The sequence below is a fragment of the Primulina eburnea genome, chromosome 4, assembly GCF_022965805.1.
Source record: "Primulina eburnea isolate SZY01 chromosome 4, ASM2296580v1, whole genome shotgun sequence".
Taxonomy (NCBI): Eukaryota; Viridiplantae; Streptophyta; class Magnoliopsida; order Lamiales; family Gesneriaceae; genus Primulina; species Primulina eburnea.
The window spans coordinates 29,546,742-29,618,830 of record NC_133104.1 but is presented as its reverse complement, the minus strand read 5'-3'; the positions used below and the strand labels follow the sequence as shown (position 1 = coordinate 29,618,830).

At 37.7% G+C, this 72,089-nt stretch overlaps 5 protein-coding genes across 5 annotated transcripts; 2 read left to right on the top strand and 3 right to left on the bottom strand.

Annotated features, from left to right (window-relative positions):
* Positions 1-8,809: 8,809 nt before the first annotated feature.
* On the bottom strand, positions 8,810-10,466 carry LOC140829815 (uncharacterized). Its single transcript, XM_073193102.1, has 3 exons — positions 10,302-10,466; positions 10,064-10,193; positions 8,810-9,635 (listed from the first exon to the last, which is right to left on the bottom strand). The coding sequence occupies exons 1-3, from the start codon at positions 10,435-10,437 to the stop codon at positions 8,900-8,902; spliced, it is 1,002 nt and encodes a 333-aa protein (XP_073049203.1). The 5' UTR covers positions 10,438-10,466; the 3' UTR covers positions 8,810-8,899.
* Positions 10,467-26,109: 15,643 nt separating this feature from the next.
* On the bottom strand, positions 26,110-29,049 carry LOC140830182 (uncharacterized). Its single transcript, XM_073193467.1, has 2 exons — positions 29,007-29,049; positions 26,110-26,927 (listed from the first exon to the last, which is right to left on the bottom strand). The coding sequence occupies exons 1-2, from the start codon at positions 29,047-29,049 to the stop codon at positions 26,110-26,112; spliced, it is 861 nt and encodes a 286-aa protein (XP_073049568.1).
* A 793-nt stretch (positions 29,050-29,842) lies between these two features.
* LOC140830181 (uncharacterized) lies at positions 29,843-31,903 on the top strand. The gene has a single exon (XM_073193466.1). The coding sequence runs from the start codon at positions 29,843-29,845 to the stop codon at positions 31,901-31,903; it is 2,061 nt and encodes a 686-aa protein (XP_073049567.1).
* Positions 31,904-33,870: 1,967 nt separating this feature from the next.
* LOC140830179 (uncharacterized) lies at positions 33,871-34,323 on the top strand. Its single transcript, XM_073193465.1, has one exon. The coding sequence runs from the start codon at positions 33,871-33,873 to the stop codon at positions 34,321-34,323; it is 453 nt and encodes a 150-aa protein (XP_073049566.1).
* Positions 34,324-43,403: 9,080 nt separating this feature from the next.
* Positions 43,404-46,717, bottom strand: LOC140830942 (serine carboxypeptidase-like). The gene is given in 9 exon segments (XM_073194531.1): positions 43,404-43,812; positions 43,905-44,163; positions 44,363-44,451; positions 44,552-44,702; positions 44,791-44,934; positions 45,026-45,145; positions 45,372-45,455; positions 45,457-45,541; positions 46,222-46,717. Coding segments are annotated over 9 exon segments (1,515 nt in total). The 5' UTR covers positions 46,548-46,717; the 3' UTR covers positions 43,404-43,555.
* Positions 46,718-72,089: the final 25,372 nt, after the last annotated feature.

Here is a 72,089-nt window from a genome sequence, read left to right as displayed (position 1 = left end):
CTCGTATCATACATTTAAGCAGACCAACATGTGTAAGGAAAATGATACTACAATAGAAAATTTTAAACAACATCAAATATCAGTCAGTTTGTACATAATAGAACTGGATATACCAATAACAGGTTGCCTTGAATGCTTTGAAATGCTGCAACGATCTTGAGTCTCTTTTTTCCAGAAGAGCAGCTAATTTTCCTTGGACTTGATATATGTGATGTCTAACTGGTCGAACTGACTCAAACTGGAATCAATTGATGCTGAACCGCATTGATCATCTATTTTGGCATGATATGATAATGAAGCGGCGGCTATACTGTTGATGATTAAGCTCCCAAACATCCAATATTTCAGCTTAGCTGGGTTTCGTCTGTTGATTAGCTGAACTGGCAGACTGGCAACTGAAATCTTGGTCACCGATCAGTTTAACTGTTCTGCTGTTAGTTTGAACTCAAAACCCTAGAAGCTGCTAAACCAACAAGATAACAGAGTCGAGAGAAGTGGCTACAATGTTAATTGCAGATCCAACAATCTTCTCTTTTCCCACGGTAAACTCATATAAAATTTTAATAGGATTTTGAAATCTTTTTTAAATAACATTTTGAAACATATTTTAAGTTATCAGCTTTCAAATGTCCTTCTTAGAACAGCTAGCTCTGATACCAATTGATGGATCGGTTTTAGGCACATGTGAGGGTGCTTCAAACACAATACTCACAATGAGCCGCAATTGCTCATGTTCTAAGAATGAAAACACCGATGAATTAGATTGAGTGTAGTTTTAAACCAAGCGGAAAATACTTGAAATAATCCTTCGTTAAGAAAGCTAATAAGTTTAAAGATTTTTACTTGTGTAAACTGATTAACTGATATAAGGGGGGATCTGAAACGTCTACTCGTTTTAAAAGTGCAGAAATATTTTTTTAACACATTTTCGAAATGACATTTAAAATAATCGTAATTTTTTTACCATCAAAATAGCGCAGTTTAAAATAACCAAAATCATCCAAACTCAACCGTAAACATAAATGTGTAAAAATCGTAAAACTCATCAACGTAATAAAATGTTCATTTCTTCTCTAAACTCGTAAATCAAAATGCGTAAAACGTGTGGTCCTCGGGTCGTGTCACTGCACTAGGTCTGCCTACTCAGAGTTCGGCACCTCCAGACTCCTCATCATCGGGCTCACCTGCATCACACACGCCTAGTGAGTCTAAAGAATCAACACACCTGTACCGTGATAACAAATACATATATGTAACAAGTAACAGTAAAAAATATCGTAATCAACATATAATTCATGTCTGAGGTAAAATCATATGCATAATTGTGACCTGTCAAAATATGTTAATAATCATAGCATGTATCATCGTATCAACAAATATGTTTTCGTTTTATTAATATTAATTCTGTTCGTCAGCTGTGACTTTCGTATTATCATGTCATTCAATAGATCCATCTACGTGTAATCATGGTACCCGGCGGCGAGGACATCAGTGATAGCATTACCCGCCCACTGAGTCCTGGCCTTACATGTCATCATGTCATTGTGTCATCATGTTAGTCATAACCAACTCACATCATTCAAAATGTGTTATCATATTCACCACTTAAATAAAAGTATGCTTATACATAATTTTTCTTTTAAATCAAGCATGCAACGTAATTATCGTAATTCCATAAAAATCATGAACATGATGCATAAACATTTGAAACATGATAAATTTGTGCTCAGGGTGCTGCCATGACCAAAATCTCACCCCGGGTGCAAAATGACCATTTTGCCCCTGGAAAACCAAAATTTCCGTTTTACCCCTGGACCTCTAAAATTGACCCGAATCTTACCAAACTCCTTAAAATATCCCAAAATATATTTAAAAACATTCTTAGGCATAAACTCGAGTCCATTTTACAACTTAACCGATTCGTTTTAAAACTTGGACCGATGTCCTGGTTTTAACCCGAATCGACCCAAAACTTAACCAAAACTTTCCCAATTTTGTACCACACCTTATAAACATAAAAAAGGCTCTGAAAACCTCAAAACTAAACCACTAAACTCCTCGGCCACCCTTGAATGCGGCTGGAAAATTTCCCAAAAATTTCGTTCGAACCCTAGCTAGCGCACTTACCGTTTTTACGTCCCTAGCCCAACACAAATGGAACCAGCTACTAAAACACCTCACTTGGATTACCCTAGGACCTCTCTGAACACACCGAAACCACAGCCCCAGCCCCATGTAGTCTACAACACCAACCTGATCACTAGGAACCAAAAGTGTCCCGCCGAGCTATACCCCCTCCACGCGTGCAGCCGTTAACACCGATAATTCCAGCAGTGGTTGGGCCACCCAGGGACGTGACTCAGACCCTGGTCTGGTCTGTGCCCAAGGTCATCTCTTGCACCACCAGCACCTTCCCCATCACGATCTGTCACACACACACGGCTCACTACCGAAAGCACTCCTCGATCCGTCCAACTACAGCAACACTACTCAAATTCGAACACCAAGACCACACCTCATAAATGTTTCGTGCCTCCTAATAAGTCGAACCCATGACCCTTGCACGAAAACTTGAATAACATAACACATAATGCATTAAAATGATGCAAAAACCAAAGATTATCCATGCTTTTGACTAGATCAAAAGATTTCATTTACGTATACACACACAATAGTAATATTGACGTATAGGATGAAAAATGAAGTAACAAGCGTGCCTTGATGACGTAAAAACAGTAGGGATTGAAGAACGACAGCCAGAGGAATTTCTCTTTGCAAGAAAATTGTAGTCGAAGCCTTCTTGAATTTTCTGCTGTGAAAACCGAGGAGAATGGTTCTGAAAATGAGGGTGTCGGCTGGTGGGGCGAGGAATGATAGGTTTATGGTTAATTAAGTAGTATAGTTAACAATTAGATAATGGGCCCTAAGTTACTAATTAAAAGTTTAAAAATGATTTTAAGCCCAACAAGCTTAAAAGTAGGCCCAGTAAATCCCAACACGCTCCCGAAAAATATTTCGTGTTGGTAAGTTATTGAAAATATTAGTCGAACCCTCAAAAAGTCCCCTGATACGATAAAATTTAAGTTCCGTTAACAATAAAATCCATCGGGTAAAAATACCCAATAAAGCCCGATTCTTGAAAATTACCTTTAAAACATCTCATATTAATTAATAAAAATTATTCGTGTAAAAAACATAATTTTCCTGAAAATTCTCCGGTCTCCGTTCCTCGTTCGAACGTGAAATGCACCTAAAAACCCTAATGCGTGAACTTATCAAATTTCATGAATTAATTTCTGCCATGCAATAATCATGCATTAAATTCATAAAACAATTAAACTCATAATTTAAATAAAATCATAAATTGCATGCATTCAGGCCGCGTTATTTAAATTCTCGGACCTTACTGGACAGTTCTTGCATATATTAGTTCATTTATGGTGAGAACTGAATTGATAACAACTTGAACTAATCAAATCAGTTTGAAAACAATACTTAAAGAGTTATGTACAAAAGATATGTTTATGGGTGTTCGGAGACTTCAACTGCTCCTACGTAACACTTTCTACCTCCTCGGGTAGGTTCCACTAGAAAACTTTGATTTATATAATGCCTTGTGAAACTACTCAGCTTAGGACTTGCACTACTACCTAATTGAACTCCTAGCCTAGACTGAATGTAACATCCCTAAAATTTGAAGGTCCACGTGAACTACAAGCATGTAAGTTATTAAATTTCGTTGGTATTTTATTAAATTGTTTTAAAACACTAAATACGTGTTTATTTCATTAATTATGTGTCTAACTATTTTTTTTCCATTTTTTTGGATAATTAATGCATGATAGGATTTATTTCAAGAAATTTAAAAAATTCATGTATCAGGGTTTCTAATGCATTTCACGCTCGAACGAGGAAGGGAGACTGAGGAAATACCAGGAAAATTATTTTAATTACATGATTAATTTGTATTAATTAATATAAGATGTTTTAAATGTATTTTTTGGAAAATGGACTTTATTGGATATTTTTACCCGCTGGATTTTATTTTTTACGGTACGCAATTTAGGGGCGTTATAGTTGGTATCAGAGCCGACCTCTCCAAGTACGGTGTTGTTCGGGGATGAACCAAGCGGAAGCTGGTGGGCATGTGATGCCCAGGGCCGAAGAGGGCGAGGGGTGATCGCTGGTGCCATGAGGTTGCACAGACAATGAACGGCTCTTAGCAGGCTTCTAAGTGGAGGGAACATGGATGAACCAATCTTACACCGGAAGGAGAGGGATTCCGAAACTGTTCAGGTATGAGAAGGTGCAGTTGAAGAGGGCTTAAAAGATTTGATATGTAGTACTCATATCAAGGAGGTCCATCTTCTTTTCAGTAGCTCATCACATAAGAGCTCCAAAGTCAAGCGTGCTTGACTGAAGGAAATTTTGAGATGAGTGACCTCATGGGAAGTTTCTTAGGGTGCGTGTGAGTGAGAACATAAGCACACTGGAAAGACTCGTCTCTATATAGTGAGGACAGTCGTCGAATTTGGGGCGTTTCACTGAAGGCAACTCCTTCCAGCCAACACTTGTTTAACGTCTATATGTGAAAGACTACATACACGAGTTTATTGTCTTTGTGCAAGACTCGCTCAGCTATTCAATAAGCTATACTCTCTGTATATGTGAGTGATGGTGTGTGCGTGTGTGAGAACTAATCTACGAATACAATACGAAAGTGTTTTCACACACTGATGGAATTGTGCTTCTAATCTGAGCTGATAACACTTTGAAGTGTTCCCCAAATCTGGGCTGATTGCTTCTTGTAAGCTGATATGCGTTGAGCGTGCCCTTCTCTCATTATTTCCACACTTGTATATTTTTCACACACTTGTATATTGATGATCTTGGTCTGATATTTATAGAGGTAATGAGACCGTACACCTTGACTCATCAAATATATTTGTTGCAATTTGAATCCATTCCTCGAAATATGTCTGTACTTTTCAACAACAATTCTAGAAAGTTTTGACTTTAAGCATTGCTGCAACGTATATTATTATCCTTTGACTGGACAAAAGCTTTTCCTCAATGCGCACAGCTGGATTCCATTTGAATAAGTTTGTCTTGTTCTCCAAACTGATTGATTCCTAACTGATGTTCGCGTCTCGATAGCTTCAGTTTTGACTCGATAAATGATAAGTTCGAATCCTGGTCATTCTGCGCACTTAGGTAAATTCATTATAAACAAAATAAGAAGTTCTGTTAACATCAAAATCAAGATTGCAAATATGAAATGTTCCAACACGGTCGCCGGAGTATCACTAGAATATTCCAATCACATGTACAATTTAAACCATCGGAGATAACTGATGATTTTTCAAGAATTACCGGACAGAGAATATATGTTCATTTTGTATGTTGTATAAAATGTATTCTATGTTGTATCTGTCAACTGAATTCCACCTATATTTACAAATTTTCAAGTTTGGCCAACAAGAATTCTACTCCACCTCAAATTTTGGATACACTTATTTGATAAATTCCAGATATCAAATAATATATTTCGTGATTATATGGGATAAATCTAATCTCTTAAGTATGATATATTATAATTCCAAACACAATTAAAATTTAATGGGAGAATTAATTAGTTCATTATATATTAGTCAATGATTAACCAATCAAAACTCAATGGGACCATGCATTAGCTGTAAATGTGCAAGAAAATATGATTCTCCAAATGCCAATGATGTCGTTGTTCCACTTTATGTATCCAGTCAATTGTTTCCCATTTGGATTCGGCATTTTATTTTAAATAAATAATCACTGTCCTTATCATATTCTAAAATTACAAAATCATCCCTTCTATTTTATTTTTGTTTAGCTTAACTAGTTTACTAGCATTCTGAATAAATTACAAATTATAAATAGATTTTGTATCCTCTAATTTGATACTAGTGTAAAACCTTGCTTCTTTTCTTCTTCTTCTTTTTTTTTATGTGTCTTTCATCGAGTAATTGATGTGACACTAGACGTACGTACTAGTAAAATTCAATCACATATCAATTATTTATGATGATATAACAACGCTCCAACAAAACGAATCGAGATTGAATCTGTAGACCAAATGAAAAAAAATTAATCTCTCAAGTATTTTTAATATCTGTTTATCTAATTGTAGCTCCAAAATTTTTAAGAATAATTTAACTAGCATTAATTATAAAAATAACTGTGACCATATCGTTATTTATGGGGTCTTATAAGTAGCACAAAAACAATATGTCGATGCTTCACCATTTTATATTTCAGCTAGGCTTAATTTTTGTAACGGACCTTGAAATAAGTCTAAGATTTTGATTTTTTTTAATACGTATATTAGTTTATTTGATGAGACTAACTAATAAACTTCTGTACGGAATCATCGACAATATAAAATCATAATCCAATTATAAATTAATTGTTCAATTGATGATCGAGGGCTATTCTAAGGATATTATATATAGGTTAATAGGACAAAAAACATTTTCTATTAAATTTCGAGGTACCAAATTTGCAATAACATAAATTTACACTAACCGTCCCAATTCAGACACATCAACATAGCTACTCATTTCACCCCAAAATACTTTGAAATCTTGAAATTCAATCGATAATAGATTCTATCCTCCGTTAGGTGAAACTACCAGATAGTCTCAAAGTAATTGGATCGTGTAAATTTATTTTATATATATATATATATATATATATATATATATATATATATATATATATATATATATATATAAAAGATCCACCCAATATTATTTTTATACAAATTTTTCCTAAGGAAAGAGATGTAAGTTTGAACTCATGTAAAACTTAATATTCCTCAATATCCATGTCATGATAAATACACACACACACATATATATATATATATATATATATATATATATATATAATAGTAGTTGTTGAACGACTTGTCTTTCAATATCCTTTATGAAATTATCAAAGTCTAACTGGTTGCAATGTGGATGGAGTTTCAGTGGTTTGATCAAGTGTACTGCAAATTTTGATCCAGGAAGTTTGTCGGATGATATATTCAAGCTCGAGTTTAGATAATTTGCATCTTGAGTTTGAACGAATTGAAATGATACAACGGTCCGAAAACCTGAAATTGCAATTTAAAGAGAGGCTGAATCTAAAACAATCTGCTGTTTTTATTTATCGATCACCAGAACTTAGGATAATAAAAATATTCTAGCAAAGTGGAACTACAAGAGAGTCTCAAAGTAATTGGATCATGAAAACTTCTTATATCTCTTACTATATTATATAAAAACAAGGGAGTCTCTTACTAACTTCTTTGATCCAACTTGATTACACCAATATAATTAATTATACATGATTATTTATAAACATCACTTTGAGACTCACATATTCAAAGACCAAAATAATAATCATAAAAAAAACTTTCCACTTTCTCCACATACTCTTACAATCCTTAATGCAGTTTTTTCTCTCACTAAACTCTCTCAAATTCTATTTTTCACGTTTTTTTTAATTCTTCTTCATTTGTACTGATTTTGAAAATATTGGAGTACATACAAAAAATTTAGTTCCGAATTTTTTGTCCAATTTATGTGTAAAATTTTTGTATATAAACACAGTGTGTGTGCCACAATTGCTAAAAGATCTACCCAATATTCTTTTTATACAACCTTTTTCTCTAACGCTACGTTTGGTTTGCAGTATTAGGTAGGTTTATTTTTTTTAAACCTACCTAATCACTTGTTTGGTTCGTTTTTTATTTAACCAAGTCAATCAATCCCTCATATGAATGATTAGGTTATATTAGGTAGGTTAAAATAATACCTCCTCACCCCCTAGGATTATTTATCTCACTCTTAATACATCTTATTTTTTCAATTTTACTCTTCTCCTAAATTCAAACTCACCACCACTTCCTTCCATCGACCGCCCACCGGCAACCCCGCCAAAGGCCGACCACCGCCGGCCACCTCCGCAGCAACCGCCGACCACCGCCGTCGCCGTTTCCGGCATCCACCTCCGCATCGGCCGCCTCCGCCGCCGTCGGAGTGGAAGAAAGAAAAAAAAGAGGAGAGATCAATTTAATACTTTCATCAAAAAATTCAAAATTATCATACACTTAAAAATCTTACCAAACAAAATACTATTTTACACCATATATTACATTTCTACGACAATCATTTTCTATATCATTTACATACTAATCATTAATTTATTTTATCCTCCAAACCAAACGCTGTCTATTAAAAATAGGCGTGAGGCGTGAGTTAGGTTTATAAGGTAGCTCAAACATTACACTCTATAACTTTAAAAATATATAATTAATTGAGATTAAAACATTCATCTCCCGATTTCTTTGGTAGCTTGTGATGCATGTTACGAAATCACACCCAAAGGTCAATGCGCGCGCACACACACAGATATATATATATTTTAATATATAACACAACGTGACTTGTGTGTGTTTGTGTGTGCAATAGTTGACGCTTGTTTTATTGGTTAGTCAGATCAAAATTCACATTAAATTAATAAGGATATCTTCTTCTCTTTCACAGAAAACGACATTAATTTGCTACACTGTGACATCTTTCTTTAGTTCTTGGATCTCTGCAAACTAAAATATGTGTAGGGTGAGGGGATTTGTAGCAGAAAACAGTACCTAGAAAAACATTAAAAAAAACCTCAACTTTTCCTTGAAGAAATCCACGATGGAACAAGCTTTTCACAATGTTGTGTCACTAAAAGTTTTTTTTTTCTTCTGCCCACTTTTTTTGCATCACAACACAAAATCCCAGAAACTGAAAAGTCTAAATTTATAATAATCTGAATCACACCATGCCCCTTCAAATCTCTCTGATTTGTACTTACTTACAGTCAGATTCAATCAGTAGTAGTAATAGTACATCCCCTTCTCATGTGTCTTCTTGTCATCATTGAACATTAACAAATTACTGTTGTTGTTAATGATCATTTCCTTAATTTCCTCAAGATCATACTCCAATTGAGCCCCATTTTCCAATGCCTTCTGATCAAGATTTGGAGCTGCTAAATCCGCTTGAACATCAAGATCAGGACCTCCAGTGATGATATTTCCGTGATTATGAAGCATGAACTTTTGGTTATCCGCAGAGATGAAACCCTGATTCCAACACCCCATTTCTTCTTGTTTAACTATACGATTATCTTTTCCGTGGCTGATTTGGCTGCAACTTCCATCAGATGAGGAACAGCTTGCTTCATGGTTCACTCCGAACATTAATATGTTTTCTTTAACCGGATAATAACACGGCAGATCCATTAAACCCTCCTGGTTTTGCTGACGAAAACAAGAATACTTAGTGCTGTTGTTATTGTAGTTTAAAAGACTTTGAGGAGTTGAAATGGAAGCTTGAGACGTAGCAGATGGGGTGTAAATTAATGAGTTACTATAAAACTGAGACAAGCTAGGTAGAGATTGGAATTGAGATAACAATGGAGCTTGAAGATTGCTTGAAAATGGTACAATTTTCGCTTGCTGTGAAGGAAGTAATCCCATTATCTTCTTCTTAAGTTTGGTGTTCCAGTAATTCTTGATATCATTATCAGTTCTTCCAGGTAACTGAGCAGCAATTATGGACCACCTGAAATAAATATTTGTGAACAATAAAAGATTTTCCGTAACAAGAAAGTTCCGAGGTTTTGCATAAAGAAGAGGTCACTTTAAAAGTATTAATCGGCAACCTAAAATTTGATATGCATGCATGAAACTGTCTAGAAATGGAAGATTTTCTTGACATTACGTGTAAAATGATCCGCACTTGGGTTCCCACAGACTGTGTGTGATATTTCCAAAACCAGGTATTTTTTTTCTTTCTTTTCATCTCTGGACTTATTATTTATTTCCATATTCAGTTTGAAAATATTTTGGGCTACAGTCATTTGGCACAGGTAACATTTCAAGAAAATTTAGGGATTTACTCAAAGTAGCTGGTACAAATTTTATCTTAAAAAAGCCATGAAACACATAAAAAAATTAATTAAATATGATAAAAGGAGTAGATTTTCCCACCTGCTTCCGATACTGGCATAAAGGGTGCAAATGATCCTGTCTTCTTCATCAGAAAATTCACCATGTTTGATATTTGGTCTCAGATAATTGAGCCACCTTAATCTACAGCTCTTTCCACATCTCTTCAACCCTGATAATGTTTCCCCAATTAATCAATCCATTAAAAATATCCCAAAGAAACAGAAGATGAAAAGAGAAATACAAGTAGTCGTGTATTTTCTCATTACAAACTAAGTACCAGCTTTCTGAGGCAAAGCAATCCAATTCCCAGCAGTTCCATATTTTCCTATGAATTCTCTAAGCTTAGCATCTTCTTCAGGTGACCATGGACCTTTCTTCACATTAGCTTTATCACAGCAAGGAGCCCTTCCCATCCCTCTCTCTTTCTCTTGTTTGAAGAGTAATATTAATTTTATGGATTGTCCGAGAAACTCGTCTCTTTACGTTTATTTATTGAGTAGGTGCAAAACAGTAAAATGCCAGGACCATGAATAATTTCCTTCATGGACTAAACAAGTCAAAAAGGAGATATATGGGGTTCTTAATTTATTTTTTCTTGAGAAAAAACAGTTAATTTAGATTTCTCAGTTTGTCAAGGTTTTTTTTTTTTTTTTCTAATTTGTCAAAGTTTTTTTAAAAAAAAAAACTGTAATTTTGAGGGTTTTATAAGTACTATTTTACTTAAGTGTTGACATAACGTCGGACATAGTATCAATGTTCGATGTCACGTCGATATTTTTCAGCAGTCATATATCAGTATTTTCCAATGACAGGTCGGATTTCCGACGAAACGGGACTAAAACCAACAAAAATACAAGGTTACATAATTTACACATGCAACTTTGACAAATTAGATGACGAAATCATAAATATGACGAGACTAAATTGATTATTTTCTCATAACTTCATGCCTTGTCTATTCCTTGTATTTCAAGATTCGGTTTAATTAAATTTAATTAATAAGTTAAAATTGATTAGAATGTAGTTGAATTGGTTCGTTGTTAGTCTTGTGAATTAGTCAATTTGTTGGAAAAAAACGTGTATATTAGACAGCTAGCTAGTTTTGATCATGAGTGTGTGATTTATATTCTCTCATTTTGAAACGCACTCTATGAATAAGGAAATATTACATATGTGGATGGAAGTATTTAATTTAATTTTAAAAGTATAAAAAAAATTATTTATATAATTGAGAATTTGAAATACATTATTTTGGTTAGAAAAACAACTCAAAATTAAAATTGAAGAATTTGCAACCTACAAAATGATGTTAAAATTACTTTAAAAAAATTAAATTATTTTGATTAAATAAATTTAAAACAACTAGTCTAAACAGCTAAATGACTTAATTTGAAGAGATACATGGCGAATGAGCGAAATTAAACGTCTAATATAAATAAAACGTAATGATTTGGTCAAATTTGACAAAACTCATGATTGAACGTATTAACGGAGGCATTGTTCGGTGTGCATGATAAGAAATAATTGATTTTTAATCATTCACTTATCATGTATTTGGTGTGCATGATTAAGATTGTGATAGGCTCGTTCATTTCGCAACCGCCCCGCGCTATATGCATTATTATCCTCTTATTAGTGGTTATATAATCCTTTGAGTGAGAATATATGATGTTTGATTAATTTAAATTTTCTTTTAATATCCTATAGTTTAAAATAATTATAAATTCAAAAAATTTAATAATATTTAAATTAATTAATTATAATATTAGTCAAATTAAATATTGTTAAATTTGTTGAATTTATAATTATTTTAAACTTTATGATATTAAATGAAAATTTAAGTTACAAACATGATCTTTTCTCCTTCAAATGATTATATAACCACCAATAAGAGGATAATAATACATAAAATGCGGGCCGAGTGCGAGCTGAACGGGCCTATCAAAATCTTAATCATGCACATCAAACACATGATAAGGGAAGGATTAAAAATCAATTATCCCTTATCATGCACACCAAACAATGTCCGAATGTATTAATAATAATATTAATATTAATTAATTAATCTATACTATTTATCAAGGAGAGATTTTAATACTTAACTTTTGAAGAATTGAATCATTTTATTTATTTTAAAAATTACCTCACACATTTGATTCCAATCTAAATCATTTTGTTCTTGAATTTAACTCTTTAAAAAAATTAGTTGTATTTTATACATCAAATTAATATTATTTATTTTTGTATTTAGGATAATAAGTTATGCTAATTTTAATATTTCATAATTGTAGAAAAATATTCTTCCTAAGTCACATGTAACATTTAATTTTTTAAATGCCATAACTAAATCAAAACTTAAGAAAATAAAAAAGTAAAATACATACATAATATTTATGTATTATATTAAAAATAATAATAGTACTTCATTTAAGTATTCATATTACAAAAAATTAATATTTCTTTGGAAAATAAAATTAAAATTTGCTAGTTAGGACAAAACATCATGATACGATCTAAAAGGTGATTTGTCTATCGGAAAATAGAAAATTATTATGATAGCTGAAAAGAAATACCTGCAGGTTCACTACTGTTTAAGGGATATGATTTGTAAAAGTGACTGATCATGTTTTATACATGAATGACCCATCACTAATTAATTCTGAGAGAATATTTATATTAATGATTTTATGATCAGATTAATGACTTATCGATGCAGATTTTGATTTGTCACATGGCATGCAAATTAAAGGCAGCTGCCACACCCCAAATATTAATTACCCCCAACATATATATATATATGTTTACCGGTCTTTATACAACGTACATACATACTACTAGTATAAATCATGCGCATTGAAAGAATGCAAGGTTGTAGTGAATTGTGCATGGCTAAACTCGAAATCAAATTTTACTTTAATTTGTTTGGGTTCTATTGAATTCTACCTTAAACCTGAGTCGGTTTATTGTAATTATCGAGTTGTTCAAAGTCGATCAACTTAATTTCTTTGAGCATTGAAAGAAACTTAGGCTAGATTATGCAATCGAGCTCGATTTCATCTCTTGGTAAATCGGCACTAAAGACTGTGGGTGACTCGTTTTCGCCGCTAGGCTTGATCATACAAGTAGGGGTGAACATTAAATCAGTTAAACCAAATTACTTTTCTGCACTTGAATAATTTAGAAATTCGATTCGGTTAATTCAAAAATTCTGTTTTGATTTTTAAAAATATCGGTTCTGTTTTGGTTTTTGAATTTCAAAAATCGGGTAAGGATTTTAACTAAGCATGGGGACTATTAGAAGAAAATTCAGATTGCATTTAGATTGATGGATTTAAAATTATATATTTGAAATATATACAAAAAAATTCATTTTGTTTGAACAAATCTACTTGAAAATATATTTCATATATCAAACACTACAAGAAAAACGCTCAACGACAACGCACCTACGACAACGGTTTTTTTGAAAAACCGTTGTTGTATAGTTTTTAACAACAGTTTTCACTAAAACAGTTGTTGTAGGTGCGTTTTGACAACGGTTTTAATAAAACCGTTGTCTTTTAGAGGGGTTCTATTGGGGTAACAACGACAACGGTTTTCTAAAAATCATTGTCTTTCAGCGTTTTTTTAGGAAAAAAGACAACGGTGCTATGAATTGTTGTCTTTTGGCGTGCTTTTTTGAACAATCGAAAAACCGTTGTCGATTAGCGTGTTTTTTTGACAAACGAAAACAGTTTTTTTAAACCGTTGTCTATATATTAGCGTGTTTTTTTGGCCAATCGACAACGGTTGTAGAACTCGTAAATCAGTCTACGTATAAGCCATGCATAATTCTAAAATTTTAAAATTTAATTGACTTCATTGCATGATTATTTTAAATGTATTTCTTTGAAGTTAATTATATTTCAGTTCAGTAGTTTGATTTTTTTAGCATTTAAGTTATTTCAGTGAGGCCGGACCGGAGTTGGAGTTTAGAGATAAATTTAAGATTTCAGAAAATATATCCAGGATTTTATTTAGCTAGCAAGTAAGTTAGTTTAAGTTAAAAAAAGTTTAAGGAATTATTTAAGTTATTTGAGGTGAGTAGAAAAATAATTTATTTAAGTTCCTAAATTAAGGGGTTAGTTCACTAATTAATCAAAGGATTAGTGAGGCTTTTAAAGGATTATTAAATTAATAGATAATCAATATTCTCCCCTTCATTTTTATTTCAAAAATTCGGCCACCCCTTAGGGTAGTAAACAATTCTTTTGCCTTATCACCTTTTTACCTTTTCTTTGAATTTAATTAGTAGATTAATTCTTGGATTTTTGGGAGCACCTTTTAATTATCTAACAAGCATTATCCTAACCTAGTCTAGCTAAAGAAATCGGCCACCCCATCCTTTAGCACCCCAACAAATCGTTGGATATCAAACAACATTTCAAACTTGAAAAGAAGGTAGACTTGGTATCCCTTTATTAGTGGATCTCTCCCTCACTCTCCCAACCATTCTCCCCTCCTTTATTTCGAGATTTCCAGAGTCTAAACCAGGGGGAAAAATCGTATGAGAGCAGTAGAAAAAAAATAAGAGAGTTCAGTAGCAAACTAGGTGGATAGATCGCTCCACTCCTCCGCGTAGCGTCGTCGTTATTTCGTTCGTTTCTTTCAAACGAAAATCCAAGGCATGTCTATACTTTTTCTAAACCTCAATCAAGTCCTATTAGCATATTTTTAACGTTACATGATCATCATTTCATAGCAAAACCGAAGTATATCAAGAGTTTTCAAAAAAAAATGCAAGTGCAGAATTTTCGGTTCCTCCTTGTGCAGTTCACGGTTTTGCTTGTTTTTTTTTGTGCATTCAGGTGATTGGCTCGACTCCAGGCTCACCAGGCTACATCTAGACGCATACTAGGATGTGTCAAGACCATGATGGTCCATTCAAACCAGCCCCAAGCATGTTAGAAACCCGAAATGACAGCAGCTTTCCTCCACTGCCATTTTGTGTCTCGAAATTTCAGTTTCTGCTGTCATGGGAAAGAATCTGATCTTGGCTGCCCTAAGGGCCTATAGCCATGGTTAGATCACTCCCCCAGCACGTCTAAGACGTGACTAAGTCGCCCTTTTGGTGGCTTGGTCCATGGTTCACCGGTTTTAAAATCAAACATCAAGAACAGCCCTCCCCTCTCGGCCCCTTTGCTTTCGTGACAACACTTGTGTTCTCAGTTTTGTGTATGGTTGTGGATCTTGGTTGGCCTATGGCCCTTAGCCACGGTTCATACCCTACCACTGGATGTCTGGATCGTGCCATGGTCAATCGAATGGCCACTGGAACAACGCGAGACAACCAACGAAGCAAGAACAGCCCCCTCCCCTCTCGGCCTTCAGTTTTTGACAGCAAGTGTGTTCGTTTTGTTGTGGCGTGGGGTGAATCTTGGTTGGCCTAGGGCCCTTAGCCACGGTTTACACCTTGCCCCTAGATGTCTAGATCGTGCCATGGTCAATGAAATGGCCACTGGAACGACACGAGACAACAAGCGAAGCCAAACTCCCTACGCGCACAGGATTTCCTTCTCGGCTAGGTGTGTAGTCTCGTTTCTGGTGTGGTGCGAATTGTGGCTGGTCTTATGTAGTAGCCCGAATTCCTAATTGGGTAATTAACGGATTAATGGTGATTAAGAAGGTTTAATGTGTAATTTTGACCGTGGTCATGATCGGACGGACCGAAGATGGTTCGGTAGCACCGAAGAGTTCGGACGATCCGAAGTGGGTTCGGTGGATCCGATCATGAGGTGTCAAGAGTTGATCGACACGTCAGTTTGCATGCAAGTTCGGATGATCCGAAGTGTAGGTTCGGTAGATCCGATCATGAGGTGTCAAGAGCCGATGGACACGTGGGAGTTCGGACGTTCCGAAGTGGGTTCGGTGGATCCGAACATAGCCTATAAATAGTGCTCGGATTTCCTCATTTTGTATTGTCAATTCTTGAAGTTGTGTCTCATTTTGAGAGGTTTGGAAGGTTTCTAGGGTTAGTTTGTCGGTCGAGCGTTAGCCAAGAGCTGCCAGGATTAGTAGCGTAGTGACGCCTGAGTTACGAGGCAATCGACATCAAAGGGCTGTCGACGGACGAAGGTAAACCCTAAACCTTTGGTAGTACTGGTTTTGCTAGTCGAGCATGGTAGTATTGTTCATTGGGTATGCTTTTGATGCGTAGGCTTGTTCTAGACCTGATTAGCGGTGTTGCGTAAGGCTAGGCTTGCTGTGATAGAGGTACGAAAGTACTATCCGAGATATCCTGGTCGAGTATACATCCTTATATGTGTTGCATGATTATGTGGTGCATTGATATATGTCATATGATGCATGCTATTATGTCACACTTTATGATGCATGTTGCATTTCATGTTGAGCCGTATCTCCTTCGAGATAGCCTTTACTGTTGAGCTGTATCTCTTTCGAGATAAGCTATATCTTGTGGGGCCGCTCAGCCCTGTCTTGTCTTGTGGACGCATGGACACCGAGAGTACACAGTGGCCGACGGGTCCGGAGGGCTTCGGTGATCCGGGACATTTTAGGTCCACGTCTGTTCTTGTAGTGGATGCAGTGACCCAGAGGAGTACCGCGCGGCACTATCCACTTGGCGCCTCTAGACTGAGCATTTTGAGATCCTTTGTGACTCCTATTTCTTGACTACCCTGGTATCATATCATAGCATGTGCATTTCAGATAGGTTTGTATACTCATGCTTTTGTACTGGGCGTTCTTATCGCTCACGTCCTCGGTTTTGTTTATCTTGGACACCCCATTCCCACGGGGCAGGCCTCAGGTTGGACAGCTCAGGAGGAGGAGGAGGAGGACGTTGAGTAGATGGTTGGTTTAGTTCTTCGATATCTTTTTGATTCGATATGGTTGTACCGATTATATTTTGAGTTGTTCTGATTTCGATTGGGTTGTATAACTATTGTCTTCGGCCATTTTTCCGCTATTATCTCTGTTTATTATTAATTAAGTTAATTGCATGCTTAGTTCTTGATTAGTAGGTGATTCTGGAACGGGTCACTACATCTTGTGCCCTTAGCCATGGTTCAAATCATTCCTTGGGATGTTGGTAAGAGTCTCTGGTCGGTGGTTCACGCCCCTAATGGACGATAGTCTCGAAACCAACGCAAGTCTTGTAGTTGCGCAGCTGCTGGAATTTACAGCAAGTTGCTGTGTCGGTACAGAGGCTCGTTCGAGTTCTCGGTTGGCTTTTAGCCTATGGCCTTGGACTGGACAGTGCCCCTTTGAGTTGGGAAGGTCATGTCTTTGACCGTTCGTGATTCGGATCATTTTTGAGGTCGTACGAGAATTTACGGTGCGATGTGCCAAATTGACTCTCGAAAGAGCGTTTCATGTTTTGGCCTCCATTTCTCCTAGATTTCGACCCTAATCATTTTAGGAGCATTATTTTATGATTTTCAGCGTATTTTAATCATGACTATACGTCGGTTCAGTGTCGGTTCAGGTTGGCTCGGAGTCATGATTAAATACGAAGTCATTAGGCGTCATAGTCGCATCTTTCGAACTAAATTGCATAGTTGCTCAAGTTTAAGCTATTGCATATTTTTCATAGCACAGTTAGGTTGCAGCGAGCCCGGGGACGATCCAATCCAATCTAGTTGGTAAAATTACAGGATTTTTCATTGTGCCAGTTAATTATATTACGTGCATTAAACAGAAAATGATTATTTTTGAGATTTATGCGATATGGCTTGTGGTTCATTCACTATGTGGGAGTATTGTTTTATTCGGTCGCCAGTTACCGCTCAGTTCAGTTTGGTACCACCCGGTCGCCAGTGAACGGCCAGCTCAGTTCAGTTTCAGACTCCCCGGTAGCCAGTTACCGATCAGTTCAGCTTAGTGCAGTGGCCACAGGCGTAAAACATAATCTCAACAGAAAATTTTACCAGTTATTTCAGTGCAGGGCTCCAAGGAGCAAATATTTTTACTGTGATTTTCAGTTCAGTTATGAACGTATCATAATTGCTCAGCACAGATTATTTTCAGCATGCCTCATGACATGATATTTTATCCCATGCATATTTTACTTCAGATTTTACTTGTTACCTGCGATATATGCATGCTGAATCTTTAGGCTCACCAGACTTGATTGTTGTAGGTACTGATGAGGCCAGGGCCGAAGGCGGGGACCAGTGAGCCAGCTTGGGTCGGCAGTAGTGGCACCCGAGGACCTCAGTGCAGCAGTTGTTATTTTATTCCGCAAACATTTTATCAGTCGTTGGATATTTTTAAATTGTGATTTTTTTCTGGCAAACTTTATTTTCTTCCGCTGCGATATTTTAAACATTGAACTGGATTTATCAGTTGATTTTATGAATGAGGCCATTTAAGTTTCTTTTAAAAAGAAAATTTTTTATTTCCGCAAATTTTCAAGCAAGGAGTTCTAGGGCCTCCACAACGGTCACACTAATAGATAACGGTTTAGAAAAATGTTGTCTTTTATAAAAAAAACACGCTAATCGACAACGGTTTTTGAAAACCGTTGTCGATTGGCGAGGTTTTTTTGGACAAACATCAACGGTTTTGGAAATCGTTGCCATATTTAGCGATGGTTTATCTAAATCCGTTGCTAATTTCAAATTAGCGACGATTTTATAAAAACCATCGCTACATACTGCAACGGTTTTATATAAACCGTCACATAATCAAAACATACGACGGGTTTCAAAATCGTCGCTAAATATAGCGACGATTTTTCTAAACCATCGCACCAGTTGGCAACGGTTTCATGAACACCGTGGCTAATTTGAAATTAGCGACGGTTTATGAAACATCTACTCGTTTTAAAATGCGGAAAATATATATATATATATATATATATATATATATATATATATATATATATATATATATATTAAAAAGCTCTCCTTTTTTAATTAACCATTTAAATTAATCGCATGCATGCACTCCTGCTTAAAACATCATTTAAAAATTTTCTTAAGCAATTACCAATAAAATGTAGCGGTGTTAAAATATGAGGAAAATCCTACAACCAGCACTAAAATAAACCAGTGTATAAAATAGTCGTATCCCCTCAAAACATAAAATCGTAATAGTGCGGAAAAATCATAGGTCCTCCGGTCGTGTCGCCCACCAGTTCCGCTTACTCAGAGTCCAGCACATCCAGTCTCCTCGACATCGAACTCACCTGCATCACACACGCCTAGTGAGTCTAAAGACTCAACACACCTGCACCGTTAATAGCAAATACATATACATAGCACATAGTAGTGAAAAACACCATACTCAACATACCTTACATGAACTTTAAAAACGTAACATAAACGTGTCGTGTAAAATCATGACGTGTCAAATTAGCTCATCGTTAATCATCTTTATCATTCATCGTTCATCATTCATCATTTATCAATCTTTTGGTGAATTCAGTTCATTAGAGATGAATATCGTACATTATCATTTATGATGGATCCATCATACATAGAATTGCGGTATCCGGCGGCTGTCGGACATCAGTGACAGGATTACCCATCCACTGTGCCTAGGCCTCATCATCAGCATTTATATATACATCTTAAACATTTACATATACTTCGATAGTCACAACTAATTCCCATCATTCAAAAATATCATCATTTTCATTACTTAATAAAAAAATGCATATGCGTAATTTTTCTTTTAAACCAAGCATGCAACGTATTTATCGTAATTCCATAAAAATCATAAACATGATGCATAAACATTTAAAATATGATAAAATGTTCTCAGGGCGCTGCCAGGACCAAAATCTCACCCCGGGTACAAAATGACCATTTTGCACCTGGAAAACCCAAAAATTATCGTTTTACCCCTAGACCTCTAAAATTGACCCGAAGTGTACCAAAATCCTTAAAATATCCCAAAACATATATAAAAGCACTCCTAGACGTAAACTCGAGCCCAAACTCAAACATAATCGATTTGTTTTAAAACTTGGACCGGGGTCCCAATTTTACCCCGAATGGACTCGAAACTTACCCGAATTTTTCTAATCTTTTCACCATATCTTAAAGACATTTATTAGGTCCTAAAAAAATGTCATTAGGCTTCCCAAATCCACGGCTAAAATTCTAAAACATGACAAGCTCTCGGTCCTCTCATAACCCACCACCTCATGCACCCATCCTCCTCAAAACCCACGCCTCAAGCCATACATGTCGTTCCAGCCAGGAACCGACCTCCCCTTGACCCCTTGGGACTCTACTTGACACGCTAAACCCACGGCTCCAGACCAATGCAAGCCACAGCCCCTACAACTCGCTATTCTTCCCCAATCGTCCAAAACAAAGCCAACCTCTACCCTTTCAAACCACAACGCCTAGGATGGGTCCAACTCCAGTCGAGCCCTTCCAAGCCTTGTCGCAGACCCGCCAGAGTCTTGTCTAAGCCTCAGTGAGGTCCCTGCCGTGTTGTTCGAACCTTGCACGCTGGAACACTTAAGATCTAGCCACCCGAGAAGAATTCCCTTCACGTCCCTACACCCTTGCGCAACCAGTAACCTTTCTACTCCTCATGATAGCACTTGACCTTGCCAGCAGCCTCTAGACATTCAGTCACCGCAACCCTTTGCACCAATAAACGAAAAAACGTGAGTGACATTCATAGAAATAGAGATACTCAAGAAACCGAAAAGATCTTTCATGAAATGGCTTAGATCAAAGCTTCTTATGCATGAATACCAACATTAGCGTGTAACACGAGTGTGATGCAGAAAAATGGAATAAAGCGTGCAAAAACCAAGAAAACATCCCTGTAGGCTAGATCCAGTATTACCGAACAAAAATATGCATGTACAACACACATATCAGCAAAAAGACACGTGAATGATGCAGAAAGGAGGGTACAATGCGTGCCTTGATGATTGTTGTAGGAAAATGATCGAGGAACCACGGCCAAGGATTAAACTTTTGGTTGAAGTGAAACAATGATATCACAGAAATTTTCTTAGTAGCGATACACGAAGATGAATGTGAGTGGAGGGGACTGGGCAGCTGATGAGGGGTGATTACGTTAGTGGAGAGTTAAGGGAATAATTAAGAGTTAACTAAATAGATAATAATTTAGCGAATGACACTTATTTTTATTTAAGAGTTAAAAAAATAAATAAATAAGCTCAATAAGTCCAAAAGTGGGCCTATTAAATCCAATCGCACTCGCAAAAAATATTTTGTGTTGGAAAGATTTTGAAAATATTAGTCGAACCCTTAAAAAGTCCCCCGATTTTATAAAATTTGTGTACCGATAAAAATTAACATCATGGAGGTAAAAATACCCAAAAATTCTCATTTTTGAAAATACACTTAAAAACGCTTCCACTAATTTATAAAAATAAATCGTGAAATAAAATAATTTTCCTGAAAATTCTCCGATCTCCGATTCTCGTTCGAACGTAAAATGTACCTTGAACCCTAATGCGTGACCTTTTAAAATTTCAGGGATTAAATCCTATCATACATGAATTATGCATAAATTGCATAAAAATAATTAAACATTTATTTAAAAAAAAAATCATAGATTCATGCAGTCAGGTTACGTGAATTAAATTCCTGGACCATACAGTTTAACCAAATACCACGCAAATTCTCTATAAATATCTCTATTTTTGGTCTATTTTCCTCCACAACACCTAAAATTTTTTCTCTCTTACACAATTTTATAACTTCACACAACACTTAAAATTTTTCTCACTACTTCATAACCCTTAAAAATTTTCTCTCTTATACGTGGATCGACTTCTGCTGAGATTCGATGTAGTATGCCAACGTACGGGAACCGGGATCCTTAGACTAGACTAGACTAGATCAGAGTCGAGTCAGAGATATGAGTTTGATTTACATATTTATATCATTTCATGTTTTTAGATTTGATACATGTTGTTGATAACTGTTATATGATTTTATATATGTGTTTATATGATTGCATGTATATATTGTTTATACTGGGAATATTATTCTCACCGGAGTTATCCAGCTGTTGTTGTGTTTGTATGTGTGCATGATAACAGGTGGAACAGGATCAGGGTCAAGACGAGGATGAGTGATTATATTTTAGCATGGAGATCCGGACCCAGAAGTAGAGTTAATTTTATTACTTGATATGTAGTGAAAGAACAGTAGTTTGTTATGACATATTGTAGTACAAGACTTGTACTTTTACTTTTGACATGTATATCAGACTGATTCTATTATCTTCCGCACTTGTATTTAAAAAAAAAATAGACCCAGTTTATTTAATTGATCCAATTATTCCAAAAAATGATTAAGAAATGAATTAGCGTCCGGTTCTCCACAGTTAATGTATTACATATTGTTATTTATGCAACACTGTTGGTGTATTGAAATATAGGGACATCATGCCAAAACTTTTACAAAACTGTCAAATTGATGTCCTTGTTTGAATTTCTTCATAATATAGATATAACATTCAAATATTATTTTGATTATAGTAATCATGTCAAGTATAGAGTAAGGGTGTGACATATATCCTCCATGCGACAAAGCATACCATCAAATCTGATAGAGTTGAACTTAAGGAACTTCTTATCGGCAATTAACCCAAAATTCTCGTAAAGTCACTGAATTAACCCAAATATCATTCCCCAAAATTCGAAGTTAAACCTCATAAAAATCGATAATTGCAAATAAGTCCCTTACCTTTCGAAAATTACAAATAAGTCCCCTTAAATTTCGAAAATTGCACATTGGTTCTAAAAAATTTCGAAAATTGCAACATGACCCGGATCTTAATTTCGAATTTAACCCCAAAAATTTACAAAATTACGAAAATGTCACCATTAAATCCTCTAAATTACAGAAGTTACGAAAGTAACTCCAACTAGGTAGAACATGCATCCTAATTCCTTCTATGTTATCAATCCCAAGAGTCAAATTCACATACTGATCATGAAATCACATGCAATAAAAACGATAGACACATAGACTTAAGCATAAAAGTTACCAGTGATCAAAGTAGAGTCAGGATCCGCCCCAACCTCCTCGGCATGCATCACATATGCCCTGCCGGTAGTGGGACCCTTGTTCTGAGGGCAATCTGCAGCCTTGTGCCCCTCCTGTTGGCATACGAAGCATCTATAGGTGCCCCACATGAACTTACCATATTGATATTTGTTGCACTGCTGGTATGGTGGTCCCCCCTCCTGCCTAGGAGCCCCTGGTGTTTAGGGTGGTCGCTGCTGTCCTGGCCCCCTATGTTGTCCCTGGAGCTTCTGCTTCCCATGTTGTCTCTGTGGCCCCGTGTACTGCTTCTTCGGAGGCTGAGAACTGGACTGATTCTGATGCCGCTTCTGTTGCATCTCGAAGTCTATGTCCCATATAGCCTGCTCCGCCTAAAAAGCACAGGCAGTGGCCTCATCATAACCTGCCGACCTCATCAGCATGACATCCCGGCGAAGAGTGGGTCTCAATCCATCTAGGAAATGCCTCAACTTCTGGGCGGCATCTCCTTCTATCATGGGCACGAAGTGTCAGCCCCTATCAAACTTTCGGATGAACTCCGCCACAGATAAATCCCCCTGTCGGAGGCTCATAAACTCCCTCGTCAGGCGGTCCCTATTGTCAGCTGGGAAATACTTCCCGAAGAACATCTATCTGAATCTGGCCCATGTGAGAGTAGCCACATCCACTACATGTGTGGCTCCCTCCAACCATAGGGACGCATCATCCCTCAGCATATAAATGGCGCACCTGGCCCGGTCGCCATCCCTCATTTGAAGGTAATCGAAGTGAAGCTCCAGCGATCTGATCCACCCCTCAGCTACGAATGGATTAGTGGTACCCCCGAACTCCTTCGAGTTGAGCCTACGGAACTGCTTAAAAACATTCACCTATGGTCTAAGAGCCTGCTGTACCTGCTCCAATAGTCTAGACATACCCACTAGGACTTGGGTAGCTAGGTCCCCTGGTGGTGGTGGCGGAGGGCCCCTGCCACCCTCATGGATATCATCATGTCTGTCCATCCTGAATACAGTCCAATTTAAAACGTAACCCTCATGCAATTAATCTAGTTTTTAAAACAAAAAACATTATAACGTAAAAGCAGTTAATCATGTACAGTAAATCATGAAAGCATGCATGTGATAACAGTAAATCGTTTTAAACATTTAAATTGTAAAAGCTTACAGACTTTGTCACGCCCCGAAACCCGGGATTGACACCGACGTTGTTTAACAATCACACAATCGAAACAACAAGCCTTTCGTAGCACAGTATAAACCAAACCAGTTTATATATCATAATTTCCACGAAATAAACATTGTCTTTACAATAACGAAATCCAACAAAATAGTAAATAATGCGGAAGTGTCTTACAATTCTTTAAATCAGAAATTCGAAATAAAGCCTATTACTAATCTGGCAAATCACCAACCCCAAAATTGATCCGTCTCTTCGTCCTCAACCTGCTCTTCGGACTTATCTGGGAGGGGAGAGTAAGGGGGATGAGTATTTTGGGAATACTCAGTAAATGGGGGACTTTGAACACAACATAACCAATTTAATAACATTTTCGAAACATATCATAAACGTACATCATGCTTTTCATAATCGTAACGTAAATTCCATAACATAATAACACTGCGATTTTTCAGCTTTAACGGTTTACTGACGTCAGTCCCTAAGTTTTAATCCTCTAAGGGGGCGAGGCCATAAAACAGTTCTATCCCACTGTTAAGGGTCATATGTTGGAATTCCACCCATTTTCAGGGAATTCTCACAGTGTCAAACATAAACGTACCAAAAGTTCGTAAAAACGTATAGATAAAACGACGGTACACGACCGTATTTTTTTAAACCAAAAAAACGAAAGTTTCTCACATATGCATAAACCGAAATTATAAATTTTAAAACAGCCCACTTACAGTATATGGATGTAATAAAAACGAAGATGCTTGGCTTCGGGATTTAGGTTGCTTCTTGTGCTTGCTCGGACAGCGCTTCGGCTCAACTTTTAAGCTAACCTCATAACGATTTTCGGGCAGAGTTTCGGCTATGGAGAGTTGCTGAATTTCGAGATTTCAGCAAGGGGATTTTCGAATTTTAAGTGTGATGAATGGCTAGGTATGGTGCACTATTTATACGGGAGAGGGTTAAGCTAAATTTGGTGGCTAAATCCTTACCAAAATTTGTGTCCAAATCTCATAAATTGGTTTCAATTATTTCTTCTTATTTTCGAAAATTTAGCTTCTTAAATTGTGGGATTTAATCCTTGATTCCCACTCCTTGAATGGTTCGAAAATATGTTGTAAGAGGGAAAGGATTTGCTTCCAATCTTTGGCTCAAGATTGCATGATATCAAGTATCTAGGCACCACCATATTTAGGCAAAATATCTTATATAATTCAAAATTTGCTTGTAAAATCCATGCTTTAATTCTTCTAACTTGTATAATATCCTAATCTTCTGAATCTTCTTAACTATTTTCGAAAATTTATTATGTCTAAGTGTAGGTATTATTGACTTGGTAAAATATTTCCCACAATTAATTCCCCAAGGTGCACATCTCATTATATTATTTATTTATTTTACACAAGAATATCAAATCCTACAATCTTTAAAAAATTCGATTCTCACATCCCTCCCTCCTTATGAGAAGTTTCGTCATCGAAACTGGAGTTGGCCTGGTCTCCAAATAGGTAGGGATATTCCTTTCCCTTACAATCTACTAGTGCATTGTTTCTTGCTAACCAATCCATTACTAAGATGTTATCGAAATCGACCATGATCAACTGTATCAGGTCGGCTCTAAAAATCTAATTACCAATACTGATTTTTTTCAATCTCTGTAATTTCGTCAGCCTCAATGGCTCTACTAGTAGGTGTGGCTAGTTGGAAAGGTTCGGTTAGCTTATCGGGCTTACGTCCTAACTTCTTACCAAATCTCTTAGATATACAAGAATGTGTAGCGCCACAGTCAAATGACACATAAGCAGGCACTTGCTGAAAAAATATGGTACCTGACACAACATCGCTTGCATCATCTGCCTCCGGCGTCATGGCAAACACCTTGGCATTTGGTTTGTTCTCCCATGGTTAATTGGCATTCGCTCCTGGGCTTGACCCGTCTTCTTTACCTAGTCCAGTTGTTTTGTTGCTGGCAGCTGGACAATCTGCCATATGGTGTCCTGGTTTTCCGCATCCAAAGCAGACGCCGTTGGCTCTACGACATTCTCCCAGGTGTCGTAAGCGGCAAGTTGGGCAAGGCTTAATGGCCTGGTAGCCTGAGGCAGGCGAAGTCCCTTTAGATGGTTCGTCGGAATGGTTCGGTTTCTTGAACGACTGACTGCCATGAGAGGACTGATCATTCATAGGCCTTTTGTTCCTAATCTCCTTCTCTCTACGCTGGATATCAGTTTCAGCTCGGATAGCTGCGCCCATCAAGTCTGAGAAGTTCGCAGGTTGGTAGACTGCCAAAGACGACTGTATTCTGCTGTTCAAACCCTTTTTGAAGCGGTGTAATTTTAGAACTTCATCCGCCATGATTGCCGGAGCATAAGATCCTAAGGCGTTGAACTGGGAGGTGTATTCTACAACTGACATATCCGGAGTTTGAGTGAAGTTTTCAAACTCACTCAGTTTCTGCAGTCTGACCTCGGCTGGATAATACTGTTTCAGAAAGGCTTCTCGAAATCGCTGCCAAGTCATTGGTCCTGCAGCTGTCATGGCTGGCGAGATTGCTTCCCACCATTTTCCTGCTTTATCTTCCAGGAACAGCACAGTCACGTCCACTTTCAGTGCCTCGGGAACTTCCAATAGGCGATGTTGAGTTTCTACACCTTTCAGCCAACTCTGGCTAACTTCAGGATCAGCGGCTCCACTGAAGGTTGGACACCTATTCTTGCGTAGTGACTCTGTAAAACCCAAGATTTTAAGTTATCGTTTTATCATGACAGTATATTTTGGATACCAGGTTTTTATTTAAATTTTAGGATATGAGATTTTGCAAGATTTTAGTGAATAATAATATCATGTATATTATTTAATATTAAGCAGATAAAGAGCTAAGATTTGAGATAATTTTTGATACCGGGATAAAAATCAAGCATGTGATAATACCAACCCTAGAATTTCGAATTCAAGAGTTTATATATCATACAAATTTCGAAATTTTGGTTGGATAAAGATTAGATTTTCGCGTATCACCAAGATTTAGATCACGATTTTGTTGGAGATTTGATACACGGATGATACCTATCGAGATAGCATCCAACCACTATAAATAGGAGGGTCACCTAACTCAAAATTCACACCTCATATCATACCATAATTTTCGAGAATCCCCTCTAGTTCCTTAGGTTTTTTTTTTCGAGCACAGCGAAGCCCTGCCGCAGTCCAGCCACCGTAGTTTTTCAAGTTTTCTTCAAGAAATTTAAAGTAAGTGGGCTATTTTAATGTTTAAAATTCCGGTTATGCATGTGGGATTATTTTCGAAAATTTTGAAAGAAAAAAAATAGTTGAGTACAATTTTTCTTCTACTTTTGTGTTGTCATACGATTTTAAAAACACTGTGAGGAATCGACTGTATATGGGTGGGAATCCCAACCATGACGTACCCTTACACGGTGGGGGACATAACCGCTATACGGCCTCGCCCCCTTAGAGGAATAAATATTAGGGACTGACGTCAGTAAACCATAGAAAGTAGATAAATCGCAGTGTTTGGAAAAGTTATGCAAGTATGTGTTTTTTTTTTAAAATTATGCATGTTGTTTTATTGTGCTCGATATTGCTCCGCTTGCTGAGTATTCCCAAATACTCACCCCCCTTACAACCTTCCCAGATAAGTCTGAAGAAGGACTCGAGGATGAGGAGTCCGAACAATTTTGGGGATGGTGAACGCTAGAAGAATTTAGTTTAAGTTATTTTTTTACGCTTCCGCATTATAAACTCTGTCGTTTTTTTTTTTTTTTTTGTTATTCCATTATTGTAAAGACAATATTTATTTCGGTTGAAATATGAATCATAGACTGGTTTCGGTTTAAACTGTGCTACGAAGGCTTGTTGTTTTCAATCGCGTGATCGTTAAACAACGCCGGTGTCAAACCCGAGTCTCGGGGCGTGACATTTTAGTGGTATCAGAGCCGCCAGGTTCAAAATCCGAGTGGAAGAAACGAGTTTCAAAAAAAAAAAAAATTTGGAAAAGTTTTTCGGAAATTTTCGTATTTCGGCCAAACAGCACCTTACGTGCGCCGCCGAGATTTTCCCCGATTCCGGCCTTTTCCGGTAACGCGTTTTCGATCGGAGACCTGTTCTAGAATCTTCTCGACGAAACGAACAAAAGCCCTCAACCAATTTAAGATTTAGAGTTCGGGTGAAGCCGTAATTTCAGATCTAGGAATTTGGGTATAAACCCTAAAACACCGAAAACATTTTTGTCCAATTACCCTACCATTCCCACTCCGATTTTAAATTAATTTTACCTATATGATACGCAATCCATGGGCAACGTTTAGCACCAATCAATTTTAGGATCGGATCGACCGATCGGAAACGCCCAAATTCGAGTTTAGTGAGCGAGTTGCGCGATTCTCCGGCAAAATTAGGTAGCTTTACGACCGAGTCTGGACGTGTCGTCACCGGTTCCGTGACCCTTACACTGTTTCCGACATGCGCTTTTACTCCGACCGTACTCCGGCGAGTCAACCCGGCGAGTCAACTCGGCCGAACCATCGAGTCAACCCGCCGATTCCTCCTATTCCGGAAATTTTCGGAAATTTCAAAAAAAAAAAAAATTCACCTAAATTTCAATACCCTGCTCTATAAATTCTTGACATTTATTTTGTCCTATATTTTGTATATATTCTGAGCATTTCCTTTCTTTATTGTTCCCAGGAAATGACTCGTACGCGTCTCACCGCTCGTAAGAAAGTGACCCCGATTGCTCTCGTCGAATCGATTCAGTTGGATGGTCACCAATCTTACGCGCACACCCAGAATATTATGAGTTCTAACGGATGGGCCCTCAGGAACCATGAGAAGACCATCAGAAGGATGAGGGCTACCAACTTCAAGAGGAGACAACAGGTGGAGGACCTGAGACCCAGCTAGAGGTAAAAGAGAAAAGAATCAATGAGGTCTTCGAAATGTTCAAGCTCGTCAACGAACACAATTCCGAGCTTCGAGACTCATTAGTCACAGCATTGGGTCAAGCTAAACAGGCAAGGGAGGAAATGGATAGGCGCACTACAGAGTTAACTGAAGCACGACGGAGAGATAAGCTGAGGATCGACGAGTCATGGGACGTGGTCATGCAACTATCGGAGTGTAACCAAAAGTTAATCAAGGAGGTAGAAGAAAGGAAGGCAAAGGAAAAGGTGATCATTCAGAAGAAGGATGCAAACTACGCGCACGCAAGAAGTGAGTTGGATATTGCGATAGGAAAGATTCTGACTCACAAGGAACAGATTGCTGAGTTAGAATCAGAAAATCAAAACCTCCAGATGCATCTTGCAGAGTTCTTGGATCCCGAGATGCCAGAATCCGAGGATTAAGAAGCCCCGCCTGACGTAGCAGTAGGGAATGGCGAGATAGCAGATTAGAACGTTTAGTGGACCGTTTCTTTTTAGTAGTTTATTTCCGTTGTTGCTACATGTCTTTTATTCAGTACATTTGTTTATTTCGTTTAGATTGGTCATGTTCAGTTATTTTTCCTGTTTGAGAAATCAATAAAATCTTTTATTTGTTTCATTGATTTCAAATTTATTTCTGCGCAATCTATTGCATTAAACCTACTCGTACAAATTCTTAGAACTTGCGATTGTAGGAAATGGCCGGCAGACCCCCAAGGCAAAACCGCAACCCGCGTTACGCTAATCGCGAAGAGAGACAAGAGGACGAACAGGCAAATGGACCACCGCCTGCAGTTAATCTAAGCCGAGCCGACCTTATGGCCATTGCCACTATAGTGGCCATGACACTGCAAGGGTTGGGAAACCCAAATACCAATCAACCACCTCCACCACCACCACCGCATGGAGTAAAATTTCATTACGAATCCCTTCGTAAGAACAGGTGTCCGACTTTCAGCGGTGATGCAGATCCTGAAATTGGCCAGAGTTGGCTAAAGAGCGTCGAGACTCAACTGCGACTATTGGAAGTCCCCGAGGCACTCAAAGTAGATGTGGTTGTGCCTTTCTTAGAGGACAGAGCAGCTAAGTGGTGGGAAGCAGTCTCACCAGCCCTGACCGCTACCGGACCAGTCACATGGCAGAACTTCCGAGAGACATTTCTGAAACAGTACTACCCAGCGGAAGTCAGATTGCAGAAGTTGAGTGAATTTGAAAATCTCACACAAGCTCCAGATATGTCCGTAGTGGAATACACATCTCAGTTTAACGCTCTTGGGTCGTATGCTCCGACAATCATGGCGGACGAAGTTTTGAAGCTACACCGGTTTAAGAGAGGATTGAACAGTCGAATCCAGTCAGCCTTAGCAGTCTATCAGCCTGCCAACTTTGCAGATCTTATGGGCGCAGCTATCCGAGCCGAGGCTGATATTCGTCGAAGAGAAGGGGAAAACAGGAACAAGCGACCCCTTAACAGCCAGCCTTCTCAAGGGAGACCAGTGTTCAAGAGGCCCAATCAAGGTGGACCTCCCTCCGGGCAATCCACCGCCACTAACTATCAAGGACTCAAGCCATGCTCAACATGTGGCTTCAAGCACACCGGGGAATGCCGAAGGGCCAGCGGGGTATGCTTTGGATGTGGGAAAGCGGGACACCGAATTGCAGAATGTTCTACCGCCGCCAACCGACCAACAGGGCCAAACAGAGGAACTGGGCCAAATACGGGAGCAGGCCCTAGTAAACCAAAGGAGGACAAATCCAATGCTAGGATCTTTGCCATGACTCAGGAAGAGGATGACGACGCAACTGAGGTCGTGTCAGGTACCATTCTAATTCAATCAGTACCTGCCTATGCATTATTTGACTGCGGTGCTACCCATTCCTTTATGTCTAAGAGATTTGCTAAGAAGTTAGGATGTAGGCCCGATAAGCTAACCGAACCTTTCCGAATAGCCACACCTACTAACAGGGCCGTGGAAACGGACGAGATTTACAGAGACTGTAAAATCAGAATTGGTGATCAGACTTTTAGCGCTGATTTAATACAGTTGATCATGGTCGATTTCGACGTAATCTTAGGGATGCACTGGTTAGCCAGAAACGATGCGATAGTGGACTGTAAAGGGAAAAGAGTTAAGCTCCGAACCCCAAATCAGGAGGAGATCGTGTATCATGATAAATCCAAGGAACGGAAATCACTCCTTTCCGCTTCCCAAGCATGGAGGGCCATGAAATCCGGAGAAGACATATACCTAGCCATGATCAGCGAAGTGCAAGGAGAAGTTGAACTGAGGATAGAAGACATCCCAATAGTATGTGAGTTCCCGGATGTTTTTCCAGAAGAACTCCCAGGGACATTTCCGGACCGCGAAGTTGAGTTCGAAATTAATCTGGTTCCCGGTGCAGCACCAATCTCTAAAGCACCTTACAGGATGGCACCAGCCGAACTCAAGGAATTAAAAGAACAACTCCAAGAATTGCTAGATAAAAGGCAAATCCGACCAAGTGTGTCCCCATGGGGAGCTCCAGTACTCTTCGTAAGGAAGAAAGACGGAAGTATGAGATTATGCATCGACTACAGGGAATTGAACAAGATCACAATCAAGAACAGGTACCCTCTACCTCGGATAGACGATCTGTTCGATCAGCTTAGAGGAGCCGCCGTCTTTTCAAAACTGGATCTCAGGACAGGATATCACCAATTGAAGGTCAGGGCTGAAGACATTTCCAAGACAGCCTTTCGAACTAGATACGGGCACTAAGAATTCACAGTGATGCCCTTTGGTCTGACCAACGCACCAGCAGCATTCATGGACCTTATGAACAGAGTGTTCAAGCCATTCCTGGATCAGTTCATAGTGGTATTCATCGATGATATTCTCGTCTATTCTCCTGACGAGGCGAGCCACGAAGAGCACCTTCACCTTGCTCTGCAAATCTTAAGAGAGAATAAGCTCTATGCTAAGTTTAGCAAGTGTGAATTCTGGCTGAGAAGTGTGTCATTTCTAGGACACGTGATCTCGAGAACAGGGGTGTCAGTGGATCCAAGGAAAGTAGAGGCGATTACAGAGTGGCCGAGACCGAAGAACGCCACCGATATCAGAAGCTTCCTTGGATTGGCAGGGTATTACCGAAAATTCGTCGAAGGGTTCTCCTCGATAGCCGTGCCACTGACGAAGCTCACACAGAAAAATTCTAAATTCACCTGGAGTGAGGATTGCGAGAAAAGTTTCCAGACACTGAAAGAGAAACTCGCATCCACACCAGTGCTGATCTTGCCAGCAGAGAATAAAGATTTCACTATTTACAGTGACGCCTCTAAGGACGGCCTAGGGTGCGTACTCATGCAAGAAGGAAGAGTGATCGTCTATGCGTCAAGACAGTTGAAACCGCACGAGCAGAATTATCCTACTCATGACCTGGAGCTAGCAGCGGTTGTCTTCGCCTTAAAGATTTGGAGGCACTACCTCTATGGTGCTAAATGTGAAATCTTCACAGACCATCAGAGCCTCAAGTACTTGTTCACCCAAAAAGAACTTAATATGAGGCAAAGACGATGGATCGAGCTCTTGAAGGACTATGACTTGACCATAAGTTACCATCCGGGTAAAGCAAACAAGATGGCTGATGCGCTAAGTCGAAAGGGCCCAGGCAAGATAACTCTAGCGTCCCTCTCTGCCCAGCCATGCCTACAGGAGACCGTCAAGTTAAACCAGGATCGAGACCCGGTACTGACTAAACTTAAGGAGCAAGTCAGAGAAGGGAAGTCTCAGGATCATCAGATTGACGACAAGGGAGTCTTGTGGATGAAGGGACGACTGTGTGTGCCTGGCAGTGACAACCTCCGCCAAGAAATAATGGTAGAGGCGCACAAGTCAAAATTCTCAGTCCACCCAGGCAGTACGAAAATGTACAGGGACCTCAAGAATAGTTTCTGGTGGAATGGCATGAAAAGAGATGTAGCGGAATTCGTCTCCAGATGTCAAGTATGCCAGCAGGTCAAAGCAGAACACCAGCGACCTAGAGGATTATTGCAACCTTTGGAGATACCCGAGTGGAAATGGGAGCACATCTCCATGGACTTTGTGGTAGGATTACCAAAGTCAAGGCAAGGTCAGGACGGAATATGGGTAATTGTAGATAGACTTACAAAATCTGCACACTTCCTACCCGTCCGTATGAACTACAATCTGGACAAGTTAGCTACACTGTACATGGACAACATTGTACGACTGCACGGAGTACCAGTTAGCATCCTATCTGATAGAGACCCAAGGTTTGTCTCACGTTTTTGGAAAAGCTTCCAAGGGGCCATGGGAACGAAAATTACTCTCAGTACGGTCTATCACCCTCAAACCGATGGCCAAACCGAGAGAACAATACAAACCTTGGAAGACATGCTGCGAGCCTGCGCCCTAGATTTCAGTAGCAATTGGAGCACTCATCTACCATTGATCGAATTTGCTTATAATAACAGCTATCACAGGAGCATCGGGATGGCTCCATATGAAGCTCTGTATGGAAGGAAATGTCGATCACCCTTATATTGGGATGAAGTGGGAGAAAAGACAGTGGTAGGACCCGATCTCGTACAGATGACAGTAGACAAGGTTACAGTGGTCCGAGAGAAACTCAAGGCAGCTCAAGACAGACAAAAGAGCTGGGCCGACCTAAAAGAAGGCCAGTGGAATTCAACGTTGGTGACAAGGCCTACGTAAAGGTCTCGCCTATGAAAGGAGTTGTCCGATTCAGTAAAACTGGGAAGCTGAACCCTCGCTATGTGGGACCCTTTGAAATTTTGGAGAAAGTGGGCACACTAGCATACAGATTGGCGCTGCCGCCGAACATGTCTAGAGTTCATAATGTGTTCCACGTGTCCCAACTACGAAAATACATCTCAGATCCAAGCCACGTGTTGGAAGTAGAACCGCTCATAGTCGAAAGTAACTTGGGAGAAGAGCTGAAGTACGAAGAGGTTCCCATTAAAATCGTGGACACCAAGGACCAAGTGCTGAGGCGACGAATCATTCCCTACGTCAAGGTGCAATGGTCTAACCACACTGAAAGAGAAGCCACGTGGGAACTAGAAGAAAGGATGAGGGACCAGTACCCGTACCTCTTCATAGACCAAGCCAACCCAAGTTTCGAGGACGAAACTTCTCATAAGGAGGGATGGATGTAAAATCCAAGATTTTAAGTTATCGTTTTATCATGACAGTATATTTTGGATACCAGATTTTTATTTAAATTTTAGGATATGAGATTTTGTAAGATTTTAGTGAATAATAATATCATGTATATTATTTAATATTAAGCAGATAAAGAGCTAAGATTTGAGATAATTTTTTATACCGGGATAAAAATCAAGCATGTGATAATACCAACCCTAGAATTTCAAATTCAAGAGTTTATATATCATACAAATTTCGAAAATTTGGTTGGATAAAGATTAGATTTTCGCGTATCACCAAGATTTAGATCACGATTTTGTTGGAGATTTGATACACGGATGATACCTATCGAGATAGCATCCATCCCCTATAAATAGGAGGGTCACCTAACTCAAAATTCACACCTCATATCATACCATAATTTTCGAGAATCCCCTCTAGTTCCTTAGGTTTTTTTTTTTCGAGCACAGCGAAGCCCTGCCGCAGTCCAGCCACCGTAGTTTTTCAAGTTTTCTTCAAGAAATTTAAAGTAAGTGGGCTATTTTAATGTTTAAAATTCCGGTTATGCATGTGGGATTATTTTCGAAAATTTTGAAAGAAAAAAAAATAGTCGAGTACAATTTTTCTTCTACTTTTGTGTTGTCATACGATTTTAAAAACACTGTGAGGAATCGACTGTATATGGGTGGGAATCCCAACCATGACGTACCCTTACGCGGTGGGGGACATAACCGCTATACGGCCTCGCCCCCTTAGAGGAGTAAATATTAGGGACTCACGTCAGTAAACCATAGAAAGTAGATAAATCGCAGTGTTTGGAAAAGTTATGCAAGTATGTGTTTTTTTTTAAAAATTATGCAGTGTTGTTTTATTGTGCTCGATATTCCCCCGCTTGCTGAGTATTCCCAAATACTCACCCCCCCCTTACAACCTTCCCAGATAAGTCTGAATAAGAACTCGAGGATGAGGAGTCCGAACAATTTTGGGGATGGTGAACGCTAGAAGAATTTAGTTTAAGTTATTATTTTACGCTTCCGCATTATAAACTCTGTCGTTTTTTTTTTTTTGTTATTCCATTATTGTAAAGACAATATTTATTTCGGTTGAAATATGAATCATAGACTGGTTTCGGTTTAAACTGTGCTACGAAGGCTTGTTGTTTTCAATCGCGTGATCGTTAAACAACGCCGGTGTCAAACCCGAGTCTCGGGGCGTGACAGACTCATAGTGGAACTTGATTCCATTTGGTGGTGGAGGTGGTGGTGTCTGATTGGTGTTCGGGTTTCCCAATCCTTGCAGTGTTGTCGCCACAATACTGGCTATGGCCATAAGATCAGCTTGGCTTAAGTTGACTACCGGCGGGGGTCCATTTCCTTGCTCGTTCTCCTGTCCGCCTTCACGGTTGATATTATCATAACGCGGGTTGCGGTTCTGTCTTGGGGGTCTGCCGGCCATTTCCTACAGATTGCAAGTTCTAAGAATTTGTTGTACGAGTAAAGTTCATACAATAGGTTGTGCTGAAATAAATTGAAATCAATGAACCAAATAGAACAATTTTTTATTGATTGCTAAAAGAAAGAACATGACCAATCTAAAGGAAATAAAAGTCGTACTGAATAAAATAGCAACAACGGAAAAAGAAAAGTAAAATAAAACTCTTAGAACAAAATCACTAAGACAGAATAAAATATCAGGATAGAGTAAGATACTGAAATTTAAATTTTTTTTTGAATATTTCCAAAAATGGAAAGTTTTGAGATAGGCATATGGATTCGAAGAGTATGTCGAGAGGATTTCATATCAGTTGACGGAACCGAATTCGGAGTTTCCTACGAAAAATCGAAGGACACATGCTGGCGGGTTGACTCGTTGACTCGGCCGAGTTGACTCGCCGGGTTGACTCGCCGGAGTATGGTCGGAGCAAAGGCATGTGTCGGCGAATGGGTCAGCATCACCAAAACCGGTGGTGGCACGGCCAGAATCGGTCGGAAAACTACCTAATTGGCCGGAACTCGCCCAAACTCGGTTAACTCACTTGAAATTGGGCGTTTCCGATTAGTTGATCCGACCTCAAAATTGATTGTTGAGAAAAGTTACCCATGGATAGTATAATGTTTGAGTAAAAGGAATTAAAAATCGGAGTAGGATTGATAGGGTAATTGGATGAAATAAGATTCGGCGTTGGGGTTTGTATGCCAAATCCGTAGATCCGAAATTCCGGTTGCACCCGAAGACGAAATCCGAAATGTTTAAGGGCTTTTGTTCATCTCATCGAGGCGGTCCTAGATCTGGTCTCCGATCAAAGAAACACTACCGGAATCGGCGAAAAATGCGGCGGCGCGCGCTAAGGGCCTGTTTGGCCGGAATTCCCGAAATTTTTTTTTTTTAAATCGATTTTTCCCACTCGGATTATGAACCTGGCGGCTCTGATACCACTTAAATGTCACGCCCCGAAACTCGGGATTGACACTGGTGTTGTTTAACAATCACACAATCGAAATAACAAGCCTTTCGTAGCACAGTATAAACCGAACCAGTTTATATATCATAATTTCAACGAAATAAACATTGTCTTTACAATAACGAAATCCAACGAAATAGTAAATAATGCGGAAGTGTCTTACAATTCTTTAAATCAGAAATTCGAAATAAAGCCTATTACTAATCTGGCAAATCACCAACCCCAAAATTGATCCGTCTCTTCGTCCTCAACCTGCTCTTCGGACTTATCTAGGAGGGGAGAGAAAGGTGGACGATTATTTTGGGAATACTCAGTAAATGGGGGACTTTGAACACAACATAACCAATTTAATAACATTTTCGAAACATATCATAAACGTACAACATGCTTTTCATAATCGTAACGTAAATTCCATAACATAATAACACTGCGATTTTTCACCTTTAACGATTTACTGACGTCAGTCCCTAAGTTTTAATCCTCTAAGGGGGCGAGGCCATAAAACAGTTATATCCCACTGTTAAGGGCCATATGTTGGAATTCCACCTATTTTCAGGGAATTCTCACAGTGTCAAACATAAACGTACCAAAAGTTCGTAAAAACGTATAGATAAAACGACGGTACTCGACCGTATTTTTTTAAACCAAAAAAACGAAAGTTTCTCACATATGCATAAATCGAAATTATAAATTTTAAAACAGCCCACTTACAGTATATGGATGTAATAAAAACGAAGATTCTTAGCTTCGGGATTTAGGTTGCTTCTTGTGCTTGCTCGGACAGCGCTTCGGCTCAACTTTTAGGCCAACCTCGGAACGATTTTCGAGCAGAGTTTCGGCTATGGAGAGTTGCTGAATTTCGAGATTTCAGCAAGGGGATTTTCGAATTTTAAATTTGATGAATGGCTAGGTATGGTGCACTATTTATAGGGGAGAGGGTTAAGCTAAATTCGGTGGCTAAATCCTTACCAAAATTTGTGTCCAAATCTCATAAATTGGTTTCAATTATTTCTTGCTTTTTTCAAAAATTTAGCTTCTTAAATTGTGGGATTTAATCCTTGATTCCCACTCCTTGAATGGTTCGAAAATATGTTGTAAGAGGGGGAAAGGATTTGCTTCCAATCTTTGGCTCAAGATTGCATGATATCAAGTATCTAGGCACCACCATATTTAGGCAAAATATCTTTTATAATTCGAAATTTACTTGTAAAATCCATGCTTTAATTCTTCTAACTTGTATAATATCCTAATCTTCTGAATCTTCTTACCTATTTTCGAAAATTTAGTATGCCTAAGTGTAGGTATTTTTGACTTGGTAAAAGATATCCCACAATTAATTCTCAAGGTGCACATCTCATTATATTATTTATTTATTTTACACAAGAATATCAAATCCTACAATCTTTAAAAAATTCGGTTCTCACAGACTTGAGGCTTTGAAGACAGAGCGGCAGAAGCTGGCGGTAGCATTATCCTATACAGGACCTTTGCTCTGATACCAACTGAATGTCTAATGTTCTAAAAGTGAGGAAAATATTTATATATATATATATATATATATATATGTTTGGGCTATAAATAATTAATTATGAGAGCCCAATTTAATTATAAGCCCAAGTTAATTCTGAATCCCAATTAAATAAGCCCATAACGGACAAATTCTTAATCGATTCAAAATTTATCACTGAGTGTGGAAGAGGAAGAAGAACGTGGGAGGATGGGTAGAAATCGTGGCATGAGTGTTAAAGATCATGGGCTCATGGAGGTGTGGAGAGAACTGCTCAGCATTCAGAAGAAAATGATCGGCAAACGCAAGGGAGGAGAGACACAACTCAAATCTACAGATAAATCTGCAAAAGCTCTCTGGTAAAATTCCAATATTCAAGCAATAGTTTTTCAAGCTTTTCAGCATATTTCTAGCATTTTACGTCTTCTAGTTTTAGATTTCATCAACTCTATTTGTTATATTTTTATGTCTTGTAAATTCCTACGGTTTATTGAAAATATAAACAATGTCAGGGGTTTATTCTTCAAATTCCAATAGTTTTATTCATTTTGGCGTTATAGTTGTTTTAGGAGATTAGAACCGACGGTCAAATTTAGAATTAGCTTTCGTTTGTTTTTAGAAGTTAGATTTTTATCAATTTCACACAAATCGGTGTATTTTCGCACCTGGCACGCCCGAAACACCAAATATTGTGCAAATCTTAGGAGGAAGATCCCAGCCATATCCACGTGCTCATGGAGTGGGGAACTCGAAACCACCAGTTACTCAAGTGTACAGTGTGACAAATCCTCTGTACCAACCAGGAGCTTATGATGACATGTCGCACATGTATTATCAAGGAGTAGATGGGGGCTTCCCAGGAGGTAGTGTTGGTTTAAATGCAGGGTTTCAAGCTCTGGGGGCAAATTATTACCATCACCAACTCCCAGCTCGGAACATCCACATGATTGATCCAGAGATAGTGAGAGAGACTATTCAAGAGCTATATGGGCCGGCTTTGAGACAGATAAGCCGCCCGGAGTTCCACAAACCATATCCGGACTATGTAAACGTGAATAACCCGTACCCAAGGGGTTATAGAGTTCATGATTTCAGCCTATTCTCTGGGGAGGATGGCCAGTCCAGCATCGAGCACATAACCAGATTTACCATCCAGTGCGAGGAATTGGCCAACATGGATATTTATAATGAGGAGTATAAAGATGTGATATTGAAACGTCTTGCTCATTTTTAAAATTATGCGGAAATTTTTTTTTTAAAGCTTAAACTCATCCAAAATCATACGTAAACGTAAACGTGTAAAAATGATAAAATCATCATCGTAAGAAAATATTCATCTCCTCTCAATCTCATAAATCGTAATGCAGAAAACATATGGTCCTCGGGTCGTGTCACCCCACCAGATCTGCCTACTCAGAGTTCGGCACATCCAGTCTCATAATCATTAAGCTCACCTGCATCACACACGCCTAGTGAGTCTAAAGACTCAACACACCTGTACCAGGAATAACAAGTACATATACATAGCACACAGCAGTGAAAAATATCATACTCAACATATCTTTCATGAACTTAAAAGCTTAATGCCAACATACCTTTCATGAACTTTAAAACATGAACATAAACGTGTCGTATAAAATCATGTCGTGTCAAATCATGTCATCTCATGTCATCATATACGTATACGTGTCGTGTAAAATCATATCGTCTCAAAGCATGTCATCTCCTGTCATCATATACGTATACATTTTCTTTTTAATTGAATTCAGTTCATTAGTTGTGACTTTCGTATCAGCTCTATCGATGGATCCATCTACATGTAACCGTGGTACCCGACGGCGAGGGACATCAGCGACAGCATTACCCGTCCACTGAGCCCGGGCCTCAGCTCATCATATCATGTCAATGGAAATACGATCGTCGGGCTCCCTCTGTGGGCCTTCTCCCGTAAACGGGCTCCCTCTGGGGCCTTTTCTCTCACGATATCTCCAATCATATCATCGTATACATATACATCGTCAGTCACAACCAACTCCCATCCTTCAAAAACATCATCATATTCACCACTTAATAAAAACATGCATATACGTAATTTTTCCTTTAAACCAAGCATGCAACGTATATTTTCATAAAATCTTAAAAATCGTGATCATGATGCATAAACCATTAAAATATAGTAAATTTGTGCTCAGGGCGCTGCCTTGACTAAAATCTCACCCCGGGTGCAAAATGACTATTTTGCCCCTGTAAACCCAAAAATTATCGTTTTGCCCCTAGACGTAAAATTCCACGTTTCCGACATTTTCTTAATTTCATTGACTCTAACATGTCCCAAATAATTATTTAAGCCTACATTAATTTTCCCATATTTTTATTTGGTTTAAATCGATGACCTTTAAATTAATCCTTAAATATAACATAATAATGCGCTATAATCCCGAATTAAACTCAAACTTAGCATAAAATTCCCAAATTAAAAACTTAGACTTCTAACAATTATTTTAGGCTAAATATAATTCCCATAATTTTTATTAAGCTTAAATCTAGACGTTTCCATTAATCATTTAATTAACGTTTCTTGCGACGACTAAATCCCGGATAATCCAAAACTCATTATTTTGATCCGAAGCTTACCAAACTCCATAAAATATCCCAAAACATATTTAAAATCATTCCTAGACGTAAATTCGAGCTTATTTCATAACTTAATCAAATTGTTTTAAAACTTGGACCGGGGTCCCGGTTTTAACCCGAATCGAACCGAAACTCAACCAAATTTTTCCAAACTTTTTACCATATCTTATAAACACTTAAAAGAGCCTAAAACCACCAAGACTCAGCCCTTAAGTAATTCTGAATGGACCATAAAGCTGCTGGACAGTTCCAGCTATTCCCATCTCTCACTCTTCCATGCACCACCCGACTTCTAGCGCTCCTAGGCTCGCACCAGCTCGCACCAGTCACGAGCCCAGCCATCTAGGACGTAGACCGGACCCTAAGGAACCTACCAGACCCCCGGGACCAGCCCTATGCACGCTAGATAAAGCGATCACTCCCTAGCCTCCAATGACCACAACTCGCGGCCTCTTCTCTTAACCCATGCTCGATCGGTTTCAGCGATGGTTCCAGCAGAGTTCGAGCCACCCTCAGCTTTTACTCAGACCCCACACAGCCTGTCTCAAGCCTCGGTTAGCCTTTTGCACCGCTGTTCCTCAACCCAACCACACAATCTCTTACAAACCATACAAAACGCGACCAACCCCCTCTCTCGGCCCTTCAACCAACAGTGCCAGCCGTGACTCTACACCCAGGGGCGGATCTAGAATTTGGCATTGGGGGGGCCACCTTTGCGACGGTTTTCTCTAAACCGTCGCAATATGGCGACGGTTACAATAAACCGTCGCGGAATTGCGACGATTTTTGTAAAACCGTCGCTAAACCGCGACAGTTTCTATATAACCGTCGCTAAAAAATTTTTTTAAATATTTGGGAGGGCCGTGGCCGCCATATAGCGACGGTTGTTGATAAAACCGTCGCGCATTTTGCGACGGTTTCCGTCACAACCGTCGCTAAAAAATTTTTTTAAATTTTTTTGGGGGGGCCGTGGCCCCCGTTCGCCCTACACTAAATCCGCCCCTGTCTACACCTCAAGGCAGCATCTTGTCACAATATCAGTCCCTAAACCAACAAGAAAACAGCAGCCCTTGCACAGATCAAGGAAATCATGAGCAACACAACAAAATACAATAATGAAGTGCAAAACCGAAGGATCTCGCAAGTTCTTAACTAGATCGAAATGTTTCATGATGATATGTATGCACAGCATTAATATGGACGTAAATGATGCAGAAATAAGAGTACGAGGCATGCCTTAACGATTGAAGAACAAGAACGATGCAATGGAGACCCGGGAGAAGCTTTCTTGCAACAACAAGCCAAACACCGAATGCTACCAGCTGCTGGGTGTTGAAAACGTGGGGTGGGAGTCTGAATAATGGTGTTGTCGGTTGGTGAATGTATAATAATGGGTGTAGGGTAGTTTTAAGTTTAGTTAGGATATTATTAAAATAGTTAATTAATAGATAATGGACCCTAAATTGTCATTTAAGAGTTTAAAAAAATATTTAAGCCCAATAAGTTTAAAAGTAGGCCCATTAAATCCAAACATACTCCCGAAAAAGATTCCGTGTTGGAAAGTTTTTGAAAATATTAGCCGAACCCTCAAACAGTCCTCCGATTCGATAAAATTTTGCGCACCGTTAAAAATTAAAATCTTACGGGTAAAAAAACTCAATAAATCCTAATTCTTGAAAATACCTTTAAAACATCTTATATTAATTAATAAAAATTAATCATGTAATAAAAATAATTTTCTTGAAAATTCTCCGGTGTCCGTTTCTCGTTCGAGCGCGAAATGAAATTTAAAATCTTTAATGAATGAACTTTTAAAATTTCATGAATTAAATCCTATCATGCAATAATAATGCATAAAATGCATAAAAATAATTAAACACGATTTAATAAAATAAAAATACATTTTATGCTTTAAAAAAAAATTTAATAAAATACCAAAGCATATAATAATTAAATGCATGTGGTTCACGTGGATTTTCCGATTTTCGGGACGTTACAGATATTGTATAACGTTTTCACAAAATTGTGCAGGTATGGATTCAGCCAAAAGACTCGTTATTTCTTATTTTGGAAAATTTACAAAAAAATGCTACTGGCAGTTGGTTTTGGAATGGAAAAGAAACAAAATCTTTGCAGGTAACAACTACAATTTCATATATGAAAAACAATCAAAATTTGAATATTATAACATTGGTGGTTTCGTATGTACTAATTCAAACTAACAATTCATAATTTTATTAAAATATGTTTATTGATATAAGTAGTATTAAAAAAATTAATATATTAAAAATTAAATTAAACAAAACAAATGTTAAATCAACTTTTAAGAGAAATAATATATAAAACGAATCATGAAAATGAAACATGTGTGTTTTATAGAAAAATGGTATTTTAGGATTTTTTTTGAAATTATATAAGACATAATTCAAAATATATAATAAAGAATGTCATTTTTTTAAAATTCTGACTTTGAAATATACTAGAAAAAATGAATCCATAAGGAAGTATCTGCTGGCATTCAAAAAAAGACCGTTATCCATTCTTTCCTTGCGCCTGTTTTCGACTAATCCTATATAAGCTTTACTGGTACAAAAGTACCAATTTTAAGGGATTATGACTTATAAATCATGTCTTGTTCATATCATATAGGGGCTAGGTGGCCATTTGCCTTCGCCGAAAGGCTGTTGCTCTGCATCCACTTTCGAAGCATTTCTACAGATGTTTTCGGTTGATCCATTGGGACCATATGACCCGCATCGTGCACTTTTAGAAATGTTAGTGGTCCATGACCTTTCTGTAAACCGGCCTCAACCCCATCAACTGTGAATGGGACTGTTCGGGCTGATACAAATTCCTTCTGTCCACTCCATTCCATGGCATGAACCCATCTTGAATTCCCTATCCATATCAAAAAGAAAAAGATGAATCTTTCTAGGATGAATCAAGTATTTTAATTAGGGGCATGTTGCGCTGTTCCAAAAAATCCAGACCTAGCCAGTTGCATATGAGATCATATTCACCAGCATAAACCAGTAATTTGATTCCATCCTCCAAAAGAGCAGGAATTCCAACTTCAAGATTTCTCATCCAGTCATTCACCATAGCCTCATACACCGTTGAACTACATGACACGAAATCTATTTCCCCGACACCGAGATCGTCTCTAACCGATTGCAGATTAAGAAAATTCTCCATGTTTGAGAAATCGTAGCACAAGTCACCCACACATTTCTTTCTTATATCATAGTACTGCATATTCCAAACAAAGGAAATGTTAATTTCTTGTGGTTATCGTGCCACAAATCACCCACACAATTCTTTCTTATATCATAGTTCAGTTATTCCAAATAAGGGAAATGTTATTTCTTGTGGTTATATTCCATTTCTTGAATTTTCATTCTTTGTGCTAGGACACAAAGTAACTGATAGTTAAATGCATTTTACTTACATTTCTTCCGCCAGAAATGCTCACAATTCTGTTGAAAATGTTGTTGCAAGCCATGTAGGCTGACACACACGAAGAGTCATCGTCAGCACCTACAAGAAGTAGAAGAAAATGAAAAAAAGAGACTGAAGGCTATATCATATAATTTTTAGCAGACTATAATCTAATTTGAACTGTTGAATGAAGAATTACCACAAAGTTTTATTGCTTGCACGCATCGTGAAACGGAATTGCTCATGCTTTTGTAATCAGACTGTGTGATCAATTTCATGTCCAAAGCATAATCAGGGTAAGCTTTGTATTGTATCTCTGGATTTGTAAGCCCATTTCCAATGGCAAACCCCTGAAACATACGGAGAAATTTCTCATGAAGCAGGACAAAAAATGCAATCTGAAGACAAGAAGAGGCAGGAACATATCTAGCAAAATACCTTTAAGTTAATACGAAGTCCTTCTTTGTTTTTGTTTCCTTGATGAACCCGAGCTGCAAAAGCAGGAATATAATGTCCAGCATATGATTCTCCAGTAATGTAAAAGTCGTTCTCTGCATACTGAGGATGTTCCTTGAAGAAGGCCTAACAGAGATATAAACTGGGATTATCATAATCTGGAGACCACATTGATGAATTGTTATTATGATATACGGAATTATAGATGTTAATATACCTGCAAGAAATCATATAAATCATTACTAACACCTTCCTCATCGTGCCTAAGGTCATCGTCGTCGGAACTATAGCTAAAACCTGTTCCTGTTGGCTGGTCCACATATATAAGATTTGATACCTGCATTGAAATATGGTTACAAATATGAATCAGCAATCAGCCGACAAGAAGTTGTACCATAAAACTTGAAACTTGTACTGTTTAAAAAATTATACAGAGTATGGACATGCTTTAAGTTGTGAACTGAAAGGGGGGGAGGGGGGATGATTTGGTTAGATAAACTTTCGTCAAAAGTACCCTTCGACAGCAAACATATTGCCATTTGAAAAAAATAGCATTAGTTTACCGTATCCCATCCAAAATCATTCCATGCTAAGGACAAGTTCCTTGTAATGTGGAAAGGACCATTTTCATAAAACAAAGCCAGTTCAGCTACTGCAACCTGGTCCCCCAGTAAGCCATATAACCACAGGATCCTTTCTATTATTCCTTGATTCGAAGAAAAAGTAGAACATCCTGCGAACACCATTTCAAGAATCTAAGCAAAATAACAATCAAATGAGAAAAGAAGATCCAAACAAACTCGTGCACCCATAGATATCCAATTTTCAAACATGATTCCAACGAATATTTTGTTTGAACTTGTGCGGGCATGCATGACCAGAAGGCCTTCTGCTCCCTAATACTATTACATTAATGAGTTATTTTTTGGCATTTATTACAACAAACAGTACGATGTATTAAACATATGAATACATGCATGTAAAACATCAATAATGATAGATAGGCGTGGTCCTCTTCTTCATGGGTATACAAGATTTTATCAGCAAACTTGTGAAGTGTGTTTACCGTTATTGCAGCATGCTTATTTGACATTTAGTTTACATGGGAATTTCGAACACATTTGTTAATGATTTGGCATCTAAATACACTTTTATTAATTTTTAATTAATAATTAAAACACAAAACGTATCAGTTAAATTTGCATCAACATCGAAGAAAATGATCTAATAATTTAAAATTCGAAATTATGTCCCTCGATTACTTCATTTCATAAGAGCATTAAATCAAATTACAAAATTTCCCCAACCCATGCATGAAAATGTAAACTCCAAATGGACTAAAAATTTATGACTCACATACATGGAAACTGAACAAATTAAACTCAGTTGTTCAAGAAAATAATCTCATCATACCTCGCATCCTTAGTGTGTGGAAGCCTATAATAACCAGCATGATGGCCCAAATCCTTCACAGAAGCCCCGGAATCCCCAACAAACGGGAACTTAATCTCTCTCTCAATAATTCTCGATTCACCAAATCTAAACTCTTCCCCGACATGCCGATTCACGCCACGCTTCGGAGACAATCCGAAGGATTTAATAAGCATCTCCGCCTCAGTCCTTGGGAATCTCAGACTGGAAACATGACTGCCATCATCCATTTCAATTTCTGCTAAAGAAACCGTTGCAGCGAAGAGTAAAACAAGAAATGAAACTGCAAAAGGGGAAATCGGGGCCATTTTTTTCTCTGATTCCTACTGCTGTTGGTGAGGAATGGAAAAGGGAGAAGGGTTATTTATACAGACATGAGGATGAAGATTCGTGGGCGACGATTCGGGTGGAGTAAGGAATGTGCATTGTATGCGTGTTCCTCTGTTCTCTCTCTCACACACACCAACCGGCGTTTGAGACAAAATGGGAACCTTTAACGGTCTCTTTCTCTTATAAAAAGATTTCAAAACAAAGTAAAAATCGTTTTAACTATAAAAAATAAACTGAAATTTTACAGGCTTTGATGGATTGAATTTTTACCAAAAAATCAATTTCGCATGAAAAATATGGGATTTCTGTTTTTTAAAAAAAAACAGAAAAAAATGAGTAAAAATTTATATAATTTAGAGCAAAAAAGTGAGATGGAATAACTGAGACACAGATAAATTCCGCATCATTAAAACTGCATTTGTGTTCGTTGTATCTAATATCATGATTAGCCTTCCACTTTCATAGTAGAGTGTATTTATTTATTGCACATAATTTTGAAATTACCTTTTCGAGTAGTTCCATAAGCTTACTCTCCCTCTCTCTCTCAAATTCAAATGTCACGTTTCTTTTCTTTTTTCTTTTTCATATATATGTATTTTAGTTTCCAATATTAGTTTATCTACTTTTTTTTAATCAATTTATCATCTCCTTAAATATTTTAACTAATTCCAACAATTTTTTTTATCTTATTAAAAAATTCATTAAATAAAGGTAAAACGATAAATTTCTTTGCAAATTTATTTTATCAATATTTTTTAGTAGACGTGAAAATACGTACAAGTCTAACTATAGGGGACGAATGGAGTCTTATATTCGGCCTTTTTTAGATAAATTTGTTCATATCGAGCCAAATCATAGATAATATATTGTCTTTTTTGTTCTCTGTTTAACTTATTTTGGTTCGCCATATTGTTAAAATTGAATTTTAGTTTTTTATTTTTTTTTGGACACTTTTTTTATTATATTATTTTTCTACCCCATTTTAGTTCGTTTTCATTTGAATGTTTACATGACACATGTCGTCAGTTCTATATATGTAAGAAAAATAAAGATTGAAATTGAAAAAATAATGATAATAATAACAAAGATAGTTGACTAAAACTGAAATTTAAAACAGTTTAGTCATGGCTTTGGTCTCTTGTTTCAATTTTTCCTAAACAAAGTACCCATTTTTATATTATATAATATAATTGAAGTAAAATATTTTCATCAAAATTATTGGCATAGCTACTTATATTTAAAGTAAGAAAAATATATGATTAAAAGTAAAAAAATTTCTTCTTAGTTTTGCTAAGATTTTAACCTTTAATTAAGGACCGAATTCCGAAATTCTTGTACAATATGATATAAGCTTCGTTGAAAGGTAGTATAAAAAGATTTAAACTGTTATGTTTCTTCCACGCAAAATACATGTGAAGTTGTTTCTCATAAGTTACAAGGCATGATGGAAGAGATATATTACGAATTTATAATAGCGTGGAAGCAAGTTTTTCGTTTTTTTTTTTCTGCAGTGGTAAAGCAATAGAAACATCAGATTTAAGATTTATATATTATTTTTCATTAAAAAAATGTATTATGTGCTTAAAAATCGAAAGAAAGAACTTGTACGTTTTCTGGGCCGGAGTCTCAAACATAATAGAGTATACATGTAATGTTTAAAAGCCAACTTACGTAAACTAAGTGCATGAAAACGAACTAAACTGCGTAATTATTTTATTAAATTGATTTTAAATGTTTACATTATGCATGTGTTATGATTAAAAGTCTAATTGCATGCTTTTGTGAAAACTGTATATTTTACCTGAATATTCGATAATAGGCTGAGGAAAGGAGATCTAGGAAGACTAAGATAAAATAATATTTTTCAATAAATATTTTCAAGGCTTATTAATATGATTAAATATGATTATATTTTTCTAAAAATGATAGAATTCAAATTAATTTACGAGACGAGCTTGATTTTATCTGGGAAACTGGTTTTGGGCAAACGAAAGATTTTTAAAGATCAAAAGTATTATTTTTGAAAACTAATTTTATACTTTTATTTTTCAATTAAATACGTGCTGTTGGGCTTCAGGGTTCGACCAAGCTTGGTCTCGGCTAGGACTCAAGGGGGGTAGCCGTAAGAAAGAGTCCACAACTGCATGAACTCTTCCCATGCACGTTAGGTGCGATCGTGGAGGGGGCGGCTCGTGGATTGGTTGGGATGGTCTAGACAGGTCCAGTAGGGTCTAGGGATTATGGCTCAGGGTTAGGACAGGGCCTGGTGCAGCCAGGGTTCATGATGGCTTGGGTTGGTGAGGCCGCGACGTGAAGAATTAAGGGAAAGGAGCGTGCAGCTTGGCTTTGGGCTAAGGGACTGGTGCGCTGGTCTAGGCTAGGTCAAGAAGGGTCCAGTGGCTTGAGGATGGCTCATGTGTAGGGTGAAACCGTGGCTTGATCTAAGGTGTAGGGTTCAAGAATGGCTAGGAAAGGAGAAGTGGTTTGAACCATAGTCCACAGGGGTCGATTCATGGTTCGAGATGGTAGTTTAGATATAGAAAGTTTTTGTTTAAAGTTTGGAAAGAAATTATTTAAGTTTAAATTAATTCGGGAATTAAAATTTTTCACGAATTATTAATTAAGGAATTAAATCAAAAAACCCGATTTTACGTTAAATAAAAATATTAAAATTAAATTTAAGCTTAAATAATTATTGGGATAGTTTCCAGTCAATAAAATTGAGCAAAAGTCAAAATCAAGAATTTTAGTGTGCAAGGACAAAACGTTTATTTTACACCTAGGTAGTGTGAAAAGAGTTGGCAGTGTCTCGATGGATCATAACATATGTTAAATGATATTTTTATAGCATTTATGATGAAAATATGAGATTTTATGATTTATGGTAAAGTTGTGAAATTTTTAATGTTAAAAATGTTCTTTTTCAAATATGAAAAGGACACGATATTTTATGATTAAAAAAAGAAAAATATTTTGAAGGATGTGAATTGACTGTGACATAATGGATATTATATATGATTTTTGGGAATAACGTGAGGGAGAAGGCCCCAGAGGGAGTCTGTTTTACAGAAGAAGGCCCCAGAGAGAGCCCAACGATCATATTTCTATTTCATGTTGGTGCCTAGTGCCCGTCCCATGCGCAATGGTGAGCTAAGACTGATCATTCGATCTTGGGATAAAGGCTAGTCACTTTCAAGGATCAAAATTGAAACGTCCTGCTCTTTTAATTGCTTTAAAAGTACTAGAATTTTTTTTTATCTCTCATAGTATCGGCCGAATTGCATACACAAGCATAAAATATTTTTGACATCATTTGAAAATAAATCAACCAACTAACATTTTAAAAATTCCAGTGAAATAGTCATAAAGTAAAATCGTCTACTGTTTTACCAAACCTAAAAAAAATAATAATTTGAAAAGTAAAGCCCATACTAAACCTCTCAAAAATCTCTCAAAGCATAAATAAATAATCTTAAAAATCTTTAACTTAAATCATAAAGCATGATGCGGAAAATGTAGCGCTGGTCCTCGGGTTGTGTGCACCTTCAGTCCAGTCTAATCACCCGTCAAGTCCTCCTACCTCCTCACCTGCATCCATCACACCTAGTGAGTCTAAAGACTCAACACACCATAATCTTTATAACGAGTAATATATATAAAACCACATGCAACAGTGAAAATACTTTTAGGTAAAAATAACCTTTCATGGACATGCACATAAAATCTTGATCGTTTTCCTTATCATGACATAAAACGTTTTAACTTGATCAAAATCATTTTTCTTTTCCTTTTCCTTTGTTGAATTCTGATCGTTAATTGTGACTTCCTGATCATGCTCATGAGGGTCGATGGATCCATCTACATAAAACCACAGTACTGGGCGGCGGGGGACACCGGCAACACTCTCACCGGTCAACCGGGCCCTGGCCTATCATGATTCGAATAGAAATACGATCGTCGGGGCTCCCTCTAGGGCCTTTTCCCATAAATGGGCTCCCTCTGGGGTCTTCTCCCCTCACGATATTCCCATTCTTCCGTCACCACAAAACCGTTACCACATATCCGTTACCACATATTCGCAATGATGGAAACACGATCGTCGGGCTCTCACTGGGACCATAACCCTCACGACGCCGCCACCATTAACGAATTAGTCACAATCACTTCACATCTTTCAACATTTTTCATTCACATCACTTTAGAAAAATCATGAATATCATTACATTTTTCTTTTTTTGAAACCAAGCATGCAACATGTATTTTAAATGTCTTCTTAAATCATGAAAATCCCTTATACATTTAAAATCATCAATTAATCATGAACAATTCATAAAAATAATCATATTTTCATAAAAATAGCGCTTAGGGCACTGCCATGAGCTTTACTAATTTCCCGGTGTAAAAGACCGTTTTACCCCTGGACTCGACATTTTACATTTCGACTTTTTTTCTTGATTTTATGACTCTAACATGTCCCAAATAATTATTTAAGCTTACGTGAATTTTTTTATAATTTTATTTGTCTTAAATGTTAAACTTTTTCAATTATCTTTTCTTAATTGTTTTAACGGTGTTTTAATCACGAAAAATACCAAACTTTAATATAAAATTCCTAAATTCTACATTTAGTCTTTTTATATTATTTTAGCCCTTATGGACCACGATTCGACCCCCGTGAGTTGTTTCCCAATTTTCCTTTGTTTTGAAAACTCTATTTGACACCTAATTTTCACCCCCGAGCCAACTCTCGATTTTCACGAGTTACCCCCGAACAATATCAAGCCAAAACCTGCCCAACATGCCAAATTACCCTACTGGACTCTAAGTTCACCAATACTTCACTCCAAAACCCGAAAACAAGCTGCCCCAAGCCCCACCATGTTCTGGCCGAGAGTTCCAATGAGATTGGACTCTATGTTCTGGTGCCTAGACTCTAAGCCAACGCCCTAGCCCCTGAACCAACGTGTTGTGCACCGCCTTAGGACCCTAGTGAACCACCCTTGCCCAGCCCGTGCCCCATGCATCGAGCCCCAGGCTCCTGCAGCCGAGCGAAGACCCCCCACAGCTGCTGTCCTAATTTCTCGGGTAGAGTCCTAGCTTGGCTAGGACTCTATCCCGACCCTTAGCGTGAGTCCTAGCATGGCTAGGACTCCCACCATGACTCACTCAAGGCCTTGGCTAGCCCCTGGAACCAGCCAACCAAGCCCCCAGCCCCTGCACGACAAAACCGATCCCCAAACTTTTGACAGCAACCTTCGGTTCCTGCATGTGTTCTTGTTTCTTTTCTTTCTTTCATGGTTTCAATCGATTTCTGTGAGGTGTGTGGGACTCTAAAACAAGTGTAATCCTTACCCAAACATACTTAGACATCCTGGCAGCCCCTTAGTATCAAAAAACATATCGAAGCATCAACAAGTGGCATAAAAATCAAAGGTTCAATGCGTGTACAAGATGAGTTTCGAAAATTCTGAATATATATATATATATATATATATATATATATATATATATATATATATATATATATATATATATGACTTCAAGCTTTTCATGAAAACATAATTTAAACAATATTATGATATAATGGATGAGAAAAGGGAGATTAAGGTGTGCCTTTGCGTAGTATACGCTCAAATATACGTTGACGACGAAGAACGGAGGGACGACTATGGCTTGCTCTTGTTAAACCTTCGAAAATCCCACAAGAATTCTTCTCTAAATTTGCTTGTGTGTGCAGCCGTGAGTTGTAGGGAGGGGAGGGAATTTTTCAGAAATAAAACTATGTGGTGGCCGATGGTTTTGATAGTAACCTAGGGTTTTTGATTTAAAATACACAATAAATACTAATCTAATCACTAAGTAGGCTTTAGGCCTATTAAGCCATAAAATTAAGCCCATTAGTTAAATTAGGATTTAAATAAAATAATAGCTAAGTTTTTCTTTTAATAAAATGTGAGTTTATTAGCCGGGTTGCCAAAAAGCTCGTATTTTAGTTGAAAAACCCAACACCGATAAAATTTACGTCCCGACGTATAAAATCACCTCAAAACCCTTTATTTTCAAAAATACTAAAAAGCATTGACCATATTTTAAATAATTAAAAATATTTATTTAATAAAAATATTTACATTTTCTTCGACCCTCGGTCCCCGTTCCTCGATCGTCGCTTGAATATTCCTAAAAATACATTATTTTTTTTATGCATGATGACAATTAAATCTCATATAGCATATAAACAAGTACGTCACATAATTAATTAGTAATTAAAATAAATTAACTACTCATTTTTCATTATTTCCTAGATTCGCATGCAGTTGGATTACGTCGTCTTAATTTTGAATCTTACAATTCCTCCCCCCTTAAATAAAATTTCGTCCTCGAAATTAGAACTTACCGAATAGATCTGGACAGCGACTCTTCAAGTCTCTCTCGGTTTCCCAAGTAGCTTCCTCTTCCGAGTGATTCAGCCACTTGACCTTGACCATTGGGATGACTTTGTTTCGCAATCGCCTTTCTTGTCTAGCCAAAATCTGGACAGGTCTTTCCTCATAAGTCATATTTGGAGTTAGTTGAAGAGGTTCATAGTTAAGCACATGTGACGGGTTAGACATGTACTTTCACAGCATCGAAATGTGGAACACATTGTGAACTCCAGAAAGTGCGGGTGGCAAAGCCACTCTATAAGCTAGTGTCCCAATCCTCTCCAAAATCTCGAACGGACCAATAAATCTAGGACTAAGCTTGCCTTTCTTGCCAAAGCGCATAACACCCTTCATAGGTGCTATTTTCACAAATACGTGGTCGCCCACTGCAAACTCTAAGTCCCTTGCCCTTTGTCCGCATAACTCTTCTGTCGGCTTTGTGCTGTCTTCATTCTATCACGAATTTTGACTACAAGCTCAGCCGTCTCTTCAATCACATCTGGACCAATATCTCTTCTTTCCCCAACCTCGTCCCAATGAATAGGAGATCTACATTTTCTTCCATAGAGCGCCTCAAAAGGAGCCATCCCAATTGATGATTGGAAACTATTGTTGTAGGTGAACTCCACTAGAGGTAACTTGGGTTCCCAACTGCCTTGGAAATCAATAACACACGCTCGCAGTAGATCCTCCAAAATCTGTATAACTCTCTCCGACTGGCCATCGGTCTGAGGATGGAATGCTGTACTGAATAATAACTTGATCCCCATTGCCGCATGCAGACCCTTCCAAAAAGATGAAGTGAATCGCGGGTCTCTGTTAGAAACAATAGACACTGGTATCCCATGCAGCCAAACTATCTCTCGAATATACAAGTCGGCATACTGAACCATGGTGAATGTCGTCTTAATAGGTAGAAAATGCGCTGATTTCATAAGACGATCAACTATCACCCAAATGGCATTCAATCCCTTAACAGTCTTAGGCAATCCCACAACAAAGTCCATGGTGATATTTTCCCATTTCCACTCGGGAATAGGGAGTGGCTTCAATTTTCCCGCTGGTCTCTGATGCTCTGCCTTGACTTGCTGACAAGTCAAACACTCGGATACATATCTCAAAATGTCTCTCTTCATGCCTGGCCACCAATACAACAACTGTAAATCCCTATACATCTTTGTACTGCCCGGGTGAATGGAATATGGTGTGTCATGGGCTTCCTTCATAATAAGGTCTCTCAAAGAATCGTCACTAGGAACCCATAGACGGTCTTGATAACGGACTAAACCATCCCTCACTGAATATAAATTCCGGCCCTTGGCTTCATCTCTAGCTCTCCACTTTTGCAACTGCTCATCAGTAGACTGCCCATCGCGGATTCTGTCTCTCAAGGTCGACTGCACTGATAATGTGGCAAGATTAGGGGCCTCGCCCCTAGCATACACTGAAAGCTCAAACCGCTGTATCTCGGACTGCAACGGTCTTTGGAGTGATAAATGAGTGATAACTGCTGCTTTTCTACTCAATACGTCTGCCACTACATTAGCTTTCCCCGGATGGTAGCTAATGTCACAATCATAGTCTTTTACCAATTCGAGCCATCTGCGCTATCTCATATTCAACTCCTTTTGGGTGAAGAAGTATTTCAAGCTTTTATGATCGGTGAATATTTTGCACTTCTCCCCATAAAGGTAGTGTCTCCAAATTTTCGATGCGAAGACTACTGCTGCAAGCTCAAGATCATGAGTGGGTTAGTTCTTTTCATGAATTTTCAACTGTCTTGACGCATAGGCGATAACTCGGTCATTTTGCATAAGAACTGCGCCCAAACCAAGCTTAGAAGCGTCGGTATAAAGAACAAAATCCCCTTGCCCTGATGGCATAGATAGCACTGGCGCTGATATTAAGGCTTGCTTCAACTTGTCAAAAATGTCTTGGAACTCGGGTCCCCAAATGAATTTCGCATTCTTCTTAGTCAAGGCGGTCATAGGTACTGCTAAAGATGAGAACCCCTGAATAAAATTGCGATAATAGCCAGCTAATCCCAAGAAACTACGAATCTCGGTGACGCTTTTCGGTACTGGCAACTCTTTCACTGCTTCCACTTTACTTGGATCAACTTCAACTCCACTACTAGAAATGATGTGGCCTAAGAATGCCACTCTATCAAGCCAAAACTTGCACTTGCTGAATTTTGCATAAAGCTTTCTGTATTGTAGAACTTGCAGTGTTGTCCTCAAATGGCGACTTTGCTCCCCTCTGCTCTTGGAATAGATCAAAATGTCATCAATGAAGACAATAATAAACTGATCCAGATACGGCTGAAATACGCGATTCATGAGATCCATGAAGATCGCTGGCGCATTGGTCAACCCTGAATGGCATGACCATAAACTCATAGTGCCCATATCTCGTGCGAAACGCTGTCTTGTGCACGCCAGACTCCTTGACTCTCAACTGATGGTATCCAGATCGCAGATCAATTTTAGAAAATATCGAAGCTCCTTGCAACTGGTCAAATAAATCCTCAATTCTTGGCAGTGAATACTTATTTTTGATAGTGACCCTATTGAGCCCTCGATAATCGATGCAAAGACGCATACTACCATCTTTATTTTTCACAAATAATACCGGAGCGCCCCATGGAGAGTAACTAGGGCGAATGAAACCCTTGTCTAGCAATTCTTGAATTTGATCTTTCAACTCTTTCATTTCTGCAGGTGTAGACGATATGGTGCTTTTGATATAGGAACAGTGCCCGACATAAGGTCAATAGAGAACTCCACTTCACGATCGGGTGGAATGCCAGAAACAGTCTTCGGGAAAGACGCTAGGAAAATCTCTTACAACATCAACATCCTCTAACTTCTGGCTGATGGATTCATGGGTAGTAGTGACACATGCTCGATACGCATGGCATCCATGCTTAATAAGCTTCCTCGCACATAGACAAGAGATAATGTGCGGCATTTGCTTGTTTCTCGCCGCCTCGAAAACAAAAGATTTACCACTGGGTGGCCTGATAGATACTGATCGCTGACGAAAATCAATCGAAGCTCCATTCGCTGATAGCCAATCCATCCCAAGTATAATATCGAATTCGGGCATAGGAAGCACAATAAGATCTGCCCGAACAACATCTCTGAATAAACGAAGCTCCAGATTCTTAACAATCTTAGACGTGAGCATCTGATCACCGGATGGAATCAAAACTTTGAAACCCAAACCCATATCTTGAGGAGTAATATTCAGTCTTTTGATGAAGGTTTCTGATATGAAAGAGTGTGTAGCTCCTGAATCTAGCAAAGCATAGGTAGCTACCCCTAGAATGATGATCCTCCCTGCGGTGAAAATGTCTTTTAATTCTTTTCGTGTGGAAACTTAAGGATTTACTATCATTAGTTCCCAAGGTTGGATGAAGATTTCGTGTTGAACTTAAACATTTCTAGGAAGAATTACACTTTAGTCCCTCAACTTTTGAAATTTGCAAAATTGACCCCAAAATTTTGAATTATTGCAATTAAGTCCTTATATTATTCGAAGTTCTGATTTAGCCCTTCATGTTTTGGGAATTGCATTTTGGTCCTTAAGAATTCAGAAATTTGCACTTAGGTCCCTTGTTTTCGAATATTGCATTTTAGACAACTTAAATTTTCGAAATTGCATATTGGCCCCTCCCAATAAATTCGAAACCCCCTTATGATTTTCTTTAATTTTGGCCCTAAAACTTTTTATTTGGAATCATAACATCCTTCACATAAAATAAGGCACAAAAATTCGAATCATTTTTCTATGGTTTCTACAATCATCGCTTAAGTCCAGCTATGTAGAACATGCAACCTAATTTATTCTAGGTTGAAACTTAATCACAATTCAATTCTAATAACCAATTTAACATTTCATGCAGAAATAAGCAATATAAAAATGTTAAATGACTAGGTTACCCGTGATGAGTGTAGTGTCTGCCTCTTCCTCAGCTTCCTCGGCATTCATAACATAAGCTCGGGCCGTAGTAGTTGCTTTCCTCTTTGGGCAATCAATAGCTTTGTGCCCCGCCTCCTTGCAGTAGAAGCATTTATACGATCCCAACTCGCATTTTCCAAGATGTAGACGGTTTCACTCCTTGTAAGGTTTCCTCTCAGCAGGCTTTGGTGCTCCCGGATTCTGTGGCTTTGGTGACACTGGCTTCTTGACTTGACATTGGGGCTTTTGAGGCCCTTGAGGTCTAGGAGGTCCCGTGTATGGCTTCTTGTTAGGCTGATTATTATTCTGATGGTGCTGCCTCTTGCGCTGAATCTCAAACTCAATGTCCTTCAAGGACTGCTCAGTCCGATATGCATAAGTAACTGCCATAGCATAATTCTCCGGACGCATCATCATAACTTTATCCCGAACGGTAGGTCGTAGGCCATCCATGAAATGCCTAAGCTTTTCCTCCGCATCTCCAACAATAAGGGGCACAAAGTGGCAACCCCTATCAAACTTCTTCACAATAGTCAGCAACAGATACGTCTCCCTGACGGAGAGTCATGAATTCCCTCTTTATCCGGCTTCGGACATCAGCAGTAAAGTATTTCTCATAGAATTTCGTCTTGACCTGTGCCCAAGTGAGTGTAGCAAGGTCAACACCATGCTCGGCTCCTTCCCACCATAAAGAACCATCGTCCCTAAGCAGATAAGTAGTGCACCTCACACTGGTCGGCGTCTCCCATGTCTAGATAGCGAAAATGTACCTCCAGTGAACGGATCCAACTCTCAGCAGCAAATGGATCGGTGGTGCCAGAAAATTCCTTCGGCCCTAGCCTCCGGAACTGCTCATAGATATCATGTTGTGGCCTAGGTGGCTGCTGCTGCTGCATCTGCTGTAACTGCTGCTGTTGTAACTGTTGCTCGAAAAGACGAGTCATGCCCTCTAATGCACGAGTAGCAGGATCCCCAGGTGGGGGTGGTGGTGCATTTCCTTGACTGTTCCCTCGACGGTTAACACTATTCTCGGCTTGATTCTCATGTACAGGTGCACGTCTAAGAGGCATTATATCTGAATGTTTTCCAAATTCTAACGTAACCAACATGCATTTAAATCTAAGTTTTCTATTCATGCGACATGACCTAATTCATTTTATCAATTTAAGCATGCAAAGCATAAATACTCAAAAAGCTAGTAAACATGAATCATAAACATAATATCCATAACTTCATGCAGGTTGAATCATAAAATCATATAAAGCATGTAAACTTACAATTTGAGGCTTGACGACTGATCTTCCCGGCGCTGATGGTGGCACAACCCTTTACAGGAACCATGGCTCTGATACCAACTGAAACGTCATGCTCTTTTAATTTCTTTAAAAGTACTAGAAATTTTTTTTATCTCTCATAGCATCGGCCGAATTGCATACACAAGAATAATATTTTAGACATCATTTTAAAATAAATCAACCAACTAACATTTTAAAAATTCCAGTGAAATAGTCATAAAGTAAAATAGTGTACTGTTTTACCAAACCTAAAAGGCAATAATTTGAAAAGTAAAGCACATACTAAACCTCTCAAAAATCTCTTAAAGCATAAATAAATAATCTTAAAAATCTTTAACTTAAATCATAAAGCATGATGCGGAAAATGTAGCGCTGTTCCTCGGGTTGTGTGCACCTTCAGTCCAGTCTAATCACCCGTCAAGTCATCCTACCTCCTCACCTGCATCCATCACACCTAGTGAGTCTAAAGACTCAACACACCATAATCTTTATAACGAGTAATATATATAAAACCACATGCAACAGTGAAAATACATTTAGGTAAAAATAACCTTTCATGACATGCGCATAAAATCTTGATCGTTTTCCTTATCATGACATAAAACGTTTTAACTTGATCAAAATCATTTTCCTTTTCCTTTTCCTTTGTTGAATTCCGATAGTTAATTGTGACTTTCTGATCATGCTCATGAGGGTCGATGGATCCATCTACATAAAACCACAGTACTGGGCGGCGGGGGACACCGACAACACTCTCACCGGTCAACCGGGCCCTGGCCTATCATGATTCGAATAGAAATACGATCGTCGGGGCTCCCTCTAGGGCCTTTTCCCATAAATGGGCTCCCTCTGGGGCCTTCTCCCCTCACGATATGCCCATTCTTCCGTTGCCACAAAACCGTTACCACATATCCGTTACCACATATTCGCAATGATGGAAACACGATCGTCGGGCTCTCACTGGGACCATAACCCTCACGACGTCGCCACCATTAACGAATTAGTCACAATCACTTCACATCTTTCAACATTTTTCATTCACATCACTTTAGAAAAATCATGAATATCATTACATTTTTCTTTTTTTGAAACCAAGCATGCAACATGTATTTTAAATGTCTTCTTAAATCATGAAAATCCCTTAGACATTTAAAATCATCAATTAATCATGAACAATTCATAAACATAATCATATTTTCATAAAAATAGCGCTTAGGGCACTGCCATGACCTTAACTAATTTCCCGGTGTAAAAGACCGTTTTACCCCTGGACTCGACATTTTACGTTTCGACTTTTTTCTTGATTTTATGACTCTAACATGTCCCAAATAATTATTTAAGCTTACGTGAATTTTTTTATAATTTTATTTGGCTAAAATGTTAGACTTTTTCAATTATCTTTTCTTAATTGTTTTAACGGTGTTTTAATCCCGAAAAATACCAAACTTTAATATAAAATTTCTAAATTCTAAATTTAGTCTTTTTATATTATTTTAGCCCTTATGGAACACGACTAGACCCCCGTGAGTCGTTTCCCAATTTTCCTTTGTTTTTAAATCTCTATTTGACACCTAATTTTCACCCCCGAGCCAACTCTCGATTTTCACGCTTTACCCCCGAACAATATCGAGCCAAACCTGCCCAACATGCCAAAGTACCCTACTGGACTCTAAGTTCACCAATACTTCACACCAAAACCCGAAACAAGCTGCCCCAAGCCCCACCATGTTCTGGCCGAGAGTTCCAATGAGATTGGACTCTTATGTTCTGGTTCCTAGATTCTAAGCCAACGCCCTAGCCCCTGAACCAACGTGTTGTGCACCGCCTTAGGACCTTAGTGAACCACCCTTGCCCAGCCCGTGCCCCATGCATCGAGCCCCTGGCTCCTGCAGCCGAGCGAAGACCCCCCACAGCTGCTGTCCTAGTTTCTCGGGTAGAGTCCTAGCTTGGCTAGGACTCTATCCCGACCCTTAGCGTGAGTCCTAGCCCCACCATGACTCACTCAAGGCCTTCGCTAGCCCCTGGAACCAGCCAACCAAGCCCCCAGCCCCTGCACGACAAAACCGAGTCCCAAACTTTTGACAGCAACCTTCGGTTCTTGCATGTGTTCTTGTTTTTTTTCTTTCTTCCATGGTTTCAATCGATTTCTGTGAGGTGTGTGGGACTCTAAAACAAGTGTAATCCTTACACAAACATACTTAGACATCATGGCAGCCCCTTAGTATCAAAAAACGTGAATCGAAGCATCAACAAGTGGCATAAAAATCAAAGGTTCAATGCGTGTACAAGATGAGTTTCGAAAATTTTGAATATATATATATATATATATATATATATATATATATATATATATATATATATATATATATATATATATATATATATATATATATATATGACTTCAAGCTTTTCATGCAAACATAATTTAAACAATATTATGATATAATGGATGAGAAAAGGGAGATTAAGGTGTGCCTTTGCGTAGTATATGCTCGAATATACGTGGACGACGAAGAACGGAGGGACGACTATGGCTTGCTCTTGTTAAACCTTCGAACATCCCACAAGAATTCTTCTCTAAATTTGCTTGTGTGTGCAGCCGTGAGTTGTAGGGAGGGGAGGGAATTTTTCAGAAATAAAACTATGTGGTGGCCGATGGTTTTGATATTAACCTCGGGTTTTTGATTTAAAATACACAATAAATACTAATCTAATCACTAAGTAGGCTTTAGGCCTATTAAGCCATAAAATTAAGCACATTTGTTAAATTAGGATTTAAATAAAATAATAGCTAAGTTTTTCTTTTAATAAAATGTGAGTTTATTAGCCGGGTTGCCAAAAAGCTCGTATTTTAGTTGAAAAACCCAACACCGATAAAATTTACGTCCCGGCGTATAAAATCATCTTAAAACCCTTTATTTTCAAAAATACTAAAAAGCATCGACCATATTTTAAATAATTAAAAATATTTTACGTTTTCTTCGACCCTCGGTCCCCGTTCCTCGATCGTCGCTTGAATATTCCTAAAAATACATTTTTTTTATGCATGATGACAATTAAATCTCATTTAGCATATAAACAAGTACGTCACATAATTAATTAGTAATTAAAATAAATTAACTACTCATTTTTCATTATTTCCTAGATTCGTATGCAGTTGGATTACGTCGTCTTAATTTTGGACCTTACAAAACTTCACCTAAAATGATAAATGATTGAAAGTTTTACGATTTGACGATTTATGATTAAATTATAATTACAAATTTATTTTGAATAAAAGTATGATTTTCAATGCATGCGCTTGCATATGTATTATTTGCTATTTATTTTTAGAACGTGTTGAGTCATTAGACTCACTAGGTTTGAATGCTGCAGGTGATGATGAAATTGAGTGTGGCGGTGACGCTTGAGTGAATCAAGTTGTTGTACACTCCCGATTGTTAGAGTAGATGCCCTGCAAGCCAATGGTTGGCTAGAGAATTTATAGACTCAAGTATAATAAAAAATCTTTATTTTAATATAATATAACTTTTTATGGTCTTATTTTACTTTATCTGTATACCCATGCAGTCAGTATAGATAAATTTCTTGATTATACTTTAACACAAATGAATCGTAATTCGATGTTGAAACTCTGTAAAAACTGTATAATCTAAATTCGTTCCTAGTCGATTCAGCCGCCTAAAACATGGATAAAGATCGCTTGAGCTCGAGATTAGCATCTGTGATGTTGTGTATCGCGTTTCTTGGTAAAGGCATAGAGATGTCCAAACATGCAGATGGGTAGTCATATGATGATTATACCGAGCAACCCTCCTGTTGGAACATTTCATGTTCGCAATCTTGATTTTGATGTTAACAAAACTTGTTATTGTGTTTCAAACATATTTACTTAAGTGTGAAGTTGCAAACACAAGAAGCAAGTTGAAATTGACTTCTGCACAAACTGAATTTCTGGCAAGTTTCGGTATTTTGATGATATCTCTTAATTGGATGATGCAAATGACATTCCGTAAATTTGACTGATCAGAAAACTCAATTTGGAACAAGTCGTATCTCACGTCAGTTGAGCAAAATCGGATGTTATCATGGTCTAACTGATCGCTCAATTACCGAACTGATCACACGAAAACAGCAATCAGTTGGGTTTGAGCAGCTGCGGTATTTTGGTCATATCTCTCAGCTCGGTTATCGAAACGAAGCGATTCAGTATGCGTTGGAAATATAAGACGAAGATCTACAAATCATTTTCAGAAGTCAAAGTCTGAATCGAAGCTTACGATGCTGATAAATGACGATGAAGCTACTGGTTCTGCACAAACTGAAATCAGCTAGGCTGATTTCAGCATATCAGCTGAAACTAAACCAACTGAACCAGCTGCTGACCTGCTGACCAACCAACTGAACTGAACCAGCAGTTGACCAACTGAACTGAACCAGTTGCTGACCAGTTGAACTGAACGACCAGTTGAGTTGACCAGAGTTTACCAGTTGACCAGAGTTGACCAGTCGGGAAAATGCCAAGCAAGCTGAATTTGATCGTTGCAATCTCGGAAATAGTACAGAAACTTTTCAAACGGTCATATTATTGTGTCTAATGTATATATCATTGTTGGTGCTTATAAATACAACATATTGAAGATCAAACAATAGCTTTTGAAGTGGATTCAAAGCATGGGCAGTTAGCATGAATAAATTAGCTAGTTGAGAGCACAAACCCTTGTGTGAGGATACATTTGAGATGTCCACTGTAACTGATATATTCCTCACACACGATCACTCACACATATACAGATAGTTGAAGTTCAAAGATTAATTGAGTGAGTCTTTCACAAAGACAATAAACTTGTGTATTAGTCTTTGCATACGAGACATTAAACAATATGCTGATTGTGAGGTGCTGCCTACAATCTTGAGTGCTAGGAGTTCTAGTTGGGTGCTGCTCTTCTGGAATGGGTTTGTACAAGTAGTTATATAAATCAAAGTCTTCTAGTGGATCCTTCCCAAGGGGAAGAAGGGGTGACGTAGGAGTGTTTGAAATCTCCGAACATCCATAAACAAATTCGTGTCTATTTGTTTATTGCATTTACTTATCATTTCCATAGTTTTAAAGATGCATTGTTGAAGCATTTTATGTGTTCTTCAAATACAAAAATATTGCATACAAGTGTTTGATAAAATGCTTCAACTGAAATATTTTTACTCATTCAACTTGCATATTTTTTAAATGGTTTACAAAATAAATAATCGGTTTCTACGAAAGATTATTTCGAGTATCTTCCGCTTGGTTTTTAACCAAACTCTATTTAATTCATCGGTGTTCAATATTTCAAGAACCGAGCTATTGTAGCTCAATTTTTACTCCCCTAACCTACAATCTTGAGTGCTAGGAGTTCTAGTTGGGTGCTGCCCTTCCGGAATGGGTTTGTAGAAGTAGTTGTATAAATCAAAGTCTTCTAGTGGATCCTTCCCAAGGGGAAGAAGGGGTGACGTAGGAGTGTTTTTAATCTACGAACATCCATAAACAAATTCGTGTCTATTTGTTTATTGCATTTACTTATCATTTCCATAGTTTTAAAGATGCATTGTTGAAGCATTTTATGTGTTCTTCAAATACAAAAATATTGCATACAAGTGTTTGATAAAATGCTTCAACTGAAATATTTTTACTCATTCAACTTGCATATTTTTTAAATGGTTTACAAAATAAATAATCGGTTTCTACGAAGGATTATTTCGAGTATCTTCCGCTTGGTTTTTAACCAAACTCGATTTAATTCATCGGCGTTCAATATTTCAAGAACCGAGCTATTGTAGCTCAATATTTACTCCCCTAACCGATCCTAATACCTCCATCTGACTTTCCAAGTGGTTATCATTCATTGAGAGGATAAGTCCGTGATTATGATTGTACACCATTAGTCCTTACGACCCGGGATAACACTGAGGCTCTATATGCTAGGGTTGTGCTTTGACTTGTTTATCGGCTCTAGGAGAGTCATCAGGTAGCGAGGTTGGGTATAGTTGCGACACATGTAGGAGCCAATGCATTGTAGTCGGGGATTCACTGCTCACCTATGGGTGTGGATATCCTATGTGATCTAATGAAATAATAGTGCGTGGAATATCTGGCCAGAGTATGAGATGCGTTGGAGAAGGAGTTCTCCAATAATACATGCGTGCCACTATTTATATATGTCACATAGTTATCGAATTAATATGCAACCCTTGTGAACCAATGGTTGCAGATTCGATCGGGATATATGAGATGAAGGGACCGTACTGTACGTTAATCATAATCGACTGGTTCTTACAGGCACTATCAGTGATACATAGGGAATCATGGGGTGATGCTACTAGACGCTCTTACCATGATTCAATGAGTTTAATCATAAATATGATTTCTGACATTCTCATGATCAATTGTTGATGCATAGAATGGGGCAAATTAGGGTAAGCCCGAATAAAAGATTATGTCCTGAATCACAAGGAGTTGTGAACCCGCGGCTAGCTGTATCCCTGAACTATTGAAGGTCACACAAGCACTGGATCATTTGTTCTCGTTAAGAGAATAAATTCAAGGAGTTGAATTTATATTATGATATAGTAAATTCAAGTAGTTGAATTTATGATAATTAAATTTTGAGAAAATAAATTCAAGAAGTTGAATTTATGAGATAGTAAATTCAAGAAGTTGAATTTATGAAATTTGGAGAGAATAATTTCAATGAATTGAATTTACAAAATTTGAGAATTTAATTTATTAAACTCAAAAGTTGAGTTTATTAAATAATAAATTTTGGAGGTGATAAATTCAAGGAATTGAATTTATAATTTAAATATTAAATTTAGGGATGTAAACAAACCAAACCGTTCGCGAGCTATTCGGAGCTCGGCTCGATAAAAAGCTTGTTTGAGTTCGTTTGTTAATCATATCAAACCAAGCTCAAGCTCGATTTTGAGCTCGACAACTTAATCAAATCAAGCTCAAGCCTAAGCGTATTCGGCTCGTGAGCTTGCAAATATGTTCGTTAATAGACTCGCGAGCTCGAACTTGGCTCGTTAGGTGGCTCCTAAGCTCGAGCTTGACTCCTTTGTTGAGTTGACAAATAAAAATATTAGTACTAATAAAAGTTAAACTTTTATGTCTAATATAAAATTAGTTCATAGATATATTTAATTTTAACAAGCTCGAATTAAGCTCAAATTCGAGCTCAATTGTATGTTTTACGAGCTCGAAAACGAGCCGAGCTCATGTCAGGCTTGTTAAATATGATAAAAGAGCTATTAATAAACAAAGCTCGAGCCCGGCTTGATTAACATGAGAAACGAGCTTTTAACAAGTCGAACTTGAGCTTTTCACAAGCTTAGTAATTTCAAGACAAATCGAATTCTAGCCTGATGATAAAAGCTCGAATAAAGCTCGAGTTTGAGCTCGAGCTCTATCAATCTTAAACGAGCCAAACTCCAGCCAGACGATAAAAGCTTGAATCAAGCTCGAGTTCGAGCTGGAGCTTGAATTAATCTTAAACTAGACAAGCTCAAGCCTGATACTGTTCGACTTGGTTTGGATCATTTACATCCCTAATTAAATTCAAATGTTGAATTTATAATAGATTTAATTTATTAAGCTCAAAGTTGAGTTTATTAAATATTAAATTAATTATAGTGGGAAGTGTGTTTAATGAGCTTGTAGGAGTATTAGTCTAATGTACTAAATAATTTAAGTTCTTATTGAACTTTGATTAATTAATTAAATTAGTTGGACTAGCCCAATTAGTTAATCAAGCCTATTAATATTAATTATGATTATTAGGTCATGGCTTAATTATAAAAGGTAATAATCAAGCCATAATCTTAACCTCCATCTTCATGAATTTCGAAAATCCCCTCTCCCAAAGCATGAAAATTTTCGGCCACTCTCCTTTGAAAAGAAGGTTGAGCCGCCTCTCAAATTTCGTTCTCTTAGGTAAAAAATTCTTTCAAATATTATAGTGATATTTGAAATAGGAACAAATCTTCCAGTCGTTGATTTGATAGAAGGATTGATGAAAAAAGTTCTTGAAGAAAGTTCGTAGGGAATTCATCAAGAGCTATATCCGCCTATACCGGATTAGTTGGAGCCAAGTGTGAATCGTTCATCAAAGGTATAAAATTTCAACACCCTGTGAATGTTTAATTATAAAACCATACAAACTCAAACAAATACATCTTGAATGTCAAGATCTAAAAATTTTAAACTTCCGCTGCGTTTTGGACACGAGAAAACCGAGATCCAACACTGATGAACTTTATTTCCGCATTAATTTGATAGTTGAAAGTTTAAATATTTTGTTAATGATTTTATTAAAGATTTTTATGCTTTATTTTGAAGTTAGGATGATCATGTTAAAAGTTGGAGTTGAATTTTGTTAATTGACGATTTAAAGATTTTTATACATTTGAGATTTTAAAATATTAAATTATTTTGATATGTGGAAATTTTAAGTTATTTTAAATGGTTAATATCGAAAATGTGTATGAAAAAAAAAATTAATAGGATTTTAAAGTTAAAAGTAGTGGACGTTGCAATAAATGAAGCTGAAAATTTTGAATTATTTCAGAAATAAGCGGACTTGCGCCTAAAACATAAACATGAGCATATTTAATACAAAACCATTTAATAAACAAAATATAGATTGAACCCATGTTTTTACAATCGAACCGATCGGTTTAATTGGAAACCGGCCGCGGATTTGGCCTGGACCTATAAATCGTTTTAACGGTCAAATCAGTAATAACTGATTAAGAATCAGTCATAAAACGGCGAACCGCTTAAAAATTGATCCTACCCATTCAAATTTTTTATATTTGTTTTGGCTTAGAATTTGATTATTTTCTTATATTTTTTTTAAAAATTGTTTCTTAAATTTTAAATATTAATTTAAATTTTATTTTTATTTATAATATATATATATTATATATATATAATTTATTTAGTATCATTAGAGTTTTCTTTGATTTATTTTTAAAAAAATTAGAAATAATTATATTTGATTATATATGTTGTTTAGATCTTAAACTTTTATAAATAATTTTTTAATTATTTATATTCATATTTAAGATATTTATAATTCAAAATATATTATTTACTATGTTATATTATATTATTATTTTATTTAATATAACAGTTTTCGATCCAACCGACTGGTTGAATAGTTTATATAAGATTGACTGGTTCGATCACCAATACGTTATAACATTGGATGCAAAATCGAATAAGGAGATACAATTAGTAACGTCTCCTACATGTCAGCATAATAAAATTTGTAGGACTGAGCATTGTCGATTTGTCAAAGTTTATAGCTGATGGTAACAGTGTAACTCCAATATTTTAAATTGTACAACAGATCAAACGCCACGTTTCAATTGTTCTATTTAGTAAGGAAAATTAGTGTACCCAAAAAAATTAAAACTAGATTATATGAATTTTTTCCCTATAAATAGGGATTTATAGTTATAATGACCCGAAAATTCGTGTTTGAAAATTTGCGTAAAATTTAAAATTTTCTCTAAATAATTAAAATGTCTCATTCAAATTTCAACTGATAGATAAAGTTTAATATTCAAAATAGCAGCGGAAGTAAATATTTGTTTGCAAAATAACAATTTAAATATAATCCAACAAAAGATAAAATGTTTGAGCATAAAAATGGTAAATGCTAAAATGAGGTCCTCAGGTTCCACTAATGCCGACCCAAGCTAGCTCACTGGTCCCCGCCCTCGGCCCAACATCATCAGTACCTACAACAATCAAGTCTAGTGAGTCTAAAGACTCATCATGCATATACTGTAAATAACAAGTATTAATATAATAAAATTGCATGAGAGTAAAAATTATAATGTCATGAGGCATAATGTGAAAATAACTTGTCATGAACAATTATAATACGTGCATAACTGAACTGAAAATCACAGTGAAAATATTTGCTCCTTGGAGTCCTGAAATAAAATAGCATGTCATAAATTTTTTGTAGAGATTATGATCTACGCAAGTGGCCCCTGCACTGAACTGAACTCAACTGACCGGTAACTGGCGACCGGGTGAAGTAATGAACGTCTGATTAGACTAATGCCACAGTATTGTAATGCCCGAAAATTAATCACTGTTCATTAACAATTATTGACTTATAATTTAACGTGATTATTGAAGGGCCAACGGAGACACGATTTAAGATAATGTGCGGCCATTTATTTTGAATTTCAGAATGTGTTGCCGAAACAACACCGCACCCGCGCTCAGGAAGACACCGCACCCGCGGTGCATGTCCAGTAGGGTAGCTAGTTTTGCAAAAATTGAGACCGCACCCGCAGTAGGAGAAGCACCGCACCCGCGGTCGTGCTACTGGAAATTTTAAATATTGGTACAGTAGGGTCACCGCACCCGTGTAAGAAACAAGACCGCACCCGCGGTGCAAACAAGACCTCACCCGCGGTCATAGTTTCTGGAAAATGGATGTGGATCCGTACGCTGAGCGCACCCGCGGTCCTGAAGTTACCGCACCCGCGGTGCAACGTGTTTTGCAAAAATCGTGCCACCTCGTCGAATTCATGCATTGATATATATATATAACGTTTATTCCTTCGAAAATCAGTAACAAAAGTCGAGAAAAGCTCTTGGGAAAAGAGTGAAAAATCCTTACGCCTTTTGTGAGAAATCCGTCCGTCTGATTTTGAATCCGACTTCGGTACTGAGTTCCTATCGACGTAGGCTACAACTGGACGTAAGTTTTACTACGTTTTGACATGTTTTAGAATTATGATATTGTCAGAATTGAATGGAACTCATATATGTTGTTCTTGACATATTAGACATCATAGAATCGAAGTCAGATTAAAAAACGGACTGATTATGGAATTGTTATGAATTTTTAGGATATATTGAGTTATACCGGACAGATTTGATTTACGATTGAATTACGGATTGTATTCGACATGGGTTATGGATTGTAACTGCTATCTGGAGATGTTGTACTAACGGGGATATTGAAATTGTACCGTTATGCCGTTGATTTTGAATTAAATCAAGATTGATCAGATTGTTATTGATTTGAAAGGTATATTGACATGAGATTATTTATATTGTCATTGCCAGACAGACTGTGAATTCAGGACTTCGACTGAGCCAGAAACCGACAAAAGAAAGGTATAAGTTAATGTGGTATTGGGAGATTGACTTGAGTCGGTCTAGACTTGAGTTTCCCTAAATCACATACTTTACTTTATTGCATTGATATTTGCATTGATTGGACTGATATACTTGTCTTCTTGATTTATAGATAGCGGGTATCAGACGAGTAATCTTGTGACCGAAGTGCCTGATAGTGGTGGGATCGCCACGGGCACATTGCACGATGTCACAGGATAGTGTAGAAATCTTGGGACGGAAGTGCCTGACAGTGGCGGAATCGCCACGGGCACATTGCACGATGTCTCAAGATAGGATATTAGCGATAGAACTACAGTCCATGACGGTTAGGTCAGGGCACCGGATGTTTGGTTATATCGAGTAATTAGAATTGGAATTTCTTCTATTATGGAATTCGATATAGGAACACCATATTTGGTTATATCGAGTAATAGGATCAGAGTTCCTTCTATTACGGAATTCGATATAGGAACACCACATCTGGAAACCGGGATCCCTAGACTAGGATTGAGTCTAGTCGGAATGATAGAGTATGAGTATTGTTGACAGCCTATGATTGGTTATGTTTCAGATTTTGATACATATATCTGTTACCTGATTACATGCTTTATATTTGTTTATATGATTGCATGTTTCGTTGATTTATACTGGGATTTATTCTCACCGGAGTTATCCGGCTGTTGTCTTGTCTGTATGTGAACATGACAACAGGTGGGACAGGATCAGGGTCCAGGAGATGAGGAAAGATCGTGATTAGAATGGAGGCTGCGGACTTGGATTATGATGTATAATAGCGTTGGAACACTTGACATTAGTTGTTAAACCTTAGTTTAGTTGAATGCATGCAGTAAATGACTTGTATTGTATTTTATACTGATATGTATATGAGTTTGATTTTACCACGTTCCGCATTTTTTAAAAAAAAATTTTAGACCCTGTGTTATAATTGATTAATTAGTCCCAATGATGATTAAAAACTTGATTAGCGTCCGGGTCCCCACAAGTATACTGGGTGGTACATAACTGAACTGACCGGTAACTGGCGACCGGATAATACAATGCTCCCATGATAGTGAAATGGCCACAAGCAATATTGCATAAATCTCAAAAATGAATATTTTATATTTTATGCACGTAATATAATTAAATGACATAATGAAATATCCTGTATTAGTTTACCACATGGATTGGATCGTTCCCAGGCTCGTTGCGACCTAAAGATAACATGAAAAATGTGCAAATGATTTTCTTGACAAAACTTTGTAATTGAATCCAAAAACGAGATAATTACGCCCAACGACTTCGTATTTAATCATGATTCCGTGCCAACCCGAACCAACACCGAACCATCATTTAGTCATGATTAAAATACACTTAAAATGATGAAATAATGCTCCTAAAATGGAAAGGGCCGAAATTTTTGTGAATGGAGGCCAAAACATGAAACGCTCTTTCGAGAGGCAATTTGACACATCGCACCGTAATTTCTCGTACGACCTCTAAAATGATCCGAATCACGAACAGCCAAAAACATGAGCTTCCTAACTTAATGAGGCACTGTAAAGTCCAAGTCCATAGGCTAAAAGCCAACCAAGAACTCGAACGGGCCACTGAACCGAAGCAGCAAGTTGCTGTCACAAAAATATACAGCAGCTGTGCTTTGGTTTCCTTTCGTCGTTTGCGAGGCTAATGGCCATTGGGGCTTGAACCACCAACCAGAACCTCTTAAAAACATCCTAAGGAATGATTTGAACCATGGCTAAGGGCCCTAGGCCAGCCACAATTCGCACCACACCCGAAACCAACCGAAAGGCCCACCCGAGAGCACCCTTGCATGCGTGTGGTGTTTTGCTTTGTTTGCTGTCTCTTGTCGTTCCAGTGGCCATTTGATTGACTATGGCACGATCTAGACATCCAAAGGTATGGTATGAACGGTGGCTAAGGTCCATAGGCCAACGAAGATCCACACCATTCCACAAAACCGAAAGTTACACTTGCTGTAAAATCAGAATGCCGAAGGGGAAGGGGCTATTGTTGTGTTTTGATTTAAAAACCGATGCAACCATGGACCAAGCCTCAAAAGGGCGACTTGGTCACGTCTTAGACATGCTAGGGAAGAGATCAAACAAGGGTTACAGGCCCAAGATCCAACCAAGGTTCGAACCATCCTTAGATAAGCAAAACAAAATTTTCGAACTCAAATTCTGCACTATGGGGAGGTTGTTGTCATTTCGATTTCCAGCAAGCATGGGGGCTGAACTATGGACCAACATGGTCCTAATCCATCCTAGTACATGCCTAGGAGCAGCCTTTGGAGCCTAGAATCGAACCATCCACCTGAACTCACAAAAACTAGCGAACCGTGAAGCGTGAAATGAAGGACTGAAATTCTGCACCTCATTTTTCGAAAATAGTATGGAAGGATTTTTGTTTTGAGCTTAAATAAATCATGATTATGATGTTTTAAAATACTAATATGGCTTTATTGAAGAGTCAATAAAAATATAAACATGCCTGGTTTCGTTTTGAAAAGAAAAGGAGGAGACGGAGCGCTTTGCTACCTTGTTTTCTTTCTCGGTTTTCTCTCCTAATTCTTGCTATGATGCTCACGTTTTTTACACTGAATAACTCTCAAAATTTCGGTGATGTGGG

What these genes read in the sequence shown, in the direction of transcription:
- LOC140829815 (XM_073193102.1), bottom strand. Translation starts at nt 10,437, where the DNA reads ATGGGAAGGGCTCCTTGCTGTGATAAAGCTAATGTGAAGAAAGGTCCA. An exon ending in TGCTTTGCCTCAGAAAGCTG is followed by an intron (nt 10,194 to 10,301) that starts GTACTTAGTTTG and finishes AAACATTATCAG; the next exon opens with GGTTGAAGAGATGTGGAAAG. An exon ending in TATGCCAGTATCGGAAGCAG is followed by an intron (nt 9,636 to 10,063) that starts GTGGGAAAATCT and finishes TATTTATTTCAG; the next exon opens with GTGGTCCATAATTGCTGCTC.
- LOC140830182 (XM_073193467.1), bottom strand. Translation starts at nt 29,049, where the DNA reads ATGGTTCCTGAGGGCCCATCCGTTAGAACTCATAATATTCTGG. An exon ending in TAGAACTCATAATATTCTGG is followed by an intron (nt 26,928 to 29,006) that starts GTGTGCGCGTAA and finishes TGGGTTTTACAG; the next exon opens with AGTCACTACGCAAGAATAGG.
- LOC140830181 (XM_073193466.1), top strand. Translation starts at nt 29,843, where the DNA reads ATGGCCGGCAGACCCCCAAGGCAAAACCGCAACCCGCGTTACGCTAAT.
- LOC140830179 (XM_073193465.1), top strand. Translation starts at nt 33,871, where the DNA reads ATGAAAGGAGTTGTCCGATTCAGTAAAACTGGGAAGCTGAACCCTCGC.